Here is a 72,089-nt window from a genome sequence, read left to right as displayed (position 1 = left end):
GTCTAAGAGAAGCTGTGTTCTATGTAGTGAAACTAAGTCAGTCTTATTTTCACTACCAAAGGAAGAACTTCTGAGGAAAAAATGGTTACTATTTATTTTTCAAACGACACCAAAGGAGTATAAACCGAACGTTTTACTTTGCGCGCGTCATTTTACCGAAGATTGCTTCATCAATCTTGGCGCCTTTACTGCAGGATACATTAAACGTCTTTCCTTAAAAGATGTTGCAATACCAACTTTATTTGGACCTGTAAGCTCCACCGAATCACAACCTGTAAGTGTGACTCTTTATTTTTGTCTTTACTTAAAATTAAATTTGTGTGACGTTATCTCATGTCTGTGTTTAGCTAACGTTACCGTTATTTTTGGGGTTGTTACTGTTTGTTTACCTAACGTTAGCTATAAACTCGTTGCGCTAATGTAAGTGTTCAACCATATTAACTCGCAAAGTCTTTATTTCAAGAACTGCGTGGTGTACTATAGTTATAATAACATCTGAAGATACGAACACCGTACACTGTATGCCGTGATAACTAACTGTTACAAGAGAAGTGTCTAAAACAGTCCTTTTTCTTACTGGCATCTGTATAAGGATTAAAGAATGATTCGTCAGACTCGGGCTCGAACTGGTAAGGTAAAATCGACGCCATCTCTCTCTATACACTGTTAATATCCAACCACCTGCAAACCGTAATACAGCAGTAATGATAGGCGGTCCATTTGCGACACATGCTGAACGCGTTTGACCAATCACAGCAGACTAGACCATTTGACCAATGACAGCAGACTAGACCATCTGACCAATCACAGCAGACTACACTATCTGACCAATCAGATCAGACTACGCTGGCGGAAAGGCGGAGATTACACAGATGAATCGCGGAACGAATCATTTGAGAGTCAGTCAAGAAGTAAGGTAATAAAAACTGCTTATTATTACAAAATAATAGTATTTTTACATCATGTATGTACATAAACTTGTTGTCGGACACTCCATAAACCAAAATAAGCCCTTAAAAATATTGAGGAATGTACTCTTTAAGTTTTAAAGCTTTTAGTTTGAAATAGTTTTATCATAAAGATCTTAGCATGTATAATGTGAAGCTAACATGTTTTAACATGATGCTAGCATGTTTTATCATGGGGCTAACATGTTTTAACATGCGTCTAGCATAATTTAGCATGAAGCTAGCATGGTTTAATATGATTTTATATGATGTTAACATTATGCTAACATGATTTAGCATTTTGTTAGCATGATTTAACATGATGCTACCGTTGTTTAACATAATGCTGACATGATTTAACATGATGTTAGGCTAACCTGATTTAACATGAAATATCACGAAGCTAGCATGAATTAGCATAATGTTAACATTTTGCTAGTATGATTTAACATGACGCTTCCATGATTTAACATAACTTTTGCATGATTTAATATGGCGTTAGCATGATGCTAGCGTGGTTTAGCATGAAAAGTGAACATCTTCGTAAGTGCTTACTGGATCCCTCATGCGATTCCTCCTGGGCTGCAGAGTTCTGTGATTCTTCTCTGTGAAAAAGTCACAGATATTGTCCTCCAGTTCACTGGCACCTTTAATCGCGGCCTCCACCCGACCACCAGAGGGTGCTGGAGACGAGTGAGCCGAGTCGGCAGGCCGCGGCGAGACGCTGTCCAGACGGTTGATGGTCCCCGTGCTGCTGCAGTTATCGCTTTCCTCTTCCTCATCGCTCGACAGAACAACTGCAATTCACCAGAACACATTAAAGGCATATCGGCCAATGTATTGTATTTGTAGCCATTGATAGTCTAGTGTACTTACTAGGGTCGTTTAATTCACATGGCTTGGTAACCTGCTGTTTCTTGCCCACAACTTGTTTGTGCCCGTTCGATGCCAAGCTCCCAGAACCCGGTACAGGCCTTTCGTTGTACGAGACGAGCACATTTCCGTGAGTGATTCGCACCGTTGGATTCACTACGATGTTTAGGCCTTGAGAGCGCCCCCCAGAGGCAGAGCCATAGAAATTCTTGCTGATGAGAAGACTGTGAGGAGCAGACAAGGACTGAGAGCGAATGGGAGGGCGAGGGGCGAGAGTGGATGTACCGTCAGGAACGGGCGGAGTCTCAGCAGGCAGCCGATATCCACAGTGATCACATTTGACGTGATCCTCACTGCCCTGGCCACATTTACCACACACGCTGACATATTCATCAGGTCGAAGGGGCGGCTGGGAGAGAGGAGGCACAGACAGCTCTCAAGCATGATTTAAGACATTTTTGTAAAAACATCAATTGTGTTTAAGAGAATGTGGTAAATATAGAAGGCCTCACATCGACTGGTTTGACCGCAGGAACGGGACTGTCAATCATTGGCCGTCGTTTCTGCTGGACACGCCTCTTAAGAGAGCTGTCTCCTGAATCTGGTGACACGGAGAAGAACAAGAGACATGAAAATGTGATCTCATGCATGAATTCCATTTAAGCATTTGGTGTTTTTATATAGTGGCAATAATTCAGCAGGTCCCGCTTAGTGTGGATATGTTCCTTCTGATTACCTGATGATGTGTCAGGACAGGTGAGAACGATGCTATCCAGCTCTTGGATCATATCGGATCTACAGGACAAAAACAGACATTAGAATATAATCTAATATATACTGTAATGTTCATAATGCACGAAGCCAGTCACGCAAAGCATTCGAGAGCAGATGCTGTTATAAGTTTCGGTCAAGAAATCCTCTCACCTTTCCTTCAGGTCATGGTTTCTTTAAAAGTGAGAAGAGAATGAGAGTTTAAAATGATATCTTGGTCGTATGCGTTCAGTCAGGGTAATGGCAACTATTACTCATTTAATTGGCTTGTCGGTGGGTTTGGTGACATACCTTTGTTCCAGCTTTCTGACTGGAGGAGAAACTTGTGCGTGCTGAAAGATCCGCCCCTGAACCACGACTCCTTGTGACGGCGCTGGACTCATGATCAGAAAGCTGTGAGCCGCTTCACTGCGAGACCACAAACAACAACAACGCAAGATTTACAAACCTGTTCTTTCAAAATGCTGCAATAGACAGGAAGTCACGGAGTAAGTGGTTGATTTCTTTACACACCTGAGCTTGCCGGTTCTGTTGAGTGGCCGTAAATGATTTGGATGTCGTTCATGAGTCATCATAGACTGATTGGGACTGAAGCCTTTAACAGATGGAGACTGAAAGAGAGAAATCATGGTGCTCAGGTTACTTCAGTGATTTTTATTTTGTCCCATAAATCATTATTATTAGTAAAGGGCTTATGTTCGTCACTTAGTTTTGCAAATATCTAACCACTAACAAGTAGATTTGCACAGATATATCGGCCAATAATCGGTATCGGTTGGACCAATATATCCTGTCAATCAAAAGAGGATGGCAAAATGCAATGAATTTGTGCATAATTTCTGAATAAAGAAAATGTTAAGAAACATCACCAATTTAATGTTCAATATTACTAGTCATTATATGACTAAATAACATTTACCATTTATGCATTTGGCAGACGCTTTTATCCAAAGTGACTTACATTGCATTACTATACATTTGTTTCTGACTATGTGCAATCCCCTGGGATCCAACCCATGACCTTGGCATTGGTAGCGCCATGCTCTAACCACTGAGCTACAGGAAAGCAACTTGACAACATAGTATTTATAATAACATTCAGAAAGTTAAGAAATATTCATCTGATCTTCAGAATCGCTATCGGCAGATATTGGCTATCGGTATCAGTGCATCTCTAATAAAAAGTACTAAAAAGTGCTTATCAATTTTGACAAATTTCATGACAATTCACTCACCCATGTCATACAACCTGTCCGTGTGTTAATTTCTTCTTTCGAAACAAATTGTGGCTTTTGAGGAAAGGTTTCCATGGTTCTTATCCATATAATGGACTTCAGGGGGGGGCTTTTGGTTACAGTCCAAATTTCAGTTTCATTGCAGATTCAAAGACTCTAAACGACACCAGCCCGATGAATAAGGGTCTTGTCTAGCTACAATTAGTAATTTTCCAAGAAAACGAAAACATTATATACAGTACTTTTAAAACATAAATACATGGCTTTCTCTGCCTCGGAGTGCCTCCATGTAGCGCGCCCATGACTTCACATACTCTGTAATCATGTTGGAAAGGTCACATGTGACGTAAGCAGAAGTTTCGACCCAGTGTTTACGAGTGTGGAGAAAGAAGGCTGTTCAAAAGTTCTTGGATGTTGAATGACATTTGACGTTATATATCTTTGTGCAAGATTATTGTTTAAAATGGTCAATTCGTGTGCAACTCAGGGATGTTTAAATCTTTTGAAATCTACATCACGCGTCACCTTTCCAATGTGATTGCTTAGTACGGAAGTCATGGACCGGCATTCTGAAGGCACTCTGAGGCAGAGCAGGCCATATATTTATGATTAAAAGTATACAATTTTTTCGTTCAAGTGCTTTATATGTACCTGTATAAGAACCCTGGAAGCCTCTTCTTAAAAGCCTCAATTTGTTTTCGACAGAAGAAATGAACCCCCCAACAGCTTGTATGGCAGTAGTGAACTACTCCTTTAACAGTGAGGCAGAAAGATACCTTCATTCCCTCAGGTGAAAGATCCTGCTGGCCACCTGCTGGCTCCATGGTCACAAGGGCGGCGCTAGAGAACAACACGAGAGAGAGATTGAGATGTGTTCACACTTGGTCCAAAGCAGACATTGAATTGTCACAAAGGTAACATCTAGCTGGCTAACATAGATGAAGTGATTTGTATATAAGCAACAGTAAAAATGGGTGACAATGACAAAACAACCAGCAATGTTTCACATCTTTTATGACTATGCACACATTTTAGTTGTATATTCTAGCTATTATTCCAGTTTTTTGACAAATAAAATACATTGCTAAAAAGCATATTTCGGTTGTGAAGATGGCTAGTGAATATGTTAGCAGGGGAGGTCAAAACCTGAACTGCTGGCCTTTGGATTCAGCGCAAAATCTTTTCACATATAGACGGTTTCATCTTAACAACATAAACAAACATTACTGCGCATGGGCACTTTTGTGGCCGCAACTTAACTTCCGGTACACATTCAAAAACAATGGAGTGTCTGTAGATTATTTCTGATAACAATCAAAAGAAACCGAAGAACGTTACTTGGCCAAATCTGAGTCTCTAATATTTTGAATTTAGACTGCGATACCGAGCTCAACCGCTTGATGTCAACGTACCATACGGTTTCTTAATATGCAACCGAACTACAGGACCCACTCAACAAATTGTTTATTTAATACAATTATTATACAGTAACATAATAATACAAATTAGTATTAACATAAATAAAATAAAATAGTTATTATTAGACACTAGCCAAACACAAACCAGAAGTTAACTGGGCGCACTCGAGTCCGATGAAACGGTTTATAAAACACAAAAGAACCACAAGACAAACAAGAGCTGCTCTCCAATTTAAGATTTATTAAGACTTCATTAATAAGCTATTAAGAATTCTGTAAGAATTAGAGAAATGTATCAAAGTAATCCATTCGACACAATAATCCTCCTGACAATATACAAATTTAATTAAACCAGAAGAACAAATGAGATTTGAAGAATTATAAGATCACAATCGTCCTGCTGCATTACACGGGACACAAATTTGATATATTGTGCACATAATGATAATAAAGTAAAATTGTTTGGTCATAACTTGTGACGTGAATTATAGATTTTATCCCTAAATTATAGATTTCAAGATAAAGTATTAAAATTTTCTTTTATAGTACCGCAATCAATCATTTTAAATACCAAGACTGACGATATTATTGACACAACAAAGTTGACACTGAAAGTTGGCTTCCCAAACATCGATCTCAACTTTTGACATGATTTATATACAAATCTGTCAATCTGTCAATGTGTCAGTTAGGGCTGAAACGATTCCTTGAGTAACTCGAGTAATTCGAATACAAAAAATCATCGCGGCAAATTCTATTGCCTCGAAGCCTCGTTTAATCCATTTAACTACAGTACACACGGAGCACTGCGTTTCCCCACGGACCATTATTACTGACGCACAGCCCGCTAAACTGTTCATGTTACAGGGCTCTCAAGTCTCACGCATTCACCGCGAGACACACGCATTTGAGTCTGTTCACACGTGTTTCTCATGTTGATAAATAACTGAGAGATTATTGAAATGGTGAGCTGCTATTTTACTTAGTTTTAGTCTATTTTGCGAGTGAAACTTGTTTTCCGGCTGCATTGAGTCCATCAAACTAGATTCGGACTAACGTTAGTGGATGCCGAATCATGTTATTTACACACGTCATCTGTCTGTTCTGCGTGTCTGAGTGAATGAACTGCACTTTATGAGGACATGAACTTCATTTTCAGAGTTGCTCTGAGAGTTTATTTCAGAACATTTTACTGAGTGAAGCTAACACACTAAAAAATAAGCATCTTCCGACGACCTGCCAAAATAAAAGTCTGGTTAACTCTGTATTTTTATGTGGACAAATATATTACTATTTAATAGTAAAAAAAGAAACTAAAACTAATTTAGATAAACTAAATGCGTCATGCATAAGCTGAAGTTAGTTGTTTACCTTTGAAATTATTCTTTCTATTTTTATTAATGTTTCTTATTTATACATTTGTATTAGGCCTATATTGCATTTTGAATGTAATATGGCAATGGAATGTACTAAACGGGTTTAGTTTTCACAGATATTAATTTATGCAATTTCAGCAATAAATATGTTCATTTTTCTGTAAAGGAAACAAATTAGTTGTTCATTTTAAGAGACCTGTCTTATTTTCTCTTGTATATTTAGAGTTGCTCTTTAATAAAGAAAAAGTACTTATTATCCGAATACCCGATTAATCGATGGAAAATCAGTAGAATACTCGATGACTAAAATAATCGATAGCTGCAGCCCTAGTGTCGGTTCATCTCTACTGGAAACCAGTTTTCCTGTTATAATACTCACGCTAAAAGAAGACAGAGACGGCACAGATAGCAAATATAAAGGTTACACAATCTTTTAAAATTGAACACACCTCTCACTAGGGCTGTGTATTGGCAAGTGCCTCCCGATACGATACATATCACGATAGATGGGTCACGATACAATACATTGCTATGTATTTCGATACGATACACATTTGCGATATATTGCAATACTTTAATTAGAAAATGTCAAAAGTAGAGCTAGAAATACAACATGCTGTGCACCACCGGGGGTTTTCTGTAAGGATAAGTGTAAAAACATCCCTTACCTCTGCAGAGTGGCCATGATGTGTGATGCATGGACCTTTAGATCAGAGGTTTGGGTGCTCAAACTGTGGGTCGTGCCCCTCAAGTGGGTAGCACAGGGGAATAAGGCGGCTCACTTCACAGTCACTTGGCTGTTGTGGTGCATTACAGTTAAAACACTGAACATGGGCAGTATAAAACCCCTGGTTCATCCATGCTGTAAATGAGCTGGTGTCACATATATAGTCTCAATAAATGTCATAGTTACTTTTCTTAATAAACTTTTTGTCTAATGCACTGCAGTAGCCAGTGACTTGTGTCATGACTCGCGAAGCCTACAAACAGCATTATTTTATATAACTCATTACTCCATATTTTGAAAACCAAAGCACACCCCCACATCAGCTCTGAGAGCTCTAAATGTTCTTATATTTTTCGCCATGCTCGCATCCACTTACTTTTGGCCGTACGTATATGACATGATTTTAAAAAATTATCGATAGTAGAGGTATCACTATCGGAAAAAAAATATTGCGATAGTTACGTGTCGATATTTTTGCACAGCCCTACCTCTCACAGTGAATCGTTGTCTGATAACTCGCTCAATGTCCAACAACCTTTAGCTGATATTTTATTATGCTTTTAATTTTCTTCTTGACACTTTTGACATCATCACATCTGTAATGATGTAAAAGAGACACTGAAGTCTACAAACATGATTAAGTCTATAAAAGTGCATCATCAAATAACAGATTATGCCAGGAAGCATGTTATCTGTTAGTGTGCAGAAAGCGCGAAATGATCTTACTCATTTCTGCTGTCGTCTTCACTATCATCTGAGAGAGAACATCTCCACGTCAGCTTATATCCTCCATCTCTCCTGTCCTCACATCTATCCAGGGCTAGCAAACAAAGAACACATCAGAACACATCCAATACAGTGCCCATGTCATGACAAATCACAATGTAATTAGTACGCAAACAGCATCTCTCCCCAACTTAAAAAGATCATTTATTGTAAAGATAATTTATTGTTTATTGAAATTGTCAATCTGATCAACACGTCACAGGTGCTTAATGAGTGATCTGTCACTTGCTCTTTCCACCGTCACTGTAAAGGATGTATGAATGATACAAATTTTTCAGTGTGGATATATTGTTGAATACGTTACAAAAGAATGTATGATATTAAAGAATTGGATAGTTAAAAGTTATATTAAACCCCACAGGCTGTGTGTAAGTACAGCAAATGTGAAGATATGAATATAAGCAGCTTAAAAATACAAAGTAAGCAAATATGCAGGTTATTTCTAGAATAAACCGAATAACATTAAAGTGGTACTTCACCCTTGAATCAAAATTTCCCCATATTATACTCACCCTCAAGGCATCCTAACTGAATATGGTTATCTTCTTGAAGAATAATGCGATCGCGATAAATTATCGTGCAGCCCTACTTCAGAAGACCTTTGTTAAGACCACGGAGCCGTGTCGAGCAGTTCTTTGATCGATGGATTCACTTTTTGGAGCTTCAAAAAGTCAACACCCATTCACTCCCATTCTACCGCTTGGAAGCAAAATGATACGTGGCATTATAACTCCGACTGCATTATTCTTCAGGAAGAAAACCATATTCAGTTAGGATGTCTTGAGGGTGAGTAAAACAAGGGGAAATTTTGATTCAAGGGTGAAGTACCGCCTTAAGCGCATCTCACGGAAATGAATTGTAATGAATGTACTATGACATGAGTCCTATATAAACTCCACAAGCTTCTAACGGAGTCCTCAACCCAATGGTCATGTTCTCAATACACTCTTCAATTTGCATAAAACCATAATAATTATTTCTATCCGAACTAGGATATTTGGCAAAAGTGTAGCTTTCGGCAGGCATAACATCATATCAGCAATAAGGTCCAGTTTGCACAATGTTGTGTTGGTGAAATCTAAGACTAACATTGAACCGGTTTCAACATTTGTATTTACTCTGAACAACAGGACAGGCTCATAGAGAAATACAGAAATAAAACTACATGACCATTATCAAACCCTCAAACTATCATCACAACTTTGATATAAAGCAAATGCAATTGACATTACACTTCCTGAAAGACAGTCCATTATTTATTCAAAGACCGTTATTTATATGCAAATATACATAATTACTATAAGATAAAACGTAAGATTAATACATATTATAAAACGGTCAGTTCTGGTCCTTGATTCTGATTGGCTGAGCAGAGTTCTAAGCCATTATAAAATACCCCAGTAACCCACTGCTTCTTGGGGCTTATTGCTTTAAAATAACGTTTATATCTAGTGTTTCATATATCAGTTATGAGTAAATCTGACTAACATCATAACAGTGATCTAGACCAGCCCCTACACATTACACTCATAACTCCTTATAATAACACCATCTGCATACATTGTTCAACAAAACGGCTCGTATATTAATGAATACAAAGAAAACAATACTGTCTATATTTCGTGTTATATTCGAGAACGAGATTAAAGGGCCCGAGCTACGTTACAGCTACCGTTACGGCTAGAAGCAATTCAACTACAATGTTGAATAAAAGACAACTGTGAGCAATGCAAATGTAAAAAAAAGCATGATTACTGCAATACAGAACGAATAATAAACACTGCTGGTGTGTAAATGTATAACAATTTTGTTTCATTCTTATTTTTAACATGTGTTTGTGTCGTCATATAGCATGTAACGTTATTAGCATGAAGGCCTGAGTCTGTTATCATATCCGAGCTCTGGTGTTGAAACTAATGCACGAACAAGAGCAAAACTTTTAAATGCACACATATACAAACACGTACAATTACTTTATTTTATTCATACGTCTTGTCTACTTAACTGTTACCTCAGATGTGAATGTTACGTTATCTGTGTGTAACGTTATGTTTGGAGCTGCATGGTTAGCACGAGTTAATAGCACGAGACTTCTACAAGACACGCTATATTTGAACACCTACACACACATTAAAAGACCATAAAAACACAACAGAGACACGTGAAAGCGCCTTACCTTTAATAAACAGACTCTTGTTATGATCCATTATCATCCATCACCTCAGACGAGTTTAAACTTATCTCACGCGACTTCACATGTGCATTAAACACGTTCATATGTCACGTCCTTCACATTCGACTACATGTTTGTGTATTTCAATCTGAATGAAATGAAATGTCAAATGAGGCGCTTTGTGTTCTTCAGTCCAGACGAACAGAAATCCCGCTGAAATCAGTCATAAACTCAATATATGCGAAGGTACACGCGATGTATATGTGACTTTATTTATAAACGTGATTTTTCCGTCAGTGTGTCATAATAAAATGCATTAAGTAAAACATGAGATTTTAGGATATTTTAAATAAAACTCTGAACGTGTTTTGAGTTGTTATTCTGCAGTACGAGGCGCTGTTGAGGCACTTCCTGCGTCACTTCCGCCGAGACTTCTCTGCAAACTCTTACAAAGATTAAATATACGAACCTTTTTGCGTTTATTCGTATTGAAACCGTAGTAATCACAAATGATTCACGTTTTGCTACCAATGTATTTGTGGTAAACTGTGGTTATACAAACGGTAATTAACAAAAATGTTCATGCAATGGAAGGGGCCAACATTCTTCAAAATATCTGGTCATGCAGGTTTGGAATGTCATGGTAATGTGTATGTCCATTTTCTTCTGTGGATGGTGAGCAAGTGCTGTTCTGAAAACGGCTCTGTCACAACAAGACACAAAGACCATTTCCATATTATTCACTTTCCTTGTTCCTCTCTGGTGAAACCATGTTAGATGCGCCCTCATTTGTCACTAAACAAATAAATGTAAATGCACTTTACATAGAAACACACCTCTCTCTGCTAAGACCATTAGAACACATATGACAGCTGAAAATGCACATACAAGCACATACTGGAACTGGTCAAAACACCAGTTTATTAAAATAAATAAATCATGAAATAATTATAATCCTGATATGTGACCGTATGTTTGAATATGAAAAATTTGACATATGTTTTCGTACACAAATCCATTGTTTCGCTTTAGAAGACAGTATAGTATGTGCTTTATGGCACTTCAGCATCTTCTTCAGCATTCAGTCTCTTTCCCCTTTTAAGTGAATTCTGTCATCATTTACTCACCCTCTTGTCATTTCAAACCCGTATGACTTTATTTCCAACGCACTACACAAAAGAAGATATTTTGAAGAAAGTTGGTAACCGAACAGCGCTGGCACCCATTCACTTCTATTGTATGGACACAAAACCAATGCAAGTGAATGGGGGCCAGTTAACAACATTCTTCAAAATATCTTCTTCTGTGTTCTGCGGAAGTAAGAAAGTCATGCAGGTTTGAAATGACAAGAGGGTGAGTAAATGATGACAGAATTTCTATTTTTGGGTGAACTATCACTTTAACTACAGAGAGACTCAATTTTGTATTTGCATATTTATAAGTGTCTTTGTTTGTTTAACTAAATAAAGACATCAGCTGGGATGGCATGAGGGTGAATAAATGATGAGAGAATTTTCATTTGTTTTGGTCACGTGGGATGGCATAAAAAGTACATTTGTTTTGCAAAATAAATTGTTCAAAGGATTTACAAAATGTACACTAAACGTTGTACTTACGTACTTTACTTTACATTTTAACTGTAAATGATAAAAGATAAAATTGGGAATATGTTTGAGACACATGAAACAAAGTGTTCAATACATTAAAGCAAAAATGGTCACAACACCAGTTCCTGTGTAAAGGACAAAAAGGAAAATTTGCTGATAATGTGATAAATGAGTGACTCTCTTATATTGAAATAAGTGTAAAACATTTCATGTAAGAAACACATTTTATTAGACGAGAAGTGTGTTTTTAGAGTTTATTTTTATTATTTGTTATTTTGTGTACGAAAAATCCTAAAAAGTGTGTTACATTATGCAGGATAAAGAGATCTGCATGCTCAACATATTATCGATATAATTACAAACAGGAACACATTTATTTGTTAAAGAAAGGAAGATTAAACATATCTGTTTTTTCCAGCACTTTGAGGTCTGGGTCAGGGTGTGAGGTGTGATGTTTCTCAGCAGGGGGCAGCAGAGATGGTCCTCATCAAACACTCATGTAATGTTCCTGAACTCTCTGAGCTTATATGAACAACCTACACCATACTTAAATTCAGTAAAGCTACACATTTGTATGTGTGTATATAATAATAATAATAATGTGTCCTCAGAACTCAGTCTTTGGGGAGAATCTCACTTGTCATAGGATGCAGACAAACTGTAAATCAAGAAAATAATGTGCATGTATGTAGAGGTTTAATGACTTCTTTTTATACTGTATATAAAAACATCCTCACAAATATGAGTGATAATGTGTAATATGTGATATGTGTAATAATCTGTATGTGTGTTGTGTTTTTACCGTACGGTGGGGTCTTATTTTGTTCAAAATGTATTTCTGTAACAAAAGCTAAAATATTTAAAATTTTGTCTCACTTATAGATCTTTTATGGTCATGCGTTCTGTTTGTCATGTCATTTTTTAAAATGTAATTTCTATGAATGTTTGCCTGTTTTGCGTGTGTGTGTGGCATAGCAGTGGGGTGAGTGTGTGTTGGTCCAGTTTACAATAGTTGCCCTCTCACTGACCATGAGACCCCAGCAGTGAGCGGCCCTCGTTCTATTATACCCATAATCCCCTTGCCTTTGTGTTCCGGCGAGTGAGACAGAAAGAGAGAGGGAGGAGAAACAAATGTGAGGTCATCCTAAACAACTTTCATCCAGGGTCAGACACACAAAAAGAGAGAGAAAGAGGCATAGAAACAATCACAGAGACACAGGAACACATCATGTTTGAAATGACAGTGATGGGATGAAACATCCTGCGGCTGCTGCATGGGATGTTGTGGTGGTTAAAGGTTGTCGTTTTTTCCCTGTTTTTATTCCTCCTAAGCAATTTTGGGAGAACCATCTGAATCTGCTTAACTGAAAGAGAAACCTCGGAGCATGTTCCTCTGGAACACAGCCAACGAGTCAGTGCACAACGCTTTTCACAATCATTTCGATACAGTTATTTAATCGAAAACCCCTGGAAACCATTTCATATTTATCCTGCTACAAAACTCTGAATGATTTTATTACACACCATCAAATGAAAACACATTACAAACAATGAATTCTCTAACTAATGGAAGTAGCCAGATGAATTTGGTTTTGCAAAGTAAATCTCCCGTTGGTTGTCGTAAATAAGCATCTTCTTGAGGTCAACCTCAGCGACCGGCTCTGTGAATTGTGAGGTGATGTCATTGTTTTTTCTCTAAACAACAAGTTTAACTACAGCTTAACTTAACTAAAGGATAACTTCCAAAGTTGTGTAATGATCGCATCACTGCACACGGACGTTTTGCGTTTTGTTGTTTTTTCACTTTGTGTGGAGCACTACGGCTCTGAATGTCTCGTTCCACAAATCACACAAATGAAATACTACATTCTTTACTTGCTTTTACGCTCAGAATGCTCAAAATTCTGGGTTATTTTCAACCCAGTGTTGGGTCAAAAAGGGACAAACTCAGCCGTTGGGTTAAATTAACAATAGGTTAAAACAAAACAGCGTTTTGGGTCGAAACAATCCAGTATAGGTTCATTTACAACCCAACAGTTGGGATCTTCCCTTTTTGACCAAATGCTGCACGGGTGGAAAATAACCCAATATTTTTGAAAAGTGAATGTCAGCAGTTTTGTATTATGTTGGTCGTAGATTTCCATCTCTTACTGTGATTTTGGTGGATGTAAAACATATGCTGTGAAACTCTTCAGTAGTCAGGCCTCTTAGTCTTTAGTGCTACCAGAGTGAGCTCAATCGGACGTACACGTATGGTTTGGTCCCTGATAGCACACATACAGTACATCCGGGAGACGTCTGTTTGACGTCTGCTTTACATCTGCAAGACGTATTTTTGGATTGTTTGCTCATTTGCAATACGTCTCTGGGACAGAGTAAGAGGTTTATGATTTAGAATGGATGTAAAACGGCCTTTTCGAGTATCAGTTTATCAGATGTTTTTACACAGCAGATGTTTTCAAGATCTCCAGAGGTTTAGCAGACATCTTACAGACGTTTCTGTGCTATCTGGGATAGCTCTAAAGCATCTTACACGTGCACAACTTTAGAGACGTACAAATCTTTGAACTGATCAAAAGTGGATTTGTTGGAACGTTCACTCACAGTCACACAATGCCATGACATGACTCTCATTTATCAGAGAAACGTTGTCAGAGAAAGACTGTTTTAATGACAGATTTATTTACAAAAGAATCCGTTTGGGACTCAGAAGAGTAAAGTCATGTTATGTTCACTGTCAACGATACATTGAATAACTTTAAAGGAATAGTTCACCCGAAAATGAAAATTATTTGATCATCTATACACCCTCATGTCATTCCAAACCTGCACTCTTAGAAATAAAGGTGCTTAAAAGGTTCTTAACAGCGATGCAAGAGAAGAACCATTCAGTCAAAGGACCATCTCTTTCTTACGTTTTTATAATCTGAAAAACCCTTTTTCGCCTCAAAGAACCTTTTTTGAAACAGAAAGTTAAAGGTTTGAAGCACCTTCTTTTTAAGAGTGTGTATGACTTTCTTCTGCAAAACACAGCCAAATATGTATATCTTGAAGAACGCCTAACAACACTGAACCCCATTGACTTCCACACAAAACCACTGGGACATTTCTCAAAATATCTTCTTATGTGTTCCACTGAAGAAAAAGCCCCATACAGGTTTACAAACACGCGACGAGAATAAATCATGACAGAAACTATCACACAGTACAGAATGAAACCATCAATTCATTTATTTAATGAATTGAATAGATTTAGAAATGTAAAGCCCTTACACATATTTAATGAATGTCATAATAAACACAATAAATCAATCTGTAAATTCAATGCGTTATGAACCCCAAAGGATTTGTTAACATTTGTACTGTAGGTCTCTAAAGTTCACACACAGAAAGTGGAGATTCCGTCAATGTTTTTTTATTGTACGTTTTATTTTATCTTTATCGAAGCATATGAAACGAAACATGCTAGAGCCACACTTTACTTTTGAACCGCTACAGATACTAATGCGACCACATTTATGCTACAGAAGCTCACGTTGGTCAAAGTCACAGTTCAGCCGTCCACCTCAGAATCAACCCGCTTTGGTTAAATAGCTTATTGCGTTCAGTCCAAGTGTTTATGACGTTCATCACTTGAACCCTCTCTGTCTTCCATTCCTTTCAGTTCATTGTTCATTTTGTCACAAAAAATAATGGGGAGCGGGAGGAGAAGATGAGGTGTTGGGATGAGGAAGCTGAGATTGGTTCGAACTGATGAGCTTCTCGTATCGAGCTTTGTAAGTGTCTCGCTCTCTCAATGCGCGAGTCAGCTCGCACTGTAGTTGCTCCAACTAAAACAATCCAAACAGAAAATAGTTTAGATTTATCTTGAAATTGTGTAATCTGGATTTTTCAGAAAAAATGATTGAACTTGAAACATTAGCTCTGTTCCACAACCTAGTGAGTTGTCTTGCTGTGTGTTGCTTTTAAAGAAAAGTTTTTAATTACAAAAAAAACAAAACAAGTTTATTCAAGTGTTCTATTCGTGTCCTTCTTTAAATAAAAATAAGAAAGGGTACGTTCTGTGTACTTTTGATGTACTTTTCAGAAAAAAACATTGCTGTAAATTAGTTCGCTTATTAGCTTATTATACTTTATTAAGTGTATTTTTACATACTAAAAGTGGGACAATTTAGTCTCAAGTAATATTAATATTGTACACATACAAGTATACTAGAACTAGAAGTTACTTCAGAAAAGACACTTAAAATATATTGAACTTGTGATTATGTATCCTTTATAAAATGAACTTTTTTTTTAAGGAGCTAGGACACAAAAACATTTAGCAACATCATACATTTGGCAATGTGCAGTTTTAAAGAAGACATTTTAAATCGTATCAAACTGAATAGTAAAAACATGTTTGTGGCAATGCATTGTGGGATTGCAGACTCTGTGATGCTGTCTTGGTGTGAAGGTGGTCAGTTCATAGGGTTTGGATCAGAGTGTGTGTTTCAGTTCGTGTGTGTAATACCTGTTGTGTGAGAACGTGTTTCTCAGATTCGAGTGCGTGTCGGTGCTGGAGACGTTTGTAACGGCAGGACTGAGCATAGCCTCGATTCTTCAGCGTCCGTCTCTTCTGTTTCAAACGGACCACCTCATCTTTGCTCACCCCACGTAAATGTCTGTTCAGCTCCCTCACCGACAGATTAACCAACTGCTCATCAGAGAAACGCTCGTCCACTCCACACTGACAGAAAGAGAGAGAGAGTGAAAATCAAATGTATTTACACATCGAAACAGCACATGTAATGTCAAAATAGAAATGTGGTCACAGTCCTCCTGAAACCTCAGATGTCCAAATTCGTTGTTTTTCAGGAAATGGAAAAAACACTGTGCTTTTTAAACGATTAAATACTGTGTTTTCAAAGTTGACAAGCACTTTTTAAATATACATTTATTGGTTAGATATGTGCAAAACAAACATAAAGGGTGACTAATAATAATGATTTATGGCAAAAAAATGAAAATCATGAAATATGGAGATAAGAGGTTTCAGAAGGACAGCAGCGATGTGTTAGTGTACTGCTGATGTGTGTATTAACGCCACAGAGAAGCAAGAAGTTTTTTTCTTGTTTTAAACATAAATCTCACAAACTTTTGTCACTGATTAAAACAACACAGAAATTTGCAGTTTTACAACATTTTTTGAAATACGATAAAAAAACATCAAATGACACAAAAATACTGCAAATTTAGAAGAACTAAAACATGTAATTTATGTAAAAAAATTTTTTTTTTTAATTGTCATTTTATTGAAAAATGTTTTTATTTTATGGTATTTTCTGGTGCCCCGGCTGCCAGAAAATTTCTGTTTTTACGGGATTTTTGTTACAGTGAAATACAGTAAAAAAAAAACTTTCAAATGACAGAAAAGACTGCAAATTTAATGTAGTTTAATGTAAAAAGTGTTATTTTACAGTATTGGTGCCTCATCTGCCAGAAAAGTTTTTTACTATATTTTTTACAGTGAGGGTAAAAGTATTTGTCAATATTGTTTTTTTGTGGGAAAATATATAATATGTGATTTTATAATAACTTTAGTTTTTTTTTAGAATGTTGATCAAATGTTCTTTATATTGGATAAAGGTTATAAAATGTGAAAAATATGTTTTTGACGGAAAGGTTCTTTGGGGAACAATAGTTGTTCTACACGTACATAGCCTCTAACACCAGCTTTCTCAGAACACTAAAGTGTTTAGTAAAGGTTTTAGGTTTGAAGGTGTATATTTGCACATTTGTCACGCTTCAGACTGTGTTCATGTGAATGTTTTTGACAGCACATATACAGTATCATAATCTGATTTACTGCAAGTGACAGTTATCAGGATTACATCACAATAATAGCAGATATTATTGTAATCTCATAGTGCTGCTCTACATTTAGACACTCATCCAGCGCTCACGTCCAACTGCATGCTTTACTTCAATATACCCCTAGCACAGCCCACACTACAGCGGGACAACGTTATAGAAACTTTATTAAGATTGAAATTATGCAAATTAAAGTTTTACCCAACAATTCAGAGATAATTCTATTGGACGTTGCACTCAACCATCAGCAAATCAGCATTTTAAATATATTCAAATTAGTATTAAATGCAGGTGGAGCTTAATTTCTTATTCTTATGTTGAATACTCAACAATATAATTTTATTACTGTGTTGGTGAACATGGGGATGTAAAGGTTGTGTTGATATAATGTACCTGAGTGACTTGCAGATGATGATGGAGATGATGATGGTAATGGCCATGCATTGGATGATGTGGATGATGAAGGCGGCTCTGTGGACTAAGGGCTTGTGGGTAGGGACCGGCCACTGTGTTGATGTTGGAATGAGATGGAGCGTTGGAGGAAACGACCAGTACAGGGCGATGACACATGTCAGACGGCTTATTAAGAATAACATCAGTACTGCTGTCACTGCCGGAGTCGCCCATGTGACTGCTGCTCACGCTCTGAGACAACCCCGGGAACTGAAAAGAGAAAGAGAGTGCGTTCGAAAACCTCTTGGTTCAAGGGGAATATTTAGGCAGGACACATTCTTGTATTTCGTCTGTGTAGATATGGTGTAAAAAGTGTGAAGTGGAGTTGGAGTGCCATCGAGTAGCAATGGTGTTTTTTTTACCGGAAAAACACGGTAATTTTCCGGCAGCTCGGGCACCAGTAAAATACCGTTACTTAACGGTTTAATACCGTAACATGGTTTTCTTGTACATGTGCAGTCTTTTTCTGTAATTTGACATTTGAACCGTATTTAAAATTTGTGTAAAATTAAAGCTTTTTTACAATGTGCGTACTTGTGTTAAGAACAGCACACTTTTTAGGACCCGTCATTCGGGATAGAGTGTGTTTCGGGGTCGATACAGAAATTCATAACATTTCCAAATGAAAGCTTACATCGTACCTGTGAGGTCACCGCCGCTGCGGTGGAGTTCAGTAGAGCCTCCACCGCATCCTCACATCCCAGAAACCCTCCTCTCTCGCGGTCCCCTCGCTCCGGCACACCGCCCAGAGCTCCCAGCAGAGACGCCGCCCCTCCGGGCTCCCCCCCGAACTGTTGCTGCAGGGCGGCTAACCACAGCAGGTCTTCCAGAGAGGTGGGGTTCGAACACGGCACGACGGCCGGGCTACCATCCGGGTTCCCCTGAGAGATGGAGCTCTGCCCCGACATGTATCCTGTGGATACAGACAGCGGGAAAGACAGAGAGGAGGAAGAGGAGGAGGCGGACGGGGGTGGGTGCCCGTCGCTGAGCGTCGGCGATGGAGGAAGAGAGGTGTACGGGCTGGAGCTTAGACTGGAGTCGTGTGGAGGCCGAGGAACGTAGGGAGAACCGCTGGTCTCCTGATGGAGGTCTGTTTTGGGGTATAGGCAGGTTGAAGGAGGCGGGGGTGTGTCGGGCTTCACTTCAAACTTCAGCAGGTCGAAATCGTTGAGATACTCCATGGCCAGAGGACTTGGGGGAAGAGAGGCTAGCGGAAGAGATGAAGATGACATTGTTGTGTCGATGGGAAATGAGGAAGCCGCTGTCCTCTTGTCCAGTTTAAGGCACACGGAATCAAGCTTCTGAAACGGAATGTGCCAAAGTCCTTTAGGCCAGATTGAAACCCAGAGCTCTGACTGGACAAATCCACTGTCTCTGTGTCTGTGAGTGAAACTTTAATGTTTCCTTGTGTTGAGAGTTTCTTGTTCTATCATCTGAAACTAAAAGACAAAAAAAACTGGGAAGCAGACGGCAGCCACCATCAAAGAAAAAATCATTTGTTTAGTTGGTGTATTTTAAAGAAAATGAATACAATAAACCAATAATCGAAAAAAGTCAAATAATATTAGAATATTAGAAGCAATGATTGCTTCTGAAGGTCTTTGCACTTACGTTTCAATTGAATCCAAATACTTACACAAAATACTGTAATAATTAACATCGGAACCTACATTTTAACTTCACATTTAAAGGGATATTCTGTCATGATTTACTTAACCTCAAGTTGTTTCAAACCTGTAGACTTCTTTTTCTGATGAACACAAAGAAAGATATTTGGAAGAATGTCAGCGACTGACATTTGTGGGGCACTATTGACTACCACAGTGAAAAATATATTGTATCTTTTTTTGTTCTGTTGAACACAGAATGAGATATTTTGAGGAATGTAGGTAAGCAAGCAGTTCTGGGGCACCTTTGACTACCATTTAATTGTTTCTGCTATGGTAGTCAATGATGTCTCGGAACTGTCAGTTGCTAATATTCTTCCAAATATCTTTCTTTGTCTTCATCAGAACAAAGACAGGTTTGGTACAACTTCAGGGTGAGTAAATCATGACAGAATTTAAATTTTTGGTTGAACTGTCCCTTTAACATTCCCATGATTGCATAAAAAGTGGGCGTCTTAGCTGTCCACCCAAAACCTAGACATAATTAATTTTTTTCATAGAATTATTGGGACACCTGTACACTGTACCCTGTCAGACCAGAATTGTCAATAGTTTTACATTTACATACTGTAGGCCAAAGTGACTTCACTGTAAACCCAAATGCTCAAAATAATCAAACAGATAATGTAAATGTAGTCAGTAGTGTAAACTTCACGTTATAAAAAAGTTCTAGTTACTTAATTTTTTTTTAAGTATAACGATTAGTTTTGATTAACTTCCAGTTTTGACTAAAACTCAAAAAATCTGCTCCTTGTTCAATTGACTTAATTTAAAGACGTTAATTCAACACAATTGGTCGAGAAAGATTTCCAATTCCCAGCATTTTTGGGAAACATTTTCGTCAGACCGCATGAGGAGAGTTACTTTAAAATATGATTATTTGATGTGTTTTTCAGTCAAATGAAAGATTTGTTAGTGTTTAATGTGTTATCTTGTATATTTAGAAGAGTTTGACATATAGTGTGAGCTCACTAAGACTTATTAAGAACTTTAATTAACATTAATCAAAATTTGAAAGTTCTGCTCACTTAAACCAAGAACCTCTAAAACACAGATAATATTACAAATATCAACACAAAGCAGCATTTTCAACCTTTCACAGTACAATCATTTCTATGTGTGATGTCAAATCTATAAACTACTGATACTATAACAGTGAATGTGTTGATAATGATGAATGTCACAGAATACTAATATAACATTACAACTCCACAGTACTTAATGAAAGAATGAAAACATAAAACAATACCTCTTCAAACATCCTACATGAAGTAACTTTACGGTTTTTATAAAACATTATAAACGTACACAGCAAAATTGGCAGTGTTAAAAAAGGACAAATTAACACTCAAAGTGTATATACTGTATAATCTACACTATCGAAGTGTGGATTATATATACACTGTGGGAGTTAATTTGACCTTTTTTAACACTGCCGATTTTGCTGTGTACAAACTGGGCAAATTCTGAATGTTTATTTAGCAGGTAAAGGGGTTTTAAATGATTCACAGAAAGGCCTAAATCCCATCCCATAATCTCACCTGCTCCTTATGAACTCACAAACATATTTCTACACATTTAAATGGCTCACAGATGTTACAATCTACACATCGAACACTATTACATCTAATGTGACTCTTATGAAACCAGAATTTGATAACTTTAGATTTACTTGTTATTGTACACCTCATGAGTTGTATAACATGCCTTTAAAAAAAATGAGACACAAACCCACTATAGGAATTATTGATTCGATACAGAAATTTCAATATCAGTAATGCCAATGCCATCAGCACAAGGCACATGTACACATAAAGCTACAATTAAACTCGATGAACATTTTAATTCCAGTATAAATAATGTCAATAAACTTATGAAACGGACTGTAAGCGCATTGTTTGAGATACTCATTGAAAGGTGGCTCTGCTTCTGTTGTTTTCTACGGCACATTTCACAATGTAACCGCCTTTAACGGTGAAAGAATGAGAATAACAGAGAAGATGAAAAAAGACGGACATTACAGAGACACACAGACGGACACGATGGAGATGATGTCTTACCTTGTGTTCAGTTCACACACATCCTGAGGTGTTGAGTGACAGATTGATTCCTGCCAAATGTGACTATATCAGTGTGTGTGTGTGTGTGTCAGAGCATGTCTTTGGCGTGTGTGAGTGTGAGCCACTTTGGAACTGATTGTCACTAACAACGCCCCCCCCCCCAACCTCTAAATCCCACTACATCCATCCATCCGTCCGTCCGTCCATGTCTCTCTCTCTCTCGACAAGTGACAGGATTTATTTTGAACTTATTCAACTATAAAATGAGCAGCACACTTCAATACACACAACTTTTTTGTTGGATTTCAAAGCTCTGAAAAGGGCAAAGAGAAAAGCAGTCAACAGATGAACACATTTCAAGATGATATACATTTATAACAAGAAGATTTTTTCTAAAACAAACTTATGATCCACACATACAAATGTCCAACAGATCTATTTTGAACATCATGGAGTAAACATGTCAGATCATAGCAACGTCATTAGTTTTCATCTGTCAGAGAGTCATGACATACTGCCACCTGCTGTACTGTGTGACACATCAGCATCAGGACACACTTATGACAACGGCATCTGATTCTTTAAATGAACAAGCCTTTTTCACACAAGCATCTTTTTAAAAGATTCAGAGTTTAGCTGCTAAACAGCTTTCTGTGTGGACATTATTTGGTTTACCAATCTACAATCTACAATCATGCTGTACTTATCCGTTAAATACAACAGATTTGTGCTTTTAATGTGCTGCTCACCAGCTCATCATTTTCCAGTGTTTAGTCGGTTTTTGGTGAAACAACTCAATATTTATACCGTACACCTTACAGTACATTGACGATTAAAGCAACGCTTTAGAACTTTAGCTCATGGTTCCCCCATGTGGTTGATAAGCGCAATTGTTTCCGGTGTCGTACATAAATGTTAAAGTCCCAGTGAAATTAAAAATGACAATTCTTATTTTTTCATGAAATATTGCAGCGTTTATAGTAAATAGCTTAGCAATGTGGGTACAACTTACAGCGTGGTCGTAGCCCCTATGAGCAGCGGCGGTAGAATTCATTCAAAAAATGAGTTTTTTCACAGGATTTTTACACTGTATTTTTTAAATACGGTAAAAAACGACAAATTACTAAAAAAGACGGTAAATGTACAAGAAAATGTAAAAACCGTAGTTTTACATGAAAAACTGTTTTTTCTGGATTTTTTTACAGTGTACATTACAACACATTAGGTTTCATCATTTTACAAAAGAATATGTAAAGAATTCCTATTGTATTGTCTGTCACAATTGAAATGAGATTACAACATAACAAAACCATTTTTTACTGTATGACTGCAGAAAAGAGCAATAAAAGTGGCTCCCAAGTTTCTATCCTGTGGAAGTGTCTCTTCATACAGTATAGAGAAACCTTATTTGAATCCTTGAAGATCATGTCAAACTAATGCCAGCAGGAATCCTATGCGCAATGTGTTAATTATTGTGTGATGAAACGTTGTTTTTGGCACTCGCGTGTTATGCACATTGTTATTATGGAGAGAGAGATTTATTTTTAGGCAAAAAATGCCAAACGGGCACTTTTAAAGATCTTTAGAGGCTAAACTTGTTAATCTGAGGGTCTAATAATGTCTCGGCGAGGAATCAATGCGGTAATGTTGTCTGATGAAATTAAATCTGATTTAGACTGTGAGAATAATACAGTCAGATGTGTCATCTTTCTGACACACACACTGTTTCACTTCAGTTTGCCTCTACTTCAGTCAAGTATTTTTAAGTTCTTTTTTGTATTTTTTTAGAGGACAACAGAGAGAGACAAAAAGCGAGGAGAGAGAGAGAGAGAGAGAGAGAGAGAGAGAGGAGGAAAGAGGACAGCAAGATAATTCTATGTGTCTTCTGAATAGTTAAAAAAAAAGGTAAACAACATTTCTGAATTAAAAAGAAAATGAACTTAAAAGTTTTAAACTGTAACTGAACGATTCTACCAGAATTCTTCCCACAAAATCTCTGTACTGTGTAAATCAAAACATGTCATTCACAAGAAGAGAAACAATACCAATAGCAACGGACATTTCGCTTCATTTTCAACCATCAAGACATAATATTTATCTTGTCCTCAAAGTTTCCCCCAACATGACCTCATGAGGTGTGAAGTTTAAGCCGTGTGTCGAGGAGAGACGTGTAGCAGAAGTTCTTCTGTTGAATGACAGCTGTTTTAACAGACAGAAGCTCGGGGATGATGTATTTTAATACAAGCTTCAAAGTGAGCAACAAGCCCCCCAGTCACCCCCATCTGATCCTATACAGATACATGTCCTAATCCACACTAACTCTGACACAAACTACAGATTAACCATCTCATCCAGCCACCCTGAATCCCAACCCCCCCCTCCCCACCCCGACCCTTACAGAATGCTCAGATGGTTTGAGTAACGTGTCAGTTATTTGACTCGTTTTTTTGATAAGACAACCTGCGAATTGTCGTCTGTGTTGCCCAGGAATTACATTGATGTTTGTAGCAATATTTGCAACCAGTTGTCATAAAATGCTTAAATACAGATGGAAACAAATGCATTTTCCTGCAATATTTATGTGATGCTCATATATATTTGCATATATTTGTAATACAAATCTATTAAAAGAAAAACTGCGCAACACAGATCAAGATGATAGAAAAACAAGATATTTTTGCCTAGATTTTCTCAAAACAATTATAATATAATAACTTTGCATAATAACAACGTTACGCTGATCATTTAACACAAATTGCTATGTTATAGTATAAAATATAAAAAATATTTAAATCATTGCTTTTCTGTATGAATTGCAAAAACCGCAATTTAATATTTGATGTCATCTTAAGTGTGCAACATGTGCTACAACTGCAGAATGACCCCATAATAATTGAATAAAGTTACAATTATAACAAAGTTTATTTCTGAACATTTTATGTTTCAGATAGGTGACATGTGTTGTTCTTCATGTGTGTGTGTTGTGCGTGTGGAACATGCAGCAGTGTCTGTGTGTGATTATTGGACTGCTCATTGGATTAAGAGACTGATTGTACCGCGGTAATCTTGTGTCAGATTAGCAGATATGACTGCTTTGGTTAACTGTCTGTAATGTAGACACACCTCCCCCTGCAAAATAATATTACTGCACAAAGGATTGAGGATAGACGTGATCACATTGGCACTACACGTCAGTTGCTTCTACATGAATCATCTTTCAAATGGTGTGGTGCAATCAGGGCCAGCCCATGCCTTTATGGGGCCCTAAGCTGAATTTTATTTGGTGTCCCCCTGTGCCCCCAATACAATCGACTATTGTCGCACACTTTATATCTAACAATTCTATTAGTTGTAGTTGTGTTTGGGATGTAGGAATGTCATAAACACAAAACACATAAACCTTGAATTACAAGTGTATTGTGTTTGTCAACATTTGATAATTTCATTACTTCGAATTTTAGCTGAACTGTCCCTTTAAATTTTGAGCACAGATCATACAGGGACTAATGATACAAAGGTTGTAGAATTTATTGTTCAATGCATTTAACTATTTGTAACGATTAAAAAAAAACATAATTTTTATTTTAACCACAACATTTAAACACCCCTTTAAAGCCACGCAGCCCTTGAGGATGAATTGAATCTTTTATTATAATTTTTTAATTTAGCGTATTTACTTGATAACCATTAAATTAATTTACAATATGCAAACAATTATTCTTAACGTTATCCCAAATAAAACACTGAAATGACAGATAATTATAAATGACATATTTTTCATCTAAATCAGCATTTTGTGAATTGCTTCAGTGAATACTGTTGGTTGTTCAACATTTCTATCGTTGAACAATAAACTGTTGTCAAATATTGAATGTTTAGTCACTTACAGTATGTCGTGTGTTGCACAGCAGTCTTTCAACCTTAAAACTGAAGCGTCTTGCTGAACAGCTGAAGACTTGAGAGTAGATCCATCTTCTTTGATTTGATTGGTCACTGCTCGGCTCAGTAACCCAGTAGTGGGTACGGCCATGTGTGAGAAAATGGATGTGTTTCGTGAATATATTACAAAAAAGCTGTAATTTCATTTGCTCTTGGGGTCCCCCTAGTGGCGGTGAGGCCCTAAGCAGCCACTTAGTTTGCTTATAAGGAGGGCCGGCTCTGGGTGCAATCTGGTGTTCACCAGGGTTCCGTTTTGGGCCCTTTACTTTTTTGTATGCACATTTTCCCTCTTGGCCAACTTCTGAGGTCTCTTGGTCTTAATTCCATTTTTATGCAGATGACACCCAGATATACATACATTCAAAATCTGATGTTATAAAGTGGCTGTTTCTGCTGCCCGTGTATTGACTAGAACCAGTGCAAGAGTTCACATTACACCTATCTTAGAAACCTTGTACTGGCTTCCTGTCAAATTTCGAATTGATTTAAAAATTCTCTTGCTGACTCATAAGGCCTTAAATGATTTGTCTCCTCAATATCTGTCAGGACACTTAGTACCCTACATCCCAGACCGAAACCTCCGTTCAATCGAAGCTGGACTCTTAACTGTTCCGGCAACTCGCTTAAGAACTATAGGCGGCAGGGCTTTTTACTCACTGGCCCTAAAATTATGGAATTCCCTGCCCTCTGAGATTAGAAAAGCAGAATCTTTAAATATTTTTAAATCTTCGCTTTAAATTTACTTTTTTATGGTAGCTTTTATGTGACAAGTGTGAATATATTGTCTTTATTTATATTTGTTTTGTATTATTACATGTTTATTATGCGTTTAGTATAATTTCTTGTTTTTATTTCAGTTTGTTCTTTGTTTGTTTCTACCTTGTTGTTATTTTGCTTGAATTCTATTATATTTTGAATTTCTGTTACCTATATTGTATTTTTCATTATTTATGTAAAGTGCTTTGAGATGCTACTGTTAAAGGATTACAAATAAACACACAGTACTTCTGTTATTTACTGCTACTTTAAAGTAGCCTGTGTCATAATCTGCAGCTTTGAATCTGAATCGAACATTTGTGTGCTGTTTGCATGTCTCAATGAATTGATGTTTCTGAATAAAAGATACATTTTAAAGGGAATAACCCTTGGTAACCATCATTACCTAATTAAGAATAAATACATTTGATACATTTGCCTATTTTTATAATGTAAAACATGCTGTAAAGCGTTTGTGTTTGCATTTTAATAGGCTTCATAAAACTAAACAAATATTTGTTCACTTGCCAAATGGGAAAACAAGGTGTCAAAAAAGGACAGTCGGGTCATATGATGATTTCATGATCATGATGGGAATATCTGCTCGGTATAATCTGACCTCTGGATCAACAAGACAACTGCATTACAATATACATTTTACAGTAGTTTTCAATTGGATTCATTCTTACATTCAGAGGTATATAGTACTTGAGTATTTTACTCAGGGACATTTATCGAGTATCTTTATTAGAGTGTTTTGGGGTGGGGTTACACTACATTATGAAGCTTGTACAGTTTACTCCACTACATTTCATAAAATACATGTTTTTTTACCTTTAATACTTCAGTACTGTACATTAAAAATCTACTATCTTACTTTTACTCAAGTAAAACGATTTTTGAGTAATTTACTTAAGTGAAAGTAAGAAAGTATACTTTGACTTTTAATGTACTTTTTTATGTCAAAATTGCCATGTCTTTTTCAACTGTATTGAGTAAAAAGTATGATATATGCCATGCTTTATAATGTATAGAAGTGAAATGTTTCCATCTAGTAAAAAATGTAAAAATACTTGATACTCAAATACTTTACACCTCGGGTTATATGTAAAAAAAATGTCGCTGCAGATATACAAATCAAAGTTTAGATATTCAATAATCAATTATATAATCAATTATATTTAAAAATAAACGTTAAATAATTCACATTTTATAATTAAAATGTACTTTTAGTTTTAGTATTTTAATTGCAATGTTTGTTTCCATGGCATTACTAATAGTTAAATGCCAAATTCTCACAAATGAAGAAATGCAGATAATGGTTACACAGAATGGTAAAAGACATTCATGTCCCGGTGCGTTTGGTTATGTTGTCTGTTGGTGACAGTGTCTGGGTTTGACTCTGAAACCCTCAAAGCAAGCACACACACAGGAATAATGTCTAATCTGGATAGAGCCGAAGAGAAGAGAAGGTCGGTGGCAGACAGTAAGATGGTGGAAACAGAGGGTTAGAGGAATGAAATGAGAGGAGGGATGAGAGGATTAAGACGGTAAATATGTTATTTTAGCCCACCGTCTGAAAAATGACACTAAATCTGTTAAACTCACCCACCCGCTGCCTCTCCTCTCATCCAAAGCTGTCACTTCTGTTACTCTATTATTCTGACATCTCTCCGTATATCACAAAATGAGCAAAAGAGAGAAAAACAGTGTTTAATAAACTAGATTTTTAAAGGAAGTTTTTGTTTAAACATATGTTCACCTATTACACAATTTTGAATTTTATTTATTTTCTTTTTACCATAGAGTGTCATTTTCCTTGTGTATACTTTACTTTCTGTAAGTATAAACTACTTTTCAGATACATACTCAGTAATACACTGTCAGAAGAAAAAGGGCAAAACTATACCTTTACCTATACATTTAGTTGCACAAACAAGTAACAGAAAAAAGGAAGGTGAACTTGAGTGGTTATAGATAAGAAACGAAGTCTTATCTTTTTTTGGAAACGTACCTCTCAGAATTAAATGATATAGAAACAAGCTTTAAGATGCCAACCCTTAACCAATCTGTTGAAATCCATCACAACCTTTAACGATGAATGACAGGAAAATTCTTCACAGTATAAAGGACAGCCGTCAAAATGACCAGCTGAAGTGCCCTTGACATCCACCAGAGGGCACTCCCCACTCGTCCATTGAACTACATTTCCCAGATTTTCACTGTGTCTCATTTCTTCTGCTCAAAGCAACAACATAAACAAAGGTTACTGCGCATGCACGCTTTGTGGCCCAAACCTAACTTCTTGTACACGCTTGCAAAGAATAGAGTCCCTGTAGTAGATCATTTCTAAAAGCAGACAAAAGAAATAAGAAGTAAATGACATTAGCTAGCAAGTTAAAATAATGTCTAGCTAGTTTTATTTTGGGTTTCCAGTAGAAGAACTGTTACTTGGCTAAACTTAAATGCCACAAAGTTACACAACCCATTCAACAAATTGTTTTTTTAATCAAATGAATATAGACTACATTTACTTTTACATTTAGTCATTTAGCAGACGCTTTAATCCAAAGCGATTTACAGAGAGTTCAGGGAGCAATAAGTGATATGTCATACAGGAGCAATAATACAATAGGTGCTAATACAAAGTTACTAGTTTCAACAAAAGCTAGACCACTACCTGTTGAGACTACAATACAATTCAACGAACTGTTTATTTAATAAAAAATGACAATACAATAAAATATATTAAGATTAATATATAAATTGTTTAAAATATAAATATTTTATTATTAGCCACTAGGCAGACAAACAAACACAGGCCGGAAGTCAACTTTGGGAAACCATCTATATAGTATACCCCTGGGTTTCTTTTGTTCCTTGTCAATCGTTCTTCATGTTTGGTTTGCTTTTGTGCCTCTTGTTCGTTTTTCTTTCTTGACACTAAACAGTTTGCGCTTGGGTCCGTTGCACCTGACTGAAGAAACTACATGAGCAACATATTGTAGATGAATCAACCTGGTGTGCAAGTCTATTCACTGTATGTGGAAATTTGTATAATTGCCACATATTTGTGTGCAGTGCTGATCCTAGATGTCTTGGTTGGGGCCCTAAGCAAACTTGTGAGGGGCCCTTGTACAAATAATTCAAATTAGATATAAACATAACTGTAAACTAAAACTAAAAATTATGAATCAATTAACACATTAACAATGACAGACACAGAATTTGTAAATCGGAGTATTAATTAACTAAGTAGTAATTTATTGCATAATTTGGTCAAACTAAATAAGAAAAAAAACCACATGGCCTTTTTATCCGTTTGCTTCGCAAGTTCGCAAGTCTCGTTTACATAAGTGTTTTTGATTTGGTACTCAAGGGGGCCCTCGTAATACTCTGTTTATAGGAAGGATCGGCTCTGTTTGTATGCACGTTTAAAATTTCTGAATTCTTTCATTCTTTCTCATGTCATTCCAAACCTGTATGACTTTCTTTTGCAGATCACACTGGACTCCTTTGACTTCCATTGTCGGAACACAAAACCCCTGAGACGTTTCTCAAAGATGTATTATTATGAATTATTATATTTTATTATTATTAATAGCTCAAGTATATGCTAGTTTTATTAAGTGGATGTGATTTAACAGGTGAGATATTCATTATTAATGGGCTAGTTGCACAAGATGGCGCCGGTGAGCTTTTGCGACGCCAGGGTCGGCAGACTAATTTCCGGTCGTGTAACACTCTCGAGTTGTTTCGCCTTGACGAAGTGCTCAGCAATGTAAAGAGGATCTGTCACAACGCTGATATATTACTTTCTTCTTTTTTTAATCTAAAAAAACACCCATATTTGCCAGCCAAAAATAAGTCTGCTGACCCTGGCGTCCCAAAAGCTCACCGGGCGCCATCTTGTGCAATTAGCGAATCATAACTCCTGGTGATAAGAGAAGTGTCTATAAACACTTAATTAAGATGTGTCTTGTCTTGTCTATTTGTTATCTAATGTAGAACTGTAAAATAATGATTATTTTATTGTAATTGTGATGTTTTGGTTTTTGTGTATGCGGCTGACAAACGGTTTTTGTTCATAGCATCTCAAACCTGTCCCATTTACCTGAGGAGAAAGGCGGAGCTTCAGGTGAATGATTCACATCTATCAAGCCGACTTCAAGAACACACTGAGCTGGAAAGAGACAGAGTATTGAGCATTCAGGTAGGTTTTCATGAGTAGTTTTATTCTGTTTACTAAAACATATTTGCATGGATTAATAAAGTGTGTATCTCTGTTGCTGTGTTTTGTAGGACACATGCAAGAGGCCTTTGACTACGCAATGCAAATGAGCGTTCTAGATTCATGACGGATCAGAGAAATCATCTCTGAAGGTCTTTTTATCTTCACACACAGGTAGGAAAGAACCTTCTCTCCATCATTCTGTTAGGCTTTAGCCAGCAGTAATGGTCGCTTTGAGGATTTCAGTAGCCTGACGTCTCCTTCAGTCATAAAGCTTACAGAACAAAGGGTAAGAAGGCCAGCTAATCATTTCCTCATGAGATAAACCCCTGCTGCTATTTAACTCACTGCTGACGAAAAGAGAAAATACAGCTGCCATGCCATTTGAATGGAGGTTATTTATGGTGATACACTTTCAAATAAAGCTGGGGGATTTTGAACCCATGGTTGGGTCAGTTATGGACAACGCCAAGAGTGGACTAAAGCCAACATATGTGGTGTTGTTTCAACTTATTTCAAAAACGAGTATTCTAATTTGTATTAAATATTAAACTACGTTTGGCATTACTATTAGTGTATATATACTCTTACAGTATTAAGCAAAGTTCCAGTATATTTTTTAAGTTGACTTTATGTAGTTATTAGCTACGAGTTTACTTTAAGCCCACTTTAAGTTTATAAAAGCAAACTTTGAGCACACTAGCTTACAACTACATTTGGCTCAAAAGAACAAAGTATATTTCTGAGAAGCATATATAAAGTAGACTGAAAGGTTTTTTGTTGTTGTTTTAAAGCAATATACTTAAAGCACAACTTTTAAACAACCATGGGTTGGTTCATTTGTTTTACTTTGGTCCAGAAATGTGTGTTTAGATGATAGAAATTCGTTTTGAAAATCGGTTTAACGTGTTAAAGCCCCAGTGAAATCAAAATGAATGTGTTTTTCATTTTATTAAAAATAAGTTAGCCTTAAGGACGTCAATAAACTGATATGCTCCTACGTATGTTATGTATGAGATGTTTTTAACGCTCTGTGTTCGTGTCCTGTTGCTCTCAGATCAATGGATGCCCAACTGAAGCAAATCCAGCAGATGCTGGAGAAACAGTCTCAGCTCAACAAAGAACTCCAGAGTCAGAACCAGGACCTGCGTAAGACCACAATATTCCTGAATATAAAACAAACTGAAAACGACTACTTTATCACTACTGAAAAACACGAACACTTCTGTGTTCTATTGCGAAAAATATCTCCCATAACTTTACTGGTCTTGTATTTGGAATCTGAAGAAACGTTCCAGTCTGCCATGTGTTTCAGTCTCATTCACAACAATATGAGAAAAGGGAGCGGAAGAATGCAAAAAGAACAGATTTTGATCATTTTATGTGGCCTATTATTTAAATATTTAAATATTTGTTTCTAGCTTACAACTTTAAAAGCACATTAAAAAATACGAGGGAAAAGATTGAGAAAATTGAACTACTTTTAGTGTCTTTGTAGATTTTCCCAGAAGATTTTTCTGTGAAATATTGGTTCTGATTGGTCAGCTGCGACATTTCAAGTTCATTTATTCCCTGGTGATGCGGTCATCTCTGACCACTTACTCACATTCATGACTCCACTTTTTTTCTTCATGCCAACATCAACAAAATACACAGAGCTCCATTTCATTTTTGTGTTAGTTTATTGACTCGCTGATGTGAAATGAGTCAATGACTCACTCATTGAGTGATTCGGTCCTTTCTTTGTTCGAGGTGATATATTGCGATGTTTTCTTTGCAGAGAGACAGCTTCAGCAGAAAGACATTCATTTACAAGAGCTGCAGGAACGATTGAATGAGTTTGGTAAGATAAGCATCCTTCATCTTTTTTAAGAATGATTTGTTAAAAATGTACATTGTGGTTGTTTTCTGTAAATGAGCTTGATGTTCTAGAAAAACAGACAGTAGCTTTTACTACTTTATGAAAACATTCATTGAATACAGAGCTTTTCATGACAGAAAGCTTCAGAGTAAACAACTCGTTCTGAATGTCGGTAAGACGAGGAACACCTGATGGGTGATGTCTGTTCTGTGTGTATGAGCTCAATCCGCCCGGTCCCTTGAGGTCATAAGAGCTGATAAGAATTGCGTAAGCGAGATACTATTATTCCTAAACAGCAGATGGTCAAATAAAAACGTTTTTTCTGTAAGTAAGTTTAAAAAAAGTTTTTCTGTGTAGCTCAGCTTGAGGGTTTTTTCTCTTCTGATCAAACATAAAACACAGAGCAAACATTATAATGCAATGAGTCACGTCAGGTTGTCTTTCTTCCTTCAGAAGTTACTTTATAGTCAGTTAAACAACAACTACAGGCATAGTGCCCTTGAGTTTAGTGATGGCCTAAAGTCCTGTAATGATCTCCTTCATTACTCGTTGGACGTCAGAACATAAAGAAGAAAATGAGTCGTTGCTTTAGTTATGTCTGCTGTTAGAAATGAGAGTATTACTGGCAGCAGTACCTTAATGTAGATTTAAATGTATGCAATTTACTGTCAACAGTTTGTTCGAACATAAATGAACATGAACAAGTCTTTATCTTTACAGAATATATAAACTATAAAATAACAGCTTCATGAAAAGCATTCTGGGAACCAAAATCAGTAAAATAAACAGAAAAAGGTTGATGAGGATTTCTGGTTCCCGGAATGCTTTGCGTGAGGCTGTTATTTTAAAGTTTGGTAAAGCTAAAGACTTGTTCATTTTTAATGTTCATTTATCTTTGAACAAACTGTTGATTAATAAATTACAGTAGATAAATAAATCTACAGTAAGTTACTGGCAACTGGCTGCAGAACTACAGCAAAACTTGTTACAGTGTACTGTTCGTTTTTTATAGTGCAATGAAATGCAAAAAATGACAGAAATAAACGTTTGAATAATTAACATAAAGTGTGTGATGTGAAACGTCACAATACATAATAAATAATATCGCTAAATGGAAAGCACATGGTAAAAATGTGTTTTCAGAGCTTCCATCACAAGCCAACAGTAATGAAATGCATGAAGTCAGACAGAGTCGGGCGGCCGTCGTGGCTCCAGAGCCCGTAGCAGAAGAGCTGGAAATCCCTGCCAACAGAGTCCAAAAATCTGCAAGGTTACTTTTAACTCTCCTTTTAAAAAATGAAGTGTATAAATAAACAGCAGAAGTGTTTGATCACTCTTGAAAACTAAACACTGTCGTTAGACTTTTGTTGATGTCCATGAGCTTGTGTCTTTCACAGCGAGAGCGCTCAGATCATCAAAGCCATCTCTAGGAATGATTTTCTCAGGCGTCTGGATGAGGAACAGATCAACATGATGGTGGAGCTCATGACGGTTCTGGACTGCGCTCCCGGTGATGACATCATCACAGAAGGCACAGAGGGAGACAGCATGTACATTGTCGCTGGTGTGTACGCGTGTGTAAGAGTCATTAGGGAAAGTGTGAGTTTGTGCATTTACAAACTATAGCGAGGGTCTGTTATTTTGACCGTGCTTTTTCAATTGCTGGGCCAAAACTGTGGAATCGTCTTCCAGTCTCCCTCCGATTAGTCTCTTCCGAATCTGAATTTAAATCCAAGTTAAAGACGTACCTTTTTTCCAAGGCTCATGACTCTCCTCAGAGTATAAGGATCTGTCACCTGTCATCAGTGTTTGTTTTTTAGTGCATTGCGGTCAAAACTGTTTGTATTTATTTCTGGCTTTTTAACAAAGTTGTGTACAGCACAGTGGTTAAACACAGTTGATTTTATAAATACATTTTGATTAGATTTTTGATGATTTTATAACAATTGATTTATATTAAAATGCTTTTCAATGAAACAAGGCAAACTGTGTTGCATTTAGTTATTTGATCTTTCGCTCGTCATCAAGGGTCCTAAGCCTAAAAAGGTGTGAATTTTCCTCGTGGTGAATTTGAATTTCATGTTAATTCCAGATGGTGAGCTGAGGGTATTGCAGGCCGGCCGTGACCTCCGAACTTTGACCTCTGGTGATGTGTTTGGGGAGCTGGCCATCCTATACAACTGTAAACGCACAGCATCTGTCCAAGGTCAGTGAACAAGACCAATGAGAGTGTCTGATGTGTGTGATGTCGATCGCCCTCTGCTGGTGCTGTGAGGAAGTGTTTTATGTGCTCTCTCAGCTGTCACTGCCGTGAAGTTGTGGTGTATTGAGAGACAAACATACAGAAGCATTATGACCAACAAATCCAAGAAGAAACGAGAACAGCTCATGGGATTCCTGAAGACGTAAGATAGGTTTTTTGTGTGTTTATAATAAACGTCAATATTGCATGTAATACGTAACAACATCACATTCGGTGTATCAGGTCATAAATCACTTTGTATCGGTGCAGAACTTTTGTACATTGACTCAATCGTGTGTAGGCTATCTTGGTGTATTGATGGTGTTTAAGTGAACTTGTTTCCATCAGAGCTCAAACGTTAAAGGCCCTGAACAATGTGCAGCTGTCTAAGATCATCGACTGCATGGAGGAGGTCAGTGTCAGTGTGACGTTAAAAGAAAACAAGAAGAGAACCGTCACAGATGTGCTTGAAAGGATGCAGGACTCATCCCGTCGAATGTGTGTTTTTGTCCCTCGAAGGTGAAGTTTCACGATAATGAAGTCATTGTCCGGGAAGGAACAGAGGGCAATTCTTTTTATATCATTCTTAAAGGAGAGGTATATAAGAAGCATCCACCTGTGCTTATCTGACACATCATCGAGATTATCAATAACCATGTATTTCTGAAGCATTTACTGCTGTTGATCTTCGATTTTAGACACCAGAAGCACATTTAAACATTTGTAATGGCTTTATTTTCCATCAGGTATCAGTGACGAAGAAAGTGAACGGACAGCAGAAAAGCATCCGTAAGATGGGTGAGGGGGAACACTTTGGAGAACTGGCTCTTATACGGTAACCATGGTCACCGTTACTTAGTGACAACATGGGATGAGGTCCATACATTAAAAATATATCATCGACTGAGCAAAAGAAGCAAAAGATTTACACAATTTTCTTTTTGATTTGGTAATATGTGTGTAATCCAGAGAGATCCTCAGGACCGCCACATGCACAGCTGTGGGAACCGTCACCTGCCTTTCCATTGATAAAGAGTGAGTATGACTCAATGCTGACTATATAGTTTTACACACAAGACAAACATTTCTGTCAAACTCCTTTGACCAACATAAGCTGTCCTTATTTCCTCACAGGGTGTTTGAGGAGACCATTCCTTTCGAGAGTCTGGAACTCCATGATGAGTAAGACACATCAGAACAACAATCACAGAAGAATCAAAACAAAAATAATTATTCAAAATATTCACGAAGCAATCACAGAATAGTCACAAAACTCAGAGAATAATCACAAAAAGTCATCATAAAAAATTCAGAGAGTAATCACAGTATGCCATAATTAATCACTAAATAACAATCACTAAATATTCAGAGTAAGAGGTCACAGTGAATAATCACAAAAAATGTAAAAACAATTACACAGTAATCACATTAACAATTACAAAATAATCACATTGCGATGACAGAATAGTCATGAAAAAATACTATACTCACAAAAACGTTATGACAAAATAGTCACAGAGTAATCAAAGAATAATTAGAAAATTCAGAATAATCACAAAATATTCACAGAGTAATAACAGAATAGTCACAGAATAATACTCACCAAAGAATAATCACAAAAAATAGAGAATAATTGCAAAATAACAACAGAATAATCACAAAATATTCACTGAGCAATCACAGAATAGTCACAAAAATCTGAGAATAATCGCAAAATAATCACATAGTAATTATAGAATAGTCATAAAGATAACATAATACTCACTGAAAGGTTATGACAAAATATTCACAGAGTAATAACAGAATAGTCACAAAAGGACTGGACTTCTGTTATTCCTTTTCATAAGTCTCAATGACTTTACAGAATGTGTTACACTTCAATGTCATTAAGAAGTGTTGTTTCTTGTTCAAGCTGATGCGTGGATGGGCAGGGCGTTCTGCCCTAGAACAGAACCATGCTGCCCAATCTAAGTGATAAGCTATTAGATCATCAGTCTGACGGAATTATATTCACAGAGTAATCACAGAATAATCACAAAGATATCACAAAACAAGCACAGAATATTCACAGTGTAACTGCAGAGTAAGCACAGGCCTGTCGTTGATCTGTTGTTCCTGTTTTTGTAGTTGAAAGGAGAGTTCATTAAAGTAGTCGTGATGAGGTTCAGGTGCTGTTAGTTCTCCTGCTGTGATTCTCATTGGCCGGGCTGAGGTAACGCCAAGGTTGCTCGGTAATAAGTGGAGGCCATCAGACGATCCCTCCTCCTCCTTCACCCTCGCGAGGATCAACACATGGTCCACACAGAGAGCGGCTTCTTAGACCGTATGAAGATATTGTGAAGGTCATCTGTGTGAAGTGCTGAATGTGGTTTTCTCATTTAGAAGCACTTCAAAATATCCTTGAGGTCTAGGGCGATGAATCTGACCTCATCAGAACATTCCAGCCGTTCATGAACTAGATCTACAGTCAAATCAACGCTATGTTCTCAAAATGGCCTTTTTATGGCTGAATGAAGTTTAGATGGTGAGGTTATCATAAGAAACAGGCATGTCGGGTTAGATACATTTCATCAGCCATGATATGAACGTGTAACAGTATTACAACGGAACCGATGTGGCACATTTTTTGTCTTGCAGGCCAGATCTAATCGAGGACGTTGAAAAGATAGAGAAAGTGGGGTAAGATATTCTATATGTTTTACTTAATAAAACCATTTGCGAGTTTTACATGGAATCATTTCATGTTCTATAGCATACCATTAGAAGTAAAGCTCTTAAATCTGATTCTCTTAAGCAGGACTTCAGCTCAATATAGTCTTTAAATAAGTCACTGTTCATTCCTAAATGAATAATAGAGTGTATGCTGCTTCCCTCAGGCTGCAAACATCTCTGAAGCTGAAAGATGTGATTCCTGTGCTGTATCAGGAGGGCCGCTGTCAAGGAGACCCCGTCACGCTCGGAGTCGGAGGCTTTGGAAGAGTCGAGCTGGTATGTCGCCAGAGAACATATACATGACTGATTTGATTTTTGTCCTGTTTCGACCCCTCTTGAAACTTTAATCTCATTGATGTGGCTCATGTGCTAGGTAACAACCCTGCAGCACAGAAAGTACTTTGCCATGAAGAAGGTCAGTAAAAAGCACATCGTTGCTAAGAGGCAGGAATCGCACATTCTCCTGGAACGCAGAATTCTTCAGGCGATCCGATGTGATTTTATCGTCAGGTTAGTCTTTCATCCGGGGCCGCTGGGATGCGTCTGTTGAAGCGCCGATGTTAAAAGTGTTCTTCTGCTCAGACTGCACGCTGGCTTCAAAGACTCGCGATACATCTACATGATCATGGAGTTCTGCTCGGGTGGAGAAATCTGGACCAAGCTTAAGGAAGCGTAAGACGTTCACCGCTTGCCTATTCTGTTATTTGTACATTTGTTCTGGTATGAAGCGTTAACCAAATTCTGATGTATGAAACTAATATCACACTCGGTAAATTGTGTCGAAGGAATGCGTCTGCATGTTTTCACGTGTGTTTGGTTGTCGCAGGGGTCGATTTGAAGAGAATATAGCCGTGTTTGTGACGGCGTGTGTGGTGGAAGCCTATGCACACCTTCATAAGAAAGGGATCCTGTACCGAGACCTGAAACCAGAAAACCTCATGCTGGACTCCAAGGGATATGTCAAACTGGTAAAATTCATTTGGCTCACTGAAATCACAACTTTGAAAACGTTAAAGTAAAACATTGACCCAAAAATGATCGGAAAAACTTCTGTTAAAGGAAAAATGGAAATGTTGCTTTCAATAAAAACGCAAATAAAAATGAATTGATCTTATATAACAACATCAAAAATAAACAAATCACTTATAAAATGACAAAAGCATACACCAAAATTGCATAAACTTGAACTAAAATAACATCAAATCTCAAAATCAAAGCTAATTTAAAAGATTAATAAAACTAAATAAAGCTACGATCAAGACTATAATAACTATGTATATACAGATGCTAAAAAGCAAATTTTGATTTCATCATTATTTTTTAGATGTATTTTTTGTGACCAGTTCAGTTCAGGAGTGACATAAAGTCACTCAACAGCAATGTGAAAGACTGACAGCATGACAAGACACATGAAAACTAAACATTATCACATAAAAAAACATCTTTTGAACTGTTCCTAAATACATGTAAAAATACAGGGGGTGTGAAAAAATACAGATCATCTTTTCTGGTATTTTCACCTGTTTCTCCGGTTTTCATTTTCTGAAACAAAAATGCATATTTCATATTTTTTATTTTGGGGAAATATTGTTAGTATTATAAATATATATTGTATATATATATATATGTGCAGTATATGTTTAGTCTAGTATGTAAGCATCATAGAGTTTATTAGTGTTCAGATAAAATCATTCACATAAATAAGTATCCGTCTCTTGTTCTTTTGGGGTTATTTTGCTTTCAGGTTGACTTTGGCTTTGCAAAAGAGCTGTCTCGAGGTGAAAAGACGTATTCGTTCTGTGGTACTCCAGAGTACATGTCTCCAGAGATCATTCAGAATCAGGGTCATGACTTCGCTGCTGACTTCTGGTCGCTTGGTGTTCTGGTCTATGAGCTTCTTGTGGGCAGGTATATGAACTCACACCCAACAAACTCGCGCTTAAAGGCACAAACGAGTACAGTGTCATATATTTTGTTCGCTTGTGCACTTACATTATCCCAAAATGTTTTCAACAATGTTTGAATCCAGAGAAATGAACATCTTTCCTCATTGCTTCATGCCATCCCCTGTCAGAAGCATTATGTCGGGGTTATCCTCCATTTCACTCTCATGTTGGTTTGGAATTCAGAATGAGCTGTTATGTTAAAGATAGCTGGGATATCTGAAGCTGGTGTCAGACTACAGGAGTTTTCAAATGTGAGGTGATTTAAGCTCTTGGTTTATTTAGAGACACGTTACACATGCAGTCGTGTTGTATCCACACTTCTATAAGCCTCTCCTCCATCTCCACTGTTGGAGGACACCTTCAGCTGCTTGTTTCACAGTCGCTGCTTCCATAGGTCTGTCATTCACCTCCATATCTCACTGGCTATTGTGAACGTGTTTTCTCTGAGCGGATTCATAAGCACATAATCTGGACTGAATGTCCTGCACTTGTTTTTTCTCAAATTGTCGGGACGGAAAAATGGGAGCAAAGTCAGGCTGAAAATCCTGTAGTCTGAGACCGGTTCAAGACTGGGATTTCTGTTTTTTACTGTTCACTGATGATTAAAAATAATGTTTTTTTATTCGCGTTCCAGCCCACCCTTCTCCAGTTCAGAACCACAGAAGATCTATGCTAAGATTTTGGATGGTGTGATGAATTTTCCTCCATATCTGGAAGAAGGTGCCAAATCTCTCATCAGTAAACTGTGCAGGTAATTCTCTTTCAAATTCTACCACAAACATTGTTTGGTTTTTACACCATCAGCTCAACAGAAGACCAAACTTTCTTTACACAGAGCGCATTGAATAATGGCATCTTCAAAAATCCATAAACACATTCAATAACGCAAGCATTTGATACAATGTTAAAGAGGCGCTAAACAAGCGGTAAACAATATCAAGCATTTCCATTTTTAAAGAGACATGAGAGTCAACGAAAAAGAATGAATTATTTACAATAATTATTTGATAATAATTTAAAATAATTCATCTTATCTGCACAAATTTTAGATTTGTAATTATTATTATTCTTTTAAAAATATGTGACGGTCTAAGTCTATTTTTCCCTCGTACAGGGGCTCCCCAATGCCTTATGGGGAGTCCCGGATCCCCACAGTCCCCCCCCTCTATTCGAGCACTGCTTTTGATGTTTTGTTAGCAACAGAGGTGTAAAGAGTATACGTGAAAACCATACTTGAGTAAAAGTACATACCTTGCACTGAAACAGACAGTTGATTCGTGAGGAGAGCAATCGCATCAAACTGAACACCTCAGAATTGCAACAAATCAAGATCGACACCATAGCCTACGTCTATTACAAACACCCAAGTCTCAGTTTAGCTCAAGTGCTCACAAGGAAACCAATATCCTTCAAAAAGGTCTCTTCAGTAAAATGGATAAATAAACTAATGTCAAAAGCCTTTTTGCACTGGACATGCTGGTTTTGGCCTTATCGCCGGTTGCAGTCATGGGTAACACTTCAGTATAGGGGGCAATTCTCACTATTAACTAGTTATTAGTAGCATGCCTATTATTGGCATATTGGTTGTTTATTAGTACTTATAAAGCACATGTTCTGCATGACCATACTCTACATCCCTAATCCTACCCTATACCTGAACCTAAACCTGGTAACACTTTACATTAAGGTTCCCTTTATAAAGCATTTATAAATGTGTTCATTAATGATTAATAAGTCATTTACAAATGCATTATAAAGCAGTTATAACTGCATAAATAAAATGGGATTCTAACGAAATGCCTGCCAAATAGTGAGCCATTTTTAACTCACATGTTATAAATGCTTAATAAATGTATTTATTCATTATTAATTTGCAAAATAGGCTGTCAGACTGGAGAATGTAGGGTGTTATGTTGGTTTTTCTTATTATTGTATATTTACGTCACTTTTCAAACCATGTTGCTCACTTGATCTGATTCCGAATGTCTTATGGTGCCCTTCAGAATGCCTTCAGATCATGATGCTTATCCAAAGCCGTTTTTCTTGCTTACCAAGATAAATTCATCAAACTTTTGATCACTTTTTAACACGAAATGCACAAAGGTAGTTGAAAACTTGTTTGTTTGCGATGTTTTATTAATGATTAAATTACTTCCAATAGTTAAACATGTATTTATTATTTATTGTAGAAACAGAATGCTTGCTCACAAGGCTACATTTCTGATGTGAATCATATATTTAGAAGTATTGACATCCCATGAAAGTGCACTTTAAAGAAAAGTGGACGCCTGTGAAGCATTCATTCACAACTTCAAACACCTAACTTATAAATGTTAGCAAACCATGAAAGTGTGCCTTAATATAGTGGATTCATGTGAACCATTTATGAAATAAATATATGAAATATACAATAATAAGAAAAACAACATAACACCATACAGTCTCCCGTCTGACGGCCTATTTTGCAAACAACACCAAGATACTAATGAATCTGCTTTCGAGTCAAATAAAGAATGAATAAATACATTTATTAAGCATTTATAACATGTGAGTTAAAAATGGCTCACTATTTGGCAGGTATTTCGTTAGAATCCTCATTTTTATTTACGCAGTTATAACTGCTTTATAATGCATTTGTAAATGATTTATGAATCATTAATGAACACATTTATAAATGCTTTATGAAGGGAACCTTAATGTAAAGAGTTACCGTTTTATTTAATAGTAATTTCAGTTTAATTGTGTGTGTGTTGTTGCAGTGACCTTGTTTATCTTGAGTCTGTGTATGTTGTGTTACGTCATGTGTTTCAGGCCACGACCTGGACAGCGGCTGGGCAACACGAAAAATGGCATCAAAGATGTGCGACATCACAGGTGACCTTTATGAACTGTGGGAATCAGAATAATGTTTAGTTTATAGAAATACTATTATGTTAAAGAAATAGTTGAAAAATCCAGCATCAGCATCATCACCGCTGTGTTATGTTTCACTGGTGTTCTCAGGGTGAAGGTGAATCTGAAACGTTTTCTTGGTGTCAATCTCTCATTGACGTGTATTCTCACCTTTTTTATTTGTGATGTTTTAAAGTGTGGGATCTTTTTTATTACCCAACCCTAACTTCTTCTTCATACTGTTGTGTTTGGAATGCTGCTTGATCTTCATGTTTCTGCTTGTTCAGTGGTGTTGTAGACTGTTGCACAGAACATAACAGGTGTTTTTAAGGTGCGTTCATGCCGTGTCGTAATTACAGTCATTATGAGATGATAACCCGTTGCACTCTACTTGTGCTCTTCACATCCTCAAACATATGATTATCTGTTTCTATGGCAACACTAGTAGTGCCAAAATAAATGATTGTGAGATCATGTTGACAACCGTAAATGACAAAATACACTATGTGTGTAAATTATCGTGCATTATGTTATGTAATTTTTCTTTATGTTTACGGACATTATTCTTGACAATAGAACCATTTAAACAACGTAACTACATTTTACTGCTAGTCGTCGCTTTTTTCAGTTGTTACGGTATGGTTGAAGCTCTCTGAAAAATCATTCTACAGCTTGTTTAATGCAACATGGACAGCGAGCTATTCCAAACCCAGTTGAAGATTACTTTTCCAGTTCACATTTAAGATTTAAGTCAGATTTAAGTCACATAAAAGTGCGGCAACTGTCCATGTTTTCATTTATATTTTCCCTCTATTGTTTCAGATGGTTTAACAGCATCAACTGGCACAAATTAAGAATGAGGCAGATGGAGGCACCAACAATCAAACTTATAAGAAAGGTCTTGTTTTAACTTGAATTCTCTTTCTTTACGGAAACCATCCGACACACAGCGTGCAAAACTGATACTTGAGCAATCTTACAACTCACTCTTTAGCCTTTTATAATCATACTATAAAAAGTGATTCTTTTTGATCTTTTTTCTTTATAGGGTCCCTGCTACATAAACTTTGACTGCTTCCCCTATGATAAGACCCAAGCCGAGGAGGAATTTTCAGGATGGGATCGGGATTTCTAAACAAATGTCAAGCCCTGTCTCACAGCTCTCATCTGCTGAATGTTCAATAAGCTCACTCGTTAAATTCAAAGTGCTCTTAAAGTGATACTTCACCCAAAAATGAAAATTCTGTCATCCTTTATTCACCTTCAAGTTTCTTTGTTTTGATGAACACAGAAAAAGATATTTGGAAGAATGCTTATAACCAGACAGATCTCACTCCCCATTGACTCCCATAGTAGGAAAAACTACTTTATCATTTTGTTTTGTTCTGTTAAACACAAAAGACGACATTTTGAAGAATGTAGGACAGCAAACAGTTCTAGGGCACTTTTGACTACCAATGTATTTTTTCCCACTCTGGGAGTCAATGGGGGACAAAAAAAAAGCATTCTTCCAAATATTTATACAGATTTGGAACAATTCGAAGGTGAGTAAATGATGACAGAATTTTTATTTTTGGGTGACGTATCACTTTAAATCCATTTTTATTTTCCCAGAGGTCCGTTTATGATGTCACTGGTGGTTTTATAATGTTATTATAATGTTAATACATTATTCCACCCACTGTCTGCAACACTGCCAAATATATTTACAAGTGATTTGGGATTGAACAGGTATAGTTTTTAACCTGTACTTTAAACTATGCAAATGAGTTGATATCAACAGCCAATCACAGCACTGGAATGGAAAAACATGCACATGCATCGTTTGTTCTGGAAGGTCATTGCCGGGGTCACTGACTGGTTATAATATTTAAGAAATGGTTTTATGCATCTCTCGTCTGAGTAGGGGAGAGCAAGACACAACTTTAACACTTTTTGGTTTTGAAAAAAAAAAACCTTTTGATGATGAGATTTACTTGCCTCCAAAACATTCACGATAACATCAAAACTTCCCACAAATTCACAAGAGACGGTCTTCTGATTGAGAGAGAGAGAAAAAGACCCAAACTACATCTCGTTCGACCCAGCTAAATTTTGTCAAAATTTAAATCTTTAGATCATATATTCCCACTTAAACAATAAATGTACATTCTTCTAGATCAATTTAACGCCACGGTTGGGTTAGTTTATATTTGATCCATTGGTTGAATCATCCTATGATTTTTAAAGGTACAATGTGTAATTGTTTGAAGGATCTATTGACAGAAATGCAATAAAATATCCATAACTATGTGTTCAGAGGTGTACTGTATAAAGATCTTACATAATAAAGCGTTATGTTTTTATTATCTTATAATGAGCTATTTCTATCTACATTTCTATCTACGAATTTTCCCTTTACATGGAATTCTCCATGTTGTTTCTACTGTAGCCCTGAACGGACAAACTGCTCTACAGAGCGCGTTCCGTAAATACATTATCTCCTTCAGCAAAGAAGCGAAAACATGACGACATCTTGGTCCCGTGTCAGCCACCGTAGTGCTTCAAAAGGGAGGGGAGTGAGCTGCTGGTTGCAGTTTTTAACATCACCTCTATATGCCGCTAAATTTCATACACTGGACCTTTAAAGTGTAAAATCTGAATGACAGCGTGATGAAGAATGTGATTTTAGTTTGTCTCAAGCAAACCTTCTAGTTCACAGACATTTCTAAACAAAAAGAAAAATAGATCTTTTATTTTTAATGTTAAAAATCATCTAAACAGTACTGAAACCTGTCAGGATCGTGGTGAAGAACCCAATTGCAGGCAGCGTTCAGGGGTAACAACAAGAATATTTATTTTTAAACACAAAAACAAAGACCCACAATGGGGTATAACAAGTCACAAGAATTCTAACAGGACGTAGACTATCTAACAATAAACTGGGATAACACACCAGACATAAACTAAACTGACACTTACTAGACTGACAAGAACAGGAATCACACTCAGGGTACGAGACACGATGAAATACAAGATAATACTCCAACAAGCACATACAACGTAATCCAAGAACACAAGACAAAGAAACAAGAGGGTATTTATAGAGAAACACAAATTAGGGATAATGACACTGGGCAGGTGTGGGTAATTAAACACTTAGGGAAAGATAACAAGGAAACGAGAGGAATGGGGCCAATGACAAGACACTGGAGAGAACGTATATTATTGTCAAACGGACAACAATATGTTTCTCTCCACACATAACCTAAGGACTCTGCCCCGATCCCACCACATGACTAGAATTTCATAAACAAGACGGTGGGACCGTGACAGAAACTGCTGTGTTTTGTTTAACTAGAGACACTTAGCAGCACGTTTTCAAAAACACATGTCTTTAAACTTCACATCATATTTCCTATGAAGTTTCCTTGGGAACTTGAGAGAGAGAAAATGGCATCTGTCGGATCGATTCGTCTCTGGCGAATTTGAAAACACACGATTCATTCAGGAGACACATTTAGTTGGTAAGTAATGTTGCGTGTGATTCTCAGTGTCTCTTCGTTCCCTGAGGAGTGTCAAGAGGGTGAGCGAAGGACAAAATTTACTCGATTTCTCGGTTACCATAGTAACAACTTGCAGCAGTGTCAACTGAGCTGGTGGCTAAAATGAGTCGCCGATTGCCATGGCAACTGTGTGCCATCTATCCTCCTCAGCCCAGAGATCTGGATGTCAGAGATTACCACCCGCAACCTTTTCATTTTAGGATGAGTAATGAGGCATTATCATAAGAAACAATGTAATAAAATGTCTGGAAAGACACTGAGATCTCCGAAGCGACAGTACTGAGTAATCAGACAAAACAATCATTGTTTGATTAAAGTTATTGTAAACTTAAAAAAAGGTGAATGGGACAGATAAGAGTGATCTTTTGATATACAACATCTCGACGCCCATCTGATGCACGTGTGCATCAACCAACCATAAAAACCCCACAGCTGAACTGCATTAAGGCTGTTTATCAGATCATATCATTTATTTTCCACAATCAAAGCATCAAACGAGAGAATAATTTACACTTATACACAACAACAGAATGTGTCTTGTTTATTAAAATGAAGCATCTGCATGAACTTTCAATCTGACCTGAAGATGAGAGAGAGAGATCTTTGTATTGTGTTATTGATAAACTGCTCCATCTCTCTCCGCTGTAGAGCTGCATGTGTAGTACAATACAAACAGTATCAAATGTTGGGTTATTTTCAACCCACGGTTGGGTCAAAAAGGGACAAACACAACTGTTGGGTTAAATTAACCCAGAATATCTTGATATTTGACACGACCCAGCAAAGGTTAATTGATAACTCAACGGTTGGGTTCATCTCTTTCAGACCCAACGCTGGGTTGAAAAGAACCCAAGATTTTTTTGAGTGTAATCAAAGATAATATATGTTAACAAAAGATGCGCCACTGCCATTACAATGAATGGCGAGGAATGCAACGCTCAACATGGCCGCTCTGGCGGAGAAAGCCCCGCCTTTCAGTAGAAGGATTCAAGCGTCTGTCGATAAAGACTGACGCCTCTCTGGGGCGAGGTTCTCGTGAGGCGGTTGCCAGCCGGTGCGCATGCGCAGTAGCTGAAGTGACATCGAAAAAGGTGATTTTTAACGCAAATTAAGCTTAGCACACCAAAGTTATGGTACCAGCCTAATCAGGTTTAATCATTGATCGGAAAAATGCTCTTTAATTGTGATTTCTGCCAGCGTTTTTAGAAATATCCACCTTTCACCATTCAAAGAGATAGGACTGTTGACTTGCTACAATGTAAATAACCAGAGGCGTTGCAAACATGGCCGCCGAGTGGCACGACTTCCGGTAAACGGACTTTGGTGTAATGTTGTGTCACAATCAAAGGAGTGATTCACCAAAAAAACAAGATATTAAAAAAGATGTTGGTAAACGAAAACCGTTGGTGCCCATTGACTTCTATTGTGTGGACACAAAACCATTGCAAATCAACGGGGACCGATGATAACCAACATTCTTCAAAATATCTTCTTTTGTGTTCTGCAGAAGAAAGAAAGTTGATGAGTACATGATGACAGAATTGTTCTTTAAGGGTGAACTACCCCTTGTTCTGAAAACATGCTACTGAAAATGTACCTTTAGTAGTGTTAGTAGCATCACGTTTATGTCGTCAGTTTATGTAAAGGCATGGCTAGTCAAAATGACAAATACTGTCATTTTATGTTGTCAGGTGTAAGATATGATTATAACAGTCTGCGGATGTGTACAATTCAGAGGATGCCTCCTCCGAAGGTAAAATGCCTTCCTCTTTTCTCAGGCCGTGAAGTATAGAATGAATGGATTCATCACAGCCACTTCTATAATGAGTGCCGGGGATGACCGGATATTTGTAAATAAACATTCCGCCTAATTGGTGACACTTCTGTCCCCAGGCCATTATATGTATTAAAATGCATAAATATTCACTTTAAAATACATTTTATTATTGAGCAAAGTGCCCTGCACATTAACCTAACTGCAAATTTAAGAACTGAAAAAAATAGCAATTGTTATGTGTTCTCACTCCTTAACATTATATTTTACCATGAAATATAAAGGTTAAAGCCCTCAAAAATCATTTTTGTTCTTGCATTTTTGTGTAATTCCATATTCCATCTATGCTTCAAAAATTTTCTTCAAAAATGTATAGCCTAATATTTTCGATATATATTACAAATTTGTAGTCGTGTCCCCGGGTTTTCACTCAGCCCTGTTACCCTCACACATCCTCACCTCTGAAAACCTTCAAATGTTGCACAAGACATATGTAGTGCAGAACGTTTCCTCATCTTTGTCTTCTGAAGGCCACGTGAATAACAAAAGTTCATTTTTTCATTGTCTTTTTGTATATTTATTTTAGCTAGGAATGGAGAGGGTCAATCTCATAATACCTAAATTTGCTTAATGACCTCATGTTATTTTCATGTGTTTAGGGTTCATTTTCATGTATTTGTTAATCTCATGCTGAAACTCAGTCCTGTTACAAAAATGCATCTGCCTTCCATTTAAAAACTGTGTAAAAAAAATAGTTTTCTGAGATATACACACAATGATTCGTAAAATATGTGTGTTATTAGATTCAGTTACATCTGACCAATGTTACCCATTCGATGAAATGGCCCAAAACAGATCAGTAAACATATTCCAAAGAATCCCTATCAGTCTTTTAATAATATATGATATATGGCATTTTCTCATGTATGCAGTATGTTTAAGGTCGGTTAATCTGATTTACTGTTGGGTAGTTTAAATTCTTTCATCATTTCCCTAGTAAAAAAACTATTCATTTAAAATGCATTTATTTCATGCTAAGTATAGTTTAAATAACATATTTACTGACGTGACTTACTGATATAAAAGTATAATTAAACGTTATTTGGAGAACCATTTAAACACAATGCGCATTTCTTCATATTAAGCCTGTGTTTAAATAAAAATGTGTTCTAATGTCACTTTTGATAAGGATTTTATGATTTTTTAATAAAATCAATCTTTCAATGCAAGATATGTAAAGTGTACCTGAAGCACTTAAATGTATCTTTAGTTGGACTTCGGCACTATTTCTGCACAATTAAAGTATATTAAGTACAAAATTAGTTGTTCCAATTTAGCAGACTTTTACCAATTTAGTATACCACAAATACAATCGCAGTGTATTACGTACATAAGATGTAAATGGATTTGCAGTATACTTAGCATAAAATAAATGTATTTCAAATACATTTCAGTATATTTATTTTTCACCCCCTCATGTGGTTGTAAACCCTTACCAGTTTCTTTCTTCTGCAGAACACAAAAGAAGATATTTTGAAGAACGTTGATAATCAAACAACATTGAACCCCGTTGACTTCCATTTCTCAAAATATCTTCTTCTGTGTTACACAGAAGAGTCACATACAGGTTTACATCAAATGAGTGGAAATAAATCACAGAATTTTTATTTTTGGGTGAAAATTCTTGTGTCCAATGTTCTATAAATAAAAATGTTTTTATTTTCTTTTTTAAGTCATCAGAAACATCTTGATGCTGTCCCTGGCGATAGGAGCGTAAAACCAAAACCAAATACGTCTAATTTCAGTTAGATATTCGACTGTAAAAGATCCAGCCTCTAAATGCGGACGCAGCTTGTGTCTAATTATAATAGTAAAACACCTCCGGTTCATTGTGTCCTGAAGTGTCTTTTATGGGTCTGTCAGTGTTGCCAACGGCAACAGTAATGATTCATGAACCGCGATAACCTATTCCCAATTAAACAACTGAAGAACCATGCGTGTGTTTTCCAAATCAACTATAATCTCTGGGAATTTCACGCAGCTTGACGTCGTCTAGACGTCCACACATAGCGATCACCTGGACGCTTGACACTTGAACCGGCTGAATGACTTCGTAATCTACCTTATGTAAAAATGAAACTCCATTGATATAAAACACATTCGCTGGATAGTTTCGGCCCTGATTCACTGAAGCGTTTATGCAAATCAGGTAAGGCACAAACACATTGCTCGATGCAACTTCATGATGCGTCCAGGTTATGAACGCTAGAAGATGCGGACCTTGTGGGCTGTCTCTCATCCCTAAACCACAGAACTCATGCTGAATATTGCGTCATGCGTCTGCCAGTCGAGACGAGCTTCAGTCTGATAAACAAAACTTGCCATAAAGAAATGCTGATGTGACTTCTTCTTAATCCAGAAGTGAGCTGGTGGAGAGACACGGGACAGGTGTGCCTTGTTCCCTCTGTGTTCACTAAGAAGTCTCAGTTGCCTTTAGAAGTGATGTGATGATTCAACAACACATCCTCGTCTGAAGCGGTCTGACTTCACGAGAGCAGTGTAGGTGGACGGTAATGTGAGCGCAGACGAATCCTCCTCTAAGCTCTCATTCAGACAAACGCATGAACATGAGCTGTTTTTCATCTCTGATGATACATGAAGTGGCGTTTAGGATCTCTTCATCTGATGCAGATGAGTCGCCTATTAACTGGTGAATCATTCAGAAAGGCGCGAGGTTAAAAACAAGCGAATGTCTTTGGACAACTATGGCGACATTCTCTCGTTCTGTTCATCCTAACTTTCATAACGCATCTTTTTCCATGCCCATACAACATCTTCTCCACACGCGTTCAGTGAATATTCCTAGTTCATTTTGTTCTCACTAAAGCTTTATCCATGTGGTGGGCGTAATCCGGACTGAGGCCGTTCAGGAACAAACTTCCGTTCCGTACGAGTGGGAAGGGACCCACCTCTCTCTCGTCGCCGAGGTTGACGGAGCGCGCTCGTTTCCCGGGTGTCATCTGCTGATTGTCAGGTAGATTGAGGACGATTTCAGCGGACAGTTTGCGTTTGGTGGACGCGGCGCGCTGGAATTTGTCGTAGATGTCGACGCTGAGGCGGCGACGGGTCTCTTTAAATTCAGCGGACACGTTGGCCGTCCATTCAGCAGCGTGAGCTCGGAACTCTCCAACCTGTCGAGAGCAAAATGACACATTTTACCCTCAGGTCACAATTTGTCACAAGGGAAAGTTCAACGTTGGTCTGTTGCTCACACAAAGCTATTCGTCTATTTCACTTTCATTTTATGGAATAGCGACCCCCGTTAAAAATTCAGAAGAGAAAACATCAGACACGCGTGAGAGCGATGAAGAGAATGTTCATTTGTGGGTGCTATATTTGTTTCCGATAGACAAAATGGCATCTAGCAAACTCTCAGAGGAAAATGTAAGGTTACCTTTGTTCCCTGCTCATAAGAAAGGAAAAAATCACAGATGAGATCTCTTTAATATTTCATTTATTTCTTCTCGACATCAATGAGATTAAGTGGAGTGCAATATGTATTATATTATCTCAGATAAAAAGAGTCAGAAATCTGACAAATGTGTCTGTCATTAGAGTTTCGGAAGAGATGTCGACAATGTGTCAAACTGAGCTCAGATTTGTCAAGTCTGCAATCAAAAGTCAATCTTATTGAAGATCTCAATACAACATTTCAAATTCGTCCAAATCCAGATGATTTGAACTAACCTTAACCGTATACTTAAATGAAACACAACTGAGACCTCCATCAAATCCCCAGAGCTAAGAGCAACGTCTGATCACATGCTTCCTTTAGGCTATAGTGCTCCAAATAAGATTAAAACAGGACGAGATGTTTTTCTCCAGCAGTCCACCTCATTACCTGTCCTCTCTTCCTCTGTGAGTAAGAGCTCTTTGCTCAGATGCTATCTGTATCGAACTAGAGGTGGTTGCTAAGAGACCAGGAGACAGGTGTTGATAGGATGGTTACGCAGCTGAAACCATATTTTCCAGTGTTTAAATTACATTCAAAAACCGTTGTGCTCTTTGTTCAAGAACATGACATGCACAGCAAGACCATAAACATGAATTATTAAAGTTAAATAGGATTTAATGTTGTCTTGTGCCCGGTACATGTATTGCAGTAGAACACACCTCCTCTTTTGTTTTCTTAGATATGGCACGAAACCAGTCTCCAATCATACTGAGGACAGCTGCGAAATACGCCAAACCCACCAGGATCCAGAACCACACCACGGGTTTATAGTAGTCCAGATACTCCATCTCAGAACCACCTGAACACGCAAAACATCATCATATTTAGTATAATAAAACACCACGCTATACAAAGTGCGAACAAATTCAGGTAAACATGTGAATATGATTGCATTGGATACTATTAAACCAAGACGTTTTTATTTCTTTGAAGAGAGCCAGTACAAAAAACAAGCAAAACATAACACAAGAAAAGGTTTGAAAGATGTAGTGTTGGAAACGGAAAGTGTGTCTGGTTATCAGACGTAAGTGGAAAAGATCTGTAGGTAATGCTCGACACCTGGTGAACAACAGTTGATTTAAAGTCACAGAAAAATGACTCTGAAAAGTTCGAACTTCATTTGTTTCCAGAAGTTCGTTTTGTTTTCTAGAGATGCACCGATATATCGGCCAATAATCGGAATCGGTCAATAAAAGCAATTTTTCACAGAAAAACAATCAGGGCCGATATCTCTTCTCAATCAAAAAAGGACTGGAAAATGAAATGAAATAGTTAATAACATTCAGAAAGTTAAGATATATTTATTTAATCTTCAGAATCGGTATCGGCAGATATCCCTCTGAATAATCGGTATGGGTGGAGAAATGTAGTATTGGTGCATATCTGTTTTTTTCTAACGACATCAATACAAGTGAGAAGAAGAGTCTGATCAGTTTTTAGGGCAACGCACCACTGTTCTCTCCTTGGTAACGTCGCTCGCCCTCGCCCGCGACAAAATCTCCAAAGCCAATGGTTGTCAAGGTGATGACGACAAAATAGATGGACTCGAGCGGGCTCCAGCCCTCGATGTGTTTGAATATGACAGCTGGCAGAGTGACGAAGAGAAGACAGCCGAACAAAATGAAGAGAAGCGTGGAGATCACACGGATCTTCATCTGACTCACGTTCCACTTCTAAAGAGTGACGAAGAGATAGCATCAAATAGATAGCAGGACATTGTTAAAAACTATTCCTTGTGTTACGCAGAAAAAAGAAAGCAGGTTAGAAAACATGAAGGTGAGTGAATGATAACAGAAATGTCATTTTAGGTCACGTCGTATTAGCGTCTGCTAAATTAATAAATGTAAATGTTGTTCAGTGTGTTCTGGATAAGCTCCAACACCTGTAGTACTTATCCCCAAACCAACAACTGTGTGAATTCACTTCAATGAGTAAATAAATGGTTTGTGTAATTGAATTGCACACGTTTTTTTGTGAGACACAGACTGAGAAGTACTGTATCAACCTTTTTGACTCCAAGGTCCCCCATTGTATTCAGCAATAGTTACAGGTCCCTCCCGTCCCCCCCCCACTCACAAAATCTCATATTTTTTACCCAATAAAATATTTTAGAGCTTGTCATTAACTAGAAAAACGTTAATTCATTATACAAGTGGCCAAATAATAAGAAATATCATGCTCATTTTGTACAATTTTAGTAATCTTGTGGCCCCCTTAGAAATCAGCTGGGGCCCCCTTGTGGGCCCCATTCCCCCTGTTGAAAATTGCTTTTATCGCCCGATACAGATTTAAAATGATTTTTAATCTCTAATTAAAATGGAAAATGCATATTATTGATTGATATATTGAAATTACTATTTAATTTAAAAAACTAGATAGAGCAGTGTATTTGTGTTTTGAAATGTGACACAGAGCTGCTCATGATGCATAACAACAGCTTTACCTGCCATTGATGACTTGTGTCTTGTTACCAAAAGCATTTTACTTTTTCACTATTTCATATTTCATTTATGAAATAATCATAAAAATCTTTTTTCACTTGACCTTATCCAACAAGTGTTTTCTCACTTCTGTCAACAACGTGCAATGTTACTTATTTACACAATGTGCAATATTTTTTATTTACATTTACTACTTTTTATAATGTATTGTAAGGTGGTGAAAAATGGAGCAAGAGAGAGAGAGAGAGAGAGAAACCACCCACTAGCCCAATGGTGGAAAGAGTGATAGAGCTGATGGCTACAGAATGACTGTATTTTAAGAACAGTTGGACTGAAACCAGTGGCGTGGCGAAGGCATCTGCGCGTTCGGTCTTTTCAGCGCTCTGGGTTGTTGCTAATATTATTATTTTAGGTTTAAGATTTGATCTGACTCCAGTTGATAAAAAGACTTCAACGTATAACGTTATTTGAATTTGGATTATCTTAATGATAACATATACACTTTAAAATATACATCATACGCTTTAACATTCTGAAATGGTTTTGTACAGATTAAATGTAATATTTTTGTAAATATGAAACGATTGCTTTAACTCACATCAATCATCTTTTCAACGTTAGTAATCCCTTTTCCAAAGATGGTTCCAAGCTGATCTCCCACTCCTGCCAGCAAAAATCCAAACAGAGGAATTCCCAACAGAGCGTAGATAATACAGAAGATACGACCGCCTTCTGTGTGAGGTGAAATATTCCCAAAACCTGAATGGAGATCAAAAATACAGAATATAAATGTTATATAAATGATATTTAGCAAAGAAGCGTTTTTCCCAAATAGTGATTTTTTTGTCTTAATAGTTTTAACCCTTGTGTGGTGTTTGGGTCTGTGGGACCTTTTTTCAATGTTTACTAAAAATATATATATATATTTTTAAGACAGTTATGTTTTTCAAGACAAACAAGACTTTTATTTTGTAATCATTATTTTTCAAGAAATGTTTCTGTAGGCAGCTCACTAGGGTTTGGAAGAGAATGAATAAGTGCCGGAGGGCTTTCTCATTGGATCTGCTCACAGTACATTCAGGGTTTAGTGTTTATAGTAAAGGCGAGATGTAAACGAGACGACACATTCAGGTTTGGAGGTTTGAGAGAAGGTGAGCTGTAAATGAGCTTTAATGTTGTTCTGGATGAGGGGTTAACACTCAGTCAGTCATCTGACAGTGAACTGATCAATAATTCATCGCAGCCGCCGGCTCTGAGCTCTCTGAAGTTCTGCTTCATCCTCCTGCACACATTCACTGACATAACAATAATTCTACATCAATTATTGAGTTATTCACAAGAAAAATACTGCAGTGTGTTTGAGTCCTCTTGTTTTTCTAAATACTAAAATTAGTTGGAAATATTTGTCCTATTTGCCATGATATTATCAATATTTTTAAAATACAGTATTATCGTAAAGCATTGGGAACAGTATTCCAAGCCTTTCTATGACACATGAAAATTCAGGACAGCTGGCATAGGGACAGCCTGACTAACTTATGTTTTATTGAACCCAAACTGCAGTTTCATCTTGGCAAAATCTGAAACACATTCGCTCTCTTTCCCAGTAAGATTTGGTGTGCACGTTTAGCATTAACATAGGCGTATTTATTAACAAACCCTTTAGAAATAAACAAAAATGATTGAAATGCATCATTGCTCTGAATGTGTAACCTCTGTCCAAGCCTACAGCCAAATCGCAGGCACGTTTTGCTTGTGTGACATTGCTTGAATAATCACTCAGTATGTCAGATTGCACATATGGAAAACCAATCTGCTACAAACATGCTATTTTTTGTGCTTTTGCAATCTTTTATTATTTCACTCCACAAGACCTTTGGCAATGTCTTGCGTCTCGAATGCTTTCCAACAGCACTTCATTCAGTCTTTATTTTAGAATGAAGGGATTTACTAAGAGTGATAGAGCTGATGTCTACAGAATGACTGTGCACTCTTTTAAGAACGGTGGACTGAAACGTTGCCAAACTGAAACGTCAACAAAAAATTGCACCTTTGTGCTGGACAGTGTGGAGGACATCAGAGTACACTAAATTTATTTTCATAAGTGATGACATTCAATTATATGTGCTGTGTAGCAATTATCCCAGACAACAAAATTAGGTAACACTTTACCTATAATAACTGCGTGCTATTAATCATTAGTTAAGCATTAGTAAACAGTTAATTCATCATTTATAAAGCATTGTCCCTACATTAACATACATCAGGAAGCAGTTTATTAATACAGATATTAATGCTTTATTCTTGATTCATAAGCATATCCATTAAGTGTATTTTATTTATTTATATTTATTTAGTAATGATCAGTTTATCATTTCTAAATTAAACAATACACATACAAACCAGTTATTTAGGAGTTGTCTGTGCTTCGCAAAGCTTTTACAAGGTTTAGGTATTGGGTAGGATTATGGCTGCAGAATATGGTAATGGAGAATATTTGCTTTATAAGTACTAATAAAGAGCCAATATGCTTATTACATTTACATTTAGTCATTTAGCAGACGCTGTTATCCAAAGCGACTTACAGATGAGGGAAACAATGGAAGCAATTGGAACAACATAAGGACAATAAAAAGCAGAAGTGCAATAAAAGAAAACTGGTCTCATATAGCCTACCACAGAAACAAGAATAAAGCATTAATATCTGTATTTATAAACTGCTTCCTGATGTATGTTAATGTAGGGATAATGCTTTATAAATTATGAATTAACTGTTTACTAATGCTTAACTAATGATTAACAGCATGCAGTTATTATACAATGTTACCCAAAAATACGTTCCAATTTTTTTTCTGAATGCTTTTAAATCTTCCACTAACAATTTAAAGCAACACTTTGTAGTTTTTCGACCTTAAAATAATGTCTCTAAAATAATTTAATAAAATAATAAATATAAAACAACTCTTAACCGGACGAATTCTACTGCCGCTGCTTCCTGAGCAGCCTCATAGCGGCTCAAACCACTCTGTAAGTTCTGTGTTGGGGTCGGTACACACAGCCCCGCCCATCCCCTGCCTGCGCAAGAGTTTCCAAACAACGTTTCTGCATTCGCCGGTTCTCTCAGCTTAGTAAACAAATTCATGTGTATTGCGCTGCCCACGGGGAAGCTTATACGGTGACATTATTTACGACACTGGTAACAGACAATTGCGCTTATCAACCACATGGGGGAACCATTGAGCAAAAGATCCAAAGTGTAAGTTCCAAATAAAGTTTTTATGCCAGCGTTTTTAGAACGTTTTGATAACGTCAAAAAAAAAAAAACGTTTAGACAACGTTAGCCCAAGTTCTGAGAAAATTCTGTGTTAGCTGGGATTCTGCATGGTCACACAGGTTCTGCTATTGAAATAAGGCACCGATGGAACAGGTCTGGTTGGATTTGTGTTGTTTACACCAAATTCTGACCTTACCATCTGCATGTGGCAGCAGAAATGGAAATCGGAGGCCAGGCGACGTTCTTAGCTGACAGTAAGGGTACCTGGAGGGATCTTCAGCTGCCATAACCAATTCCCCTCAATGTTTAATGTGTTGTCTGCATAGCTGCTGTAACTGTGCTTATTTGGGTTACTGTCGACTTTTTGGATTGAATATCATTTGTATTACCATAGATTTACTACCAACAGCATGGTTACAGTAATAGTACATTCTGGTTACCATGCACCGATACTTCAAACTAGTGATGTTTTTTCTATACACAGATTACAAATTCCTTGCATTTTCTGTCCTCTTTTGATTGACAGGATATATCGGCCCTGATCGTCAGCTGTTTTTAAACTATCGGCGATATAGTGTGAAAAATAGTGCTTTTATTGACCAAAATCGATTATTGGCCGATATATCGGTGTACTTGTGTGTACGTGCGTGGGTGGGGGGTTTAGTACCTATAGTTGTAATAACGGTTCCAGCGAAGAAGAACGAGTTGCTGAGATCCCATAAGCTGCTCTGATTGGACGAGTTTCCTGAAGGGTTCACGCCTGCTCGTATGGCGGATGCCACTTGCTAATAAAAAAAGGAATACTATACGTTTAACGTATACGTTAAAATACTACTGCACATGAAATGATTATACATTATACTTTCTATACATTACAATTCTGCTGCATATCTGATGAATGCGCACATTTCATTTCAGTTCACTGTGTTCGTGCATCAGTGTTTAACATGTGCAAACTAGTGCCACCAAATAAATATTGAACATATATGAACATACATATATATAAACTGAACGTAAATATTGGACAGTTTTTCCAAAAACCCCTACTTACAGTTCAATAAATGTTAAACAAGGATACGAGAAGGTAATTCAACATGAAACACGATTACTTCAGAGACATTCATCATAAAATGGTGTGCGTGTGAAAGTCTGGTATTCCCCTGTGACGTTTACAGTGCAAACCTGTGAAATGCATGTGGCACATGGGGACAGAACAATTGAGCATAAACTGGCGAACACACATAAGAAGATAATGTCAGATTTTCTGAGATTTTTGTTAAGTCACACTCTCTCATACAATTCAAGACTTATGCAGCTACATCGTGTTTTCAATCTAAATGTTTACATTACATAACTTAGAGGAAATTTGTTTTGCCTGTTACTCCAGCTCCAGATGACAGATTATTCCAAAATAAATGTCAGAATGCAGTTTATTGTGTTATGCAAGTAGAAGGAACAGTGTGTGCATTCGTGCTGTCTCACCTTGACCAAGTTCTCCAGGTCTGATGAGTTGACACAGGGATGCTCCAAGAGGAATTCCAGTTTTTCTGCCAGGATGGAGAGTTTCTGGGACGTCTCGTTCGGCTGTTCCAGCTCTTTAAACACTGTCGCTCCGAGAATCAGATAGAGCACCACCAGCAGAAACACAGTCAGCACTGTCTTCCAGCGCATGACGCTCATACGAGGCTCATAATCATCCGAGGAGTTCAGCACCGCTGGCTTGGCCGAGAACGACAGACGTGGTTTAGAGTTGTGAGCGGCTGCTTTAGGATCAAGAAGGTCCGGAGCAGCCACTGAGAGAGAGAGAGAGAGAGAGAGAGAGAGAGAGAGAGGCAGAGATGGGGGGTGATAAAAAAGAACCAATAAAAGAAAGAAACAAAGAATACTAGTAGAAAGAGAAAAAAAAGAAGCAGTCAATGAAAGAATGAATAAGTTGATGGATCGATTTGGTTTTAATGTTTCCATAATAAGCCTATATGCATGCTGTTATTTTAAATTACTGTACACTTCATAGATAATAAAATATCAAGACCTATACCAAATATAGCCCACTTCATTCACACTTCATAATACGAAACACATAGGCTATAATACGATATGAAATGTAATATATGCAGTATGGAGATGTCTGAAAAAATGAGGTGCAATGGAATATTTGAATCATTTATGAATGTTTCTGAGTCGCTGTACTATACAGTGTTTCTATATGAACATGAGCTTTAAATATTCTTCTTGTTTAGCTAAACCAGCCATAAAAAAACAATCACATCACCAGCCCATCATTTATCTCTTCAGATCTTAATAGAAACATATCTTTCCTTTTATGTATATCTATACATTTTTGATGCCAATTAGAATGCCTATAAGGAGAGTGCGGATGCCGTTTTACAGTGGCTTTATTTGACATCTGGTTTAATGTTCTCGAGTACAATATTTCATACTTGATTTAATCATCCTCACTCACACACACACACATTATGTAACTTACTTCTTGGCTCAGTATTCCGCGCGTCTCCGCGCTCGCGTTACAGTGTGCTCGATGCGGTTCGGCAGATTTTCTGCGGGTCCATTTCATTTGATCCGACCTCGTTGTGTTCGCCTGACAGAAAACGCGTGTCGGATGGAGGAAGAAAGCAAAGCGGGTCTCCTCAAGACACACGCGCATCTGAACGCATCCACTCACCGCGTCCAATGACGCGCCGCGAGCGCGCGCGCGAAGGTGGAGTGTGCTGCTGGTTGCAGCCCCTACGAAAACTGGCCTTGGTTTTATTATAGTAGAAGTGTAGTAACCTTGTTTTTTGGCGAATAGGTTACCATTTGTATAGCTTCAGTTTGACATGCTTAAACATGGTTAATTTGTGGTTACCATGGTAACCGTGGTTCATTTTCGCAAGGGGGAGCTGCCGACTGAAAGCTTTTAGTGTAATTGTAGCCCCTTGATTTAATGGTTAACCAGGCAATTGTATTGGAAACTATTATGGTCTTTGGTGGTCTCTATGTCTTGGGTTCTGTTGGTGTGATGTTATATGGCTGTTGGGAACCACCACCATTATTCTACTGGAATATGACCCGGAACACACTACATAAAGGAATTTTGTAATAGTTTAATGGTATACAGCTTTTTCATAATGATATTGTAATGGAAGCCATTCTAATTTTTGTGATGGTTTCAATTGTTTTTAGCAAGGTATTACGATAAATAGAGATGTTTTGTAAAATGTCAAAAATGACTGGTTGTACTCTTTTATTATCACCAGTACAGTCACCATGTAGCTACTTTTCCTTGATTGTTAATGTAACCAAAAAGAGCTCATATTGTTGTGGTCTTTAACATACGATAAATTGTGCATGGAGATGATTCTGAGGGGATGTGAGAACTGTTTTCCGGCTGTGAATAAACTTGGAAAAGAAAAAACCTCTGAGATCACAGTATATCTCCCATAAGAATCCTTCTGCACTTCTCTCTCTCTTTTCTTGACCCGGTTCACTCCGAACGACTGTGTGGACACAACATGATGTTCCATTTGAATGAATTGATTTGTACCCTCCCCTGGGGTCTTTTAATGAAAATGAGCATGATTAGAGGAAATCCCCTGGACAGTGCTCCTTTCAAGGTTAATTACATTAGTCCATGTCTCATTCTTAAGGTGTTCAAATCATATGAACCTATATGTTCCTGGTACACAGTGCTATGTATTCTTTTGCGGTCAGGTTGTTGAAAACAATACTGTTATTGTTTCAGTGTCGACTAGAAAAACACTAATTTGTAAAAACAGTGATGTAACTATTGGCCTGACACGCATGAACGTAATACAGCGGGGGTTTTTTGTTTTTCAAGTAATCCTCAAGAATTTATAGGCTACCTAGCTGGTTCAGTTGATATTTTCATCATCTCTGATTTGATGCATTGTGTAAGCAAGTAAATCTTAATATCTTGATTTATTCTGGATGTAAAATCATTATTTCCACTCAATTATTACAAGTTGAGGTTATTGCAAATGTGTGGACAGGATAAGAAAACGACTGACGCTCACAAATGAGAAGCAGCTGGTGAATCCATCAGTCACCCGTCTTCGTAAGATGCATGAACAGTACGTGACAAAGCAAGGCCAGAGAGCAGCAAAACATTGAAATTACACGAACTGATTTTCACTGGAATCTTCTGATCTTCTCGGTTGAGAAAATCGATGTAAGACTTATGTAGAATCGAAAGTGATTGATTCAAGCCATCAGCACACATTGGTGGGGACAGTGACATTCAGCCCAACACGAACACTGACCAATTAATTTTCTGTCATACTATCGGCTTGACTTTCACAGGTACACTTGAGGTGGAAGATTTCCACCTGATTCTCTGTAACAAGGGCAACAATGACGTTAACCTTAGTGATGCACTGAAATGAAAATTAAATTTCTGACTCCACATGATGTCCCAGACTCACGCATTCCATTTATAGATGTGCACATATACTGTACCTGTAGGTATATGTATTGTTTCAATTTAAAATATATATTGTTTTTATTTATGTCCCAGTGAAATTAAAAATGACTCTTAATTTTTCATGAAATATTGCAGAGTTTATAGTAAATTGCTTATCAATGTGGGTCATTTTCTTTTTAAAATTCATGTACCCTCATAATGTCACAAAATGGGTTGTGAGGCAGAACCCAAGCGCAGGCAGGTGAAGGGTTAAACAAAGACTTTATTTAAATAAAACAAAAACCCACGATGGGGAGAACAAGATTAAACAAAACCGAACTCAAACTGAAAAACTACCCATGTGGGGGCAAACAAACAAGGTCCAGGTAAATGTAAAATAATAAGTCCACAACTCGACAGGGTACAGCAACCAGGAACACGTTAATTCCACACAAGACACGAGGCAGGGTACTTGAGTGGGGAAGCACAAGGAGGCAAACAAACAATGAACCGACACAGGACAATGAACAGAAGGGAACTATATAGTGACACTAACAAGGATGATAGGGCAGGTGATGGGCAGGTGAAGGGAATAAACACTAACGGGAAGATTACACGGGGCAGGTGAGGGGAATGAAACACTAATGTGACAATGACGGGGAAACAAGGGGGCGGGGCCAAAGCATGAGACAAGAAGACAGGTGGTGCAATGTCATAACAAACAACCACGTGTCTCCACACAAGACATAACACACACACACACACATACACAAGACATGGTACTGTCATGACCCTGTCCACAAAACTAGGAATTACAAGACAAGAAGGACAGGACCATGAAACATAATCTTCAATTAAAATCTGAAAATGCACTTCCACCCTGAAATGACTATCCATCTCAAATGACGTAAATTAGACGGCTTGGGCGGAGAATCCGTTAACTCCTCCCCTTCAGCTGTCAGTCTGCTGCCAGTTTGATTTCAAAATGCAACAGCTGTTTTTACACATCCAATCAATTCGCAGTGAAAAACGCAAGCCACGGCAATTTTTTATCACTAACAAGAGCCCCAACATCTTTTAAAACTACAGTGCGGCCAAAAAGCTAACACTGATATAACTTGCTGTTAGTGTTTACTGAGAGTAAAACTGAAACGTTTTCTCATAAATTCCTTAAAAATTAAATAGTCTATGGGTGTGACAAGATCTCGAGAGATTAAAACGTGGCAGGATTTTTTGATGGAGTTTGATGGTGAAATTAGTATTGAAGATGCCCTGCCACTTTTAAATCATATTATAATCCATGAAAATAGACGTAAAATTTTTGGAATCTGATTATGTAATCCAGATTACATGTAATCCGTTACTACCCAGTTCTGCCATTTACTCACTATCTCTTTTTTGTTCAATTCTTCATGGCTCTTTTATGCCTTGATTTGCACCAGGGCTAAGGCTTCAATAATGCAAACATAACAAAACACATGTATTTCTTCAGTCTGTAAAGACATGATTTTAGTCATTATGAAGTGGTATATACGATTTACAGACAACACATATACAAAGTAGACAATATAATACACAATACACACAAACAGATACACAGTGGTTCAAGAGCTGGAACCATGAGACCTAAGGGCCACCAGATGGTAGCACAACTATGGAATTATCTACTTTTACAAATAATAAAATATGCATTTCATGAAAATGCTTATTTATGTTTTATTTCTTACATCTCATAATTTTAAGATGCCATTAAGCATTGTGCATAATATAACCCACATTTTTACATTATTTTAGAAAATGGTAAAGTTGCGTGTTGTCATATTTTTGTTCAGGACCAAAAATGTGAGGCAATCAACACTGTGCAAAAAGTGTGTGAGTTTGATTTCAAATGCAAGGTTAAGTGTTTGACCTGCTTTGATTCAGAAGCAGTGAATGCATTAGCTCTGAGCCTGATGTCTTTAATGCAGTTTTTTTCTCAAACACTAGGGGATCCAAACAAACTTCTAAAGGTTCCTCAACATAATTTACAGTTATTCAACATAAGCGATAAAATAAGGTAAAACTCCTACAAATCAAATATGTTGGTCAAGGATCAAGGATGTTCTGATCTGATTGAAAAGGCTTGAAATGTTTAGAAAAGTCTGAGGACCATTAAAGGATACTTCACCCAAAAATGAAAATTCTGTCATCATTAGTTGTTCCAAATCTGTATAAATATCTTTGTTCTGATGAACACAGAGAAAGATATTTGGAAGAATGCTTTTATCCAGACAGATTTTTCCCCCCATTGATAGTTGGAAAAAATACTTTATCATTTTTTTGTTCTGTTAAACACAAAAGAAGATATCTTGAAGAATGTATGACAGCAAACCGTTCTGGGGCACTTTTGACTACCATTGTTTTTTATTCCTACTATGGTAGTCAATGGGGTCAAAATCTGTCTGGTTATAAGCATTCTTCCAAATATCTTTCTCTGTGTTCATCAGAACAAAGAAGTTTATACAGTTTTGGAACAACTCGAAGGTGCGTAAATGATGACAGAATTCATTTTTGGGTGAAGTGTCACTTTAAGGTCTGTTTCACAAACCTGCACTGCTCTTCATTTAATTTGATCAATTAAATGAATAAATAAATCTTCTTTTAAAAATAACCTAAATTAAGTTTTGTATCAATTCAAGCAAAAACAACTATTGGGTATAGCCTAGCCATGTTTTAGAGAATGTTTGAACAGCTCAATAGCATTTTTAGATTCACAAAGAAAAGCAATTTGCAAATAGAGAGTACTTTTGTTGTGATTACGTTTCAAATTAAATAGATTTTTATTATTCTGTTGTTCTATTAAACTCAATTTAAAACGGGAATTAAACAAACCATTTTAAATATGTATATTCATTTGTGAAATATTTATATACATTAGTATGTGTATGTACGTAAAACACGATCGTTTTCAAGCTCATTGCAAAAAAAGGAAATGTTGACCATGCTAGTTTACACTAAATTACTCCACTAATGTTTCAAAGGCAAGATAGGGGGAAAGATAAAGTAAAAAATGATCTTTTAAAATGAAAATGATCTTAAAATCTGTTTAGGGACTAAAAATGTCGTCACAATGTCAATAATTACTGGTATCAAATGTCCCCACACTGTAGGGTTTAACAAGACCACACACACACACGCACGCACACGCACGCACGCACGCACACACACACACACACACACACACACACACACAAGTAGCTTTGTTTGCACACACTCCAGCTCTTTCTCCTCTTCACATTCCTCACATTCCTCATTCCTGATGTCAGGAGGGCAGGAGACCGCATTCAGGAGATCCACATGAGATCCAGATGAGAACTCGCGGTCACTCCACGAGTTCTGCCTGAGCCGTGCATGAGGTCTGATGAAGGATTCGTCGTGAAGGATTATATTTCTATGCTCTCTAGGATTACTCGCTCTTGTTTCATTCAGTTCTCCGTTTATTTGGAGTGTTTGTGTGTCTGTCGACGCGACATGTAGCGCGGAGATCACGGTGAGTGTGAAAATCGCACATCCTTACAGACTCCTCTGAGACTTTTCCCACTTTGTTTTACGGCCGTGAAGGCCACAGGCTTTCTTTCCATCAACATTTGCCGCCGTAAAGCGACTTTCATGTTGTGTTTCAGAGGTTTATTTCGATGAGACACGATCTTTCCTTTCTGTCGATTGTCACTTTATAAACTTGAATCACTTAAAAAACATCGATCGTGTTTCTCTCACACGCATGCACGATCTTAAATACTGTAGTAGCCTAGGCTATGTATTTACAATAGCAAACTTCAGTCAATTGTAGTATCCTATATCATACTTTTTTAATGTATACCGCAATGTTTTATATTGAATTGACAAGCTGTAGTAAGTTTGGAAGGAAAACTGCAAAAAGTACAGTTTACTTGAGTAAATACTAGGCTAAATACAGCATTATGTTTTTCATGTGGCAGTGCTTTACTCTGTGGAAGATAAAGAGTTGATTTTGTATTTATAAAACATTTCTCATACTATACAGGCTCCATTCCTCTAAAAGGTTTTTAATAGTTGAGAGCTTGTTTTCTTCTTTCTTTCTTTAATGGGATGAACATGTAAAGACACGCTTCACAATTTCATCATGCAGCGTTGCAGAACGAAACACACACAAACTTGTGTTGAAAAAGTGAACATATAGTGGCGCAGAAGTGTTTGGACAGGCCTAAATGCACTTATGCATTATAAAACAAGTTTCACGTCTCAAGCCAAGCCATATGAAAAATAATGTAGTATAATGTATAGCTTTTTCTATAGTTGGCCTAAACTGTAGTTAGTATACTGCAGCAATACACTAATATAGGAAAGTATGGTGTATAGTATTCCGAATAGGGTTGGGAATCGAAAATCAGTCGGAAGGTTAGGAATCGGATACTTGATATGAAATAAAATTTCAATTCCTCTTATCAATTCCGGTGTGCACATTTACAGAAACGTGCATCTGTTCTGCTGATCTCTCAATAAAAGCCCTTATGAATATTTACCTTATTCTACTATAGTAACCATAGTTTAACTGGTATTTGCAGTAAAGCAGAGTAACCACAACTTTACCGTAGTTTTATTATAGTAACTACAGTTTAACCATGATATTTATAGTTGTATGCATAAGTCTGACTATGTGTATTTACCCCAAACGGTGCTCATAAATATCTATATTTTTTGCAAACCAGTCAATAAGCAGGCTAAATGACCATACAGGTTGATATCTAAATGTTTTGACTTCATTTTTTACAACTTTGGAATCGAAACTGGGAATTGACAAGAATCAGAATCGATAAGCGGAATTGGAATTGATAAAATTCTATGCTAATTCTGAAGTATTAACTACTACAGAAAATGGATAAACTGCAATATTTACTAATAAAAGGTTCAAAACACTTGAGGATATAGGAATCTTATAGTGAATACCTATAGTAAATACATATAGAGTATGTGATAACTACACTTGTTGTTCCTCTAGGACACTGGCTCAGAAAAGTGATACTTCTGTCGCTTATGAGCAATACAATGCAATTCTCACACTTTAGCATGGTTTGTATGTCCAAATATAGGTTACGTGGCCACTGTAAATGGTTCACTTATGTTATACTGTACATTATATATAGGTTTCATTAAAGATATCACATTGACATATTGTTTGATAAAGCACGAGTGTATACACAATTACATACACACTTATTTGTCACTACACCACCGTGTTTGACCTGTTTTTGACTTCAAAAGTGTGATAATTCCTCATGATATAGATTCAGTAAGATGCTGCAAACCTCTTCCTTTAAGGTATTGATGTGATACAGCATTACACAGTTTCTGTAGAGCTGTCGGCTGCACATTCATCATCTGAATCGCCTGTTTTTTCATCACCTTCAAGATCTCTATTAGATTGATCTGGTGATTGGCTAGATTAGTGTCTTTCTGTCATGTTAAAGATGATTTGAGCTTTATGACATATCGTAAAATTGTCTGGTTGGAAGAAGATGTTAAAAGACTGTGACCATAAGGTCAAGGGACCCAAAAGGTGCCAAGAAATGGCACTTGGAGTAAATTACTTTTCATCCCCATTCAGATGCTGTTTATACTTCAGCAGATACTTATGACTTATTTTTTAGTTACTGTCACGTGATTGGCTGGTTATATATTTGCATTATTGAAGTGGCCGGTGAGTGGATAGCTTTTGTTCTCTTTATTAACTAAGCAGAAAACACAAGTCATTCTTCAGAGGAGTTAGTGGTGTGATTGTGTGATTGACAAATGCAGAACACAGGTTAAAGTAAAGGTTGACTCTCAGTTGTAATGGTTGTTATTGAGGAGCAGAGAGCAGGTTTGAACGTGTTGCTGAATGTCATTATTAAGAGCATGAGAGAGAGCAAGCACTTTAGTGTGCAGTGATAAAGAACTGGAGCATTTGTTTTGAGTAGGGATGTAACAAATCACTCAGCTCACGATACGATGCGATTCACGATGCGATCCATTCACTGTTTATTTTTATAAAATGAGTTGAGACCAATGATAAATTAACAACTGCCCTTTTATTATTTCTTAAATGCTGCACATTTCTTTGTGAAATAAAAATATATTTTATGTCGATAACAAAACTAAACTGCAATTTTAAAACAAATTCCAAATCAAATAAAACATGTAATTTAAAATAATACAAAAATCTCTTTAAAATAAACAAACTAAGACTTTAGCTGTGTCCGAATTCGCCTCCTATCTCCTATATAGTGCACTATATCGGGTGTCTGCCATTTTGTAGTGTTGTCCGAATTCTGAGTAAAAAATCATTCCCTACATTTGTTCACTACTTTTTACCCACAATGCATTCTGATTTTGAGTGTACACTCGCTCACACCGTTAATGCCACAAATGTACGTTATACACTTGTGTTTGTTCTTGTTGGCAGTTATTTTCTACTTTTGAGATTAAATGAATGTCATATATAGCAGTGTTGTATTTTAAAAATATGAAGTAATTTTTTAAAGGTAATAAATGTAATAGTAAATAAACGTGGCAAACATTTGTTTTGTTCTCTTTATTAAAAACGAATACAATAAACGTGATAAATTATGTAAAAATGAACTTTACCATTTTACAAAACAATCTATAAAGCCACACAGGTGTAATATAAGCATTATGACGATGTCCTTGTAATGTAATGTAATTGCACAAAAACAGGCGCAAATCGAATCGGATCGAAGTTGTGTATTTTAATAAATGTCATTCAGGCAAAAACAGACTTAAGATTTATGGAAAAATAAACATGCAATATTGTTTAGTTTACTTTACTGAATGGAATTTGATTATAAGCTGAAGTGCAGGATGATGTCATAAAAAGTGCAGCACCGTTTTGGCAGAGACTGTAAGTTTGGAATGCTTTGATCTTCTACGTGTGAATTTTGTTGGTGTTTTGGAGCACTTTCGTTTATAGATATCCTTAGGCAAACGCATACTAAAAGCAAAACAAACTTAGATTTGATTTCACTGGGACTTTAAAGGTACATTGCCGGCACTAGTGTTGGGTATGTCATGGGTCAAAGACTTCCTGTCGTATTTTAGAAAGAAATTGTTTTAATTTTCCACATTAACTAAATGATGCTATTACACTGTAAAGAAAGACCCACCTTCACCTGTCTGACAGCACTTTCTTCCTCACGCACAGGTGAGAGATGACACAGCCAATTACAGTATGAATTGGTGTAAACTAGTGGTGTAACAGTTCAAATTACTCTCAGTTCGGTTTGTGTCACGGTTTCTGTTCGGTTTGTGCTATGTTCAGGGAAAAGGGACTACTGACAAATAAAAATAAGAACAAATAATCAAGCTACAAGTAACAGCACCAATAAAACAACAGAGCAAAGCAGAAAATTAAATAAGATACTGCATATATACCTTTTAAAGCCACAATATGGAGTATTTGGACCGCTAGATGGCGCACTTTCGAAACAACAATAAAAGGCAAAGCTAAATGACGTTATGTAGGAGAGTGGAATTATGGGACATGGGAACATTATGGGATGTTTTCACCATCCAGAGGCGTATGGAGATCGCCCATCATGTTCACGGACGAGGTAATGAATGAATTTTATTTGATGTCATTGTAATGAATTAGTTTGCAAGAAACGTGGACTGTAATGCTACGTTAGCTCGCTACTGATATTGGACTTTTTCTTTTGATTTGGTAGCGTAATGCTACACAGTTTTACGTGTTTGAAACAGTCATACAGTCGTCGTTTAAAAAGTAAATTAAAAATGTTATTGGCTACATATTTTTGTGCGACATATAGTGTATTTCATAGGGTAACTCCATTGGTAACTATTCAAATAATCTGTGCATGAGTATTTTGTGTACAATAAAAAAAATGTGCTTACCTGTCTATTAAAACACATGCGAGAGCGGAGTCTCTGTCGAGTCCAAGTTGGTCGCGAAGCTCTCTCCATTTAGAAAACTCTTTTATTAATATTAAAAAGGATATTAATCCTTGTTTTATTTCTTCGTTTGTCCATAAGCCTGCTTGCCTCATTTGGCCTACGTTTACACTTTTTGGGGTTTCCTTTACTCGCCAAAGAGTAATCGTGATCCATAATAACAGAACAACAGATGCTGTATAACCACTTCTGCATTTGCGTGTTGCCGTAGTTTCTACAATCGGAAACTGAGGGTAGTGTGGAGCACCGGATATTAAGTCACTGATATGCGACAAATACAAGGGAGACTAGGGACGGGCCATTATTTTAAATAGGAATTTCTCTGGATTTGCACATTCTTGGGAACATTTGGGATAATGTAAGTACACAACTGCATGAAATATATCACACAGAGCAAGTAAGCAGTTTTGGATATTTCATAACAAAATTCTTCCATATTGTGGCTTTAAGGTAGAAATGGATTAAAGTCATCAAATAAAACATAACATTGCATATGTACAAATGAAATAAAGATGAATCGTAATTGAAGTTACAGAAGCTATTGAGTCACAAGCAGTGAGTGATTTCCTTGTCTTTTAACAGACAGCAGGAATATGCTGCTGTCGCTTTAAGAGGAATGAAACCCATCCAGTACACTGATACTGTACACATGCGTTGTTTTTCGTCTGTTTCGTCCGTTCACTTAAGACATAACCTACTATGTTTGTTAAGATACTCGACAAGAGGGGCATGTTGACCTACTTCGTCTGTGAATCTGTCCGTTTAAGCGCTTCAAAGACAACTCAATATTTGCGCCATGTCAGATCTTCTCACAGCGCGCAAGCGAGTTTTCTTCTGCATCATCTTGCACTTAAATGTTTAAATTGTCGAGGCTTGAATGAGTGTCGTTTAAACAGCAACATGTGCTGCTCAGGTCTCACCTGCACTTGCGCGCTCACAACACCCGGGTGATGAAAGCAGAAATGACAAATGGTCATATTACAGCATACGTCAATCCTATTGAAATTTGTCTACGTTATTTGATTTGTTGTAGGTATTAAATGTGTATCCATCGACAAACATACATTAGCTGAACTTTGTCAGTCTGTTTTACGCATTATAATTTTTAACGAACCATATTATACACGCGTTGTCAGATTTAAGATGAACCGAACCGTTGGTGGAGAACCGTGCGGTTCAAGTGTAAACCTAGTGTAAACAATTTTCATTACATGTCGTGAAAGGTCCTTTACATGAAAGTCGACTTGTAAATTATTTTCTTTGTGTGCAAAACACTTTCAGAAAAGCAGCGTCTCTCAGGTATTTGTGAATCATGTCTTTTAAGTGTCTGATGTTGAACAACTAGTCAACCATTGTGTCACATCCCTTATAATTGTGGTGTGCATAACCTGCGTGTGCTCGTATTCTTGCCGTTGTGAACGTTGTGCGATTCCTCATTGACACACAGATCTGGGAGCATTCCTGTGCCAGGTGTGTTGTGTTATTGGCCTGGAATCTGGGCAGAACTCCAAATGGACTATCAGCTTGGCACAGCCAGAGCTCGACAAGACCCGACACATTTCAGCTGTCATCTGTGTTGTTCTGGGTTTACTCCTCTCTAGCTGAACGTGACATGAAGACTAAAACTGTTGTGAAGAAATAAAGTTGCAAGGTTTGGTAAAATGCATTTCAGTAGCTATCAAAAGCCACGGCTTCACACAGTCTCTCGTGAAACACAAACAGAAGTCTGGGATGCTTGGTATGTGAATGCTTGTTGTTTATATGTTCCTGTTTAGATGTAGCATCGGACCGTGACATGCAGATATGAGGGTCCCACATACAGTAGAACTCTTTTTTTTTGGTCTTTCTTCTTGATTGAGAAGACAACAGGTTGTTGTTAAAAGCACATACAGTATGTTATACCTGGGAGACATGATTGGTTTTTATTATTGTAAGCAATAATAAAGCAACATCGGGGTGATTCTCACGAAATCTTGGTATCAAGATGTCAAACATGATTTTCTTAACAACACTCATTTTAGTTTCGCAGCAACTAATTTCCTTTTTAATTCATTAAAAACAAGGTATGGCAGGTTTAAAAGCGTTAATTTAAAGCGGCCCTAACACACGCTGATTCTGCCAATCTCATATTAATCTTGAGCACCTATAGAGTAGTATCGCATACGTCGTATCTTGGAAGAGTATTTAGTTTGATCACATTTATAAAAGATAGATACAGCTGTACGATTATTTCCGAAAGCATGCGGCGCGTGCGGGGGGAGGGGTAGGCTGAACTAAAGCACATGCGCACCCATTGCCAACAAAACACAGACATCAGTTTCACTCACTGTATGCGGTTCATGTCCAGCATCTTTTAGCGCTGGGACGGCTCCATATATCAGTTTCAAACCACCTCCAAATCCAGCGTTATATCCACCGTTTATATAACATTCATCACCCAAATGCAGTGAACACACAAACACCTGAACTTCGCGAATGTATGCTCTCTCTCTCCTGCACACAAGTGAAAGTGACGTCTGCGCATGCTCCTTCTCCTGCTCTCCTTGCTGCCGCGTGCTTTTCCCGGAGAATTGTCCAATAAGGGACTAAGAAAAATTGTTACGAAACAGTTTT

General features: G+C 37.2%; 5 protein-coding genes across 6 annotated transcripts in view; 2 read left to right on the top strand and 3 right to left on the bottom strand.

Annotated features, from left to right (window-relative positions):
• The window catches only part of senp6a (SUMO specific peptidase 6a), a 21,862-nt gene extending 11,147 nt beyond the window's left edge, over positions 1–10,715 (bottom strand). Inside the window, exons 1-10 of one of the 2 annotated variants that reach the window (XM_057352972.1) lie at positions 10,310–10,715; positions 8,074–8,167; positions 4,603–4,666; positions 3,105–3,202; positions 2,883–2,999; positions 2,745–2,765; positions 2,557–2,615; positions 2,333–2,421; positions 1,824–2,229; positions 1,503–1,744 (exon numbers count right to left, since the gene is read on the bottom strand). In XM_057352972.1, coding sequence (XP_057208955.1) covers positions 1,503–1,744; positions 1,824–2,229; positions 2,333–2,421; positions 2,557–2,615; positions 2,745–2,765; positions 2,883–2,999; positions 3,105–3,202; positions 4,603–4,666; positions 8,074–8,167; positions 10,310–10,346 — 1,227 coding nt within the window. In that variant the 5' untranslated portion in view covers positions 10,347–10,715. The remainder of the gene's footprint in view (positions 1–1,502; positions 1,745–1,823; positions 2,230–2,332; positions 2,422–2,556; positions 2,616–2,744; positions 2,766–2,882; positions 3,000–3,104; positions 3,203–4,602; positions 4,667–8,073; positions 8,168–10,309) is intronic. The other variant, XM_057352973.1, reaches the window with a different exon arrangement.
• A 4,424-nt stretch (positions 10,716–15,139) lies between these two features.
• Positions 15,140–22,041, bottom strand: nrl (neural retina leucine zipper). The gene is made up of 5 exons (XM_057353531.1): positions 21,947–22,041; positions 18,861–19,658; positions 18,160–18,429; positions 16,427–16,642; positions 15,140–15,743 (listed from the first exon to the last, which is right to left on the bottom strand). The coding sequence occupies exons 2-5, from the start codon at positions 19,449–19,451 to the stop codon at positions 15,594–15,596; spliced, it is 1,227 nt and encodes a 408-aa protein (XP_057209514.1). The 5' UTR covers positions 19,452–19,658; positions 21,947–22,041; the 3' UTR covers positions 15,140–15,593.
• Positions 22,042–32,561: 10,520 nt separating this feature from the next.
• prkg3 (protein kinase cGMP-dependent 3) lies at positions 32,562–44,852 on the top strand. Its single transcript, XM_057353201.1, has 20 exons — positions 32,562–32,715; positions 33,877–34,003; positions 34,131–34,297; positions 34,826–34,939; positions 35,033–35,138; positions 35,324–35,387; positions 35,495–35,572; positions 35,722–35,810; positions 35,945–36,010; positions 36,110–36,157; positions 37,613–37,654; positions 37,852–37,963; positions 38,061–38,197; positions 38,270–38,359; positions 38,514–38,655; positions 39,432–39,595; positions 40,268–40,384; positions 42,445–42,507; positions 43,348–43,423; positions 43,574–44,852. The coding sequence occupies exons 1-20, from the start codon at positions 32,583–32,585 to the stop codon at positions 43,658–43,660; spliced, it is 2,022 nt and encodes a 673-aa protein (XP_057209184.1). The 5' UTR covers positions 32,562–32,582; the 3' UTR covers positions 43,661–44,852.
• A 1,558-nt stretch (positions 44,853–46,410) lies between these two features.
• kcnk2b (potassium channel, subfamily K, member 2b) lies at positions 46,411–59,760 on the bottom strand. Its single transcript, XM_057353916.1, has 7 exons — positions 59,562–59,760; positions 58,556–58,866; positions 57,741–57,858; positions 54,398–54,558; positions 52,809–53,031; positions 52,018–52,157; positions 46,411–51,035 (listed from the first exon to the last, which is right to left on the bottom strand). Coding segments are annotated over exons 1-7 (1,278 nt in total). The 5' UTR covers positions 59,563–59,760; the 3' UTR covers positions 46,411–50,711.
• A 4,934-nt stretch (positions 59,761–64,694) lies between these two features.
• The window catches only part of LOC130565442 (tyrosine-protein phosphatase non-receptor type 14-like), a 42,297-nt gene continuing 34,902 nt past the window's right edge, over positions 64,695–72,089 (top strand). Inside the window, exon 1 of the mRNA XM_057352160.1 lies at positions 64,695–65,022. The gene's annotated coding sequence lies outside the window, so the exon portion shown is untranslated. The remainder of the gene's footprint in view (positions 65,023–72,089) is intronic.

The sequence above is a fragment of the Triplophysa rosa genome, linkage group LG15, assembly GCF_024868665.1.
Source record: "Triplophysa rosa linkage group LG15, Trosa_1v2, whole genome shotgun sequence".
Taxonomy (NCBI): Eukaryota; Metazoa; Chordata; class Actinopteri; order Cypriniformes; family Nemacheilidae; genus Triplophysa; species Triplophysa rosa.
This window is presented reverse-complemented; position numbering and strand designations above follow the sequence as displayed.

Bases quoted from the DNA above. Each gene is read 5' to 3' on its own strand.
- prkg3 (XM_057353201.1), top strand. From the start codon at position 32,583: ATGACTCACTCATTGAGTGATTCGGTCCTTTCTTTGTTCGAGGTGATA. The intron at 35,388-35,494 runs GTCAGTGTCAGT...TGTCCCTCGAAG, and splicing joins TCATCGACTGCATGGAGGAG to GTGAAGTTTCACGATAATGA. The intron at 38,198-38,269 runs GTTAGTCTTTCA...TCTTCTGCTCAG, and splicing joins CGATGTGATTTTATCGTCAG to ACTGCACGCTGGCTTCAAAG.
- nrl (XM_057353531.1), bottom strand. From the start codon at position 19,451: ATGTCATCTTCATCTCTTCCGCTAGCCTCTCTTCCCCCAAGTCCTCTG. The intron at 18,430-18,860 runs GTACGATGTAAG...TTCTCTTTTCAG, and splicing joins CAGCGGCGGTGACCTCACAG to TTCCCGGGGTTGTCTCAGAG. The intron at 15,744-16,426 runs GTATTACACACA...GGATTGTTTTAG, and splicing joins AACACGTTCTCACACAACAG to TTGGAGCAACTACAGTGCGA.
- kcnk2b (XM_057353916.1), bottom strand. The intron at 54,559-57,740 runs GTACTAAACCCC...ATCTCCATTCAG, and splicing joins AACCGTTATTACAACTATAG to GTTTTGGGAATATTTCACCT. The intron at 53,032-54,397 runs GTGAGTTAAAGC...GTCACTCTTTAG, and splicing joins ACGTTGAAAAGATGATTGAT to AAGTGGAACGTGAGTCAGAT.